The sequence below is a fragment of the Lactuca sativa genome, chromosome 3 (assembly GCF_002870075.4).
Source record: "Lactuca sativa cultivar Salinas chromosome 3, Lsat_Salinas_v11, whole genome shotgun sequence".
Taxonomy (NCBI): Eukaryota; Viridiplantae; Streptophyta; class Magnoliopsida; order Asterales; family Asteraceae; genus Lactuca; species Lactuca sativa.
Window position 1 is genome coordinate 42,123,430 of NC_056625.2, and position 72,089 is coordinate 42,195,518.

Sequence of the window (72,089 nt, forward strand, 5' to 3'; positions counted from 1 at the left end):
ACTACTTGTTGAATCATACACAAAGGCACGTTTTATAGCTCCGAGTTACCAAATGCGTTTTCGTGCAATCAATGTACTATCAACTCATAGTAACAACTCATATCTCTAGGTTTGAAGAATATAAGATATTATCGTCTCATGATCACTCGTGATAAAATCCATGAAGTGATTCCAATGAGCGCGGGTTGAATCCAATACTCAGAACTTATGAGCACTCATGAGTGTTGTAGCCCTTTGTCCAACACCTTAGACCTCTACAAGCCAACCCATGACAGTCTTAATTCATATCTACTTCCAACATATGACCGACTGTGGATGGTTTGAATAACTTAGTCATTCCGGAAGAATAACCCAGTTTATTCAGGAAGTCAAAACATGCAAAATGAAACACAATAATAATTGAATCCAATATGGTATCAAAACCTATGAACATAAATAAAACACCTTTTATTTATCACCATATGATTACACATTATTCATTGTATACTGTTTTAGCTATCAACTTTATTCTTGAATTTAAAACAATAGTTGTCCCATGCTCCAAGCATGTACACTATGTTTTCTAAACACTAGTCATGCCACACACCAAGTATGCATACTATGTTTGTCTATGATCTTTACTTTGTGAACTAGATCAATGGAACATAACTTCAATGATTCTCTTTTCACACTCCCAAATCCTTACTGCAAATGCAAGAATTCCAAATTCATTCCATTTACTGAAATCTGTTAGATTCTAAACTTATATGCATTGATCCTCTTGTAACGATTATGCATAAACTCACAAAGACTTGGCAACAATCATTACAGAGGATTCCAAAGGAGATCAACTCCTTGGAAATATCCTTCTTGCATTAAGTTTCCTTAATCTTTCACAGATTGAAAATTCTAACTTTGAAACATTTCCAGATTCCATTTTGACTATCACTTCTGAACAAGAGTTGCCTCCTTACAGATTATGTCAATATGGTCCTTCCAGAATTATCACTATACTTCCAACTGTCCTTGAGCAACCAATCTTTGGTAAACCTTAGATTGTCCACGACAATTGTTTAATCCTTTTAGTCATATCCAGTTCTAAACCTTTTCCCTTCTTAATGCCCCAGGCATTTGGAAAATTTTAGAAAGGATGAATATAACACATGTAATCGATCCTATATCCGAAGCATATGGGACACGATTCATGATGTCTCACATAAAGACTAAACCAGTCTTTTGCTATAATATTTCCATTTCTATTTGCCAATTTCTCATAATTCAGATTATGAAAAGGGATGCCGTAATCATAATCGAATTTTAGAACGCAAATAATGGACTCATATACAGAATTTCCTTATGTTGAGCCATTCCAACATGAAATTCGTATATATCCTAGACTAAATGATTAAAACCTCAATCTAAGCTTTTAGATTTGAGATGAAGTATAATTTCCTCTCCCTTAATTATAGCAAAACAACCTTTTCAACCCCTGCAACCTCACGAATTGAAACTTTTGTTTTCTATAATTAACATTGCTAACTTGCAATACTTATCATAATTATCATGCTCCCACTAACATGATGATTATTAGCATAGCACTTATGCTCCCACTAGCTCTGACATGTATTCAGAAATCAGCTGACTTTCTTCCAAAGTTCAAATTTCTGATACTAGATTGTTTTGATAAAACTTTATCAAAATCATACACTTTCCCTTAGATAGCACACTTGTGTGTCTAAACAATTATGAAGAGGTATGCCGTAATCATAATGGTTAGACCTTTTTGTCACAAGTCCAGGTTAGTGTGCCGGTAAACCACACACGCTCCACTAACGACTTTGAGAATGCAAACATCACAAATTCTATCTAGCTAAAATCTACTTAGTGAAAGTGTTTCCTCACCATCATTTTCATGAATCGGAGAGAAACCTTATGACACTTAGATTTGCTGGTGTATGTGTTCTTATCCATGTGAATTGTCAAAACCATAGTCACAAGACAAAGATACTGACAAATCCAAACTCATATGGACTGAACTCAATCTTAATTTCTTGCCACCTGGCAGCTCAAGGGTCTGCCATTGCTTCCAAGTTGTTGTGCAACAAATTGAGAACTCTACGGACTCATATGCAAAGCCAACTTTAACTAGAATGGGCACAGAATATGTCAACACGATAGGTTATAAACCTCAAGTCGTGTGCTAGTGAAGAACTTCAGGTTCTATTCTTGATTAGTTCTTGAGACTTTCAAGACCTTTAAGACTCCCACTGTCCTCTTGACCTATAAGACTCCCTTGTCAAATATCCAAGAGATAGTGTGGATTCTAATCAAGACAAACACTTCACACAATTGGCCTAAGTTGGTCTTTGTTTTATCCAAAACATCACAACTTACCAATTTCAAATGTACTAGAGTAGAAAACTTTTACTCTTACATTTGACAAGTGTTTTAAACCTTCTTTAAGACATGTCACTCAAGTTACAATCTTGGAGTATGACTCTAAAAATTGTTTTGGAACGAAGTATGACTCATCTTCTTGATTTAACTATTTCAACAATTCAAGATCCCTCTTCTTAGTCATAAGAATGCACTAAGATTTCCTTAGAGAACTAATTGTGCTATGGTTTCTTAATCATTAAGATGATCACAAAAACTGATACTAAAGTACTCTCCCATCTTTTCAGATTTGAGAAACTTTTATCCTTCTGCCTAATTTGATTCTTCTTATTCGCTCTGTCATACATTGGAACCATTTTCCAATGTCTCAGAGTTACACTTAAGCTTGTAAGTATAATCATATTTACTGATCTTTTGTAAACTATGACGAATAGTTTAATCAATCTTTTTGTGGTGGACTTGACCAGTGCACAAGAATGTGTACTCGATCCCTTAGTCCTTCACTTGACTCACACATCCATGTGAACAAGTAATTAGTCTTAATTTTCCAATACTTGAAAGTTCTCATTCATCATGCTATACAACTTGCATGATTCCAAGTTTCGGTCCAATTGAAACTTGGGTGATGAGAATCTTTCCTTATTTAGTAAATCTTGACATTACCACAAATGAAAGAATCAATTTCATATTTCCACTCTTGCTATGAATGGAATCTTATAAGCAACAATTTTTCCTCAAATGCCATTGTAAGGATATTTTAAAATAAATAAAATCAAAAACTTTTCTTTTATTTTAAAACTTTGCGGAAAAAACTTATCCTTACAATCCATATGAAAACTTGTTGTTAGCTATTCCTAAGCAATATCTCATAACTCCTAAGAAGTAGCTCAAGAATCCGATCTTCAAACTATGTGATAGAAATCCATCTATGCGATCAGATTCAACATATTCTTTCTTTAAGTTTCTTCACTTTTTCTTTGATTCTTAAAACATCACCATGTGACCTAGTCACATCATGTATCAAGAATCTCAGAATGGAAACTTAACAGAGTTAGATAGTGGATTTTACCTGAAGTAGAGTCAAACTTATTGACTTTAACATCCTTAGGTAAATTTGGCAGCTTCGCAACCAATGCCCCTTCCTTTGGCAATATAAACATATGAGCCCTTTGATAATGGTACACGGTACTATCACAGACTTAGATTTTCTCTTTACCATTTGGTCAAACGAGTTGACTATGGCCGATCCCTTTCCATTGGGAAGAGAATGCTTTACTAGATATCCAATGTCATCATTGTCAATGTCCATAAAGTTTTAGGAAGTTGATCTTAGTAAACAGATAAGATCATTAAGGGTCTTGTCATAGTCTATTTCATAGGTGTCCCAAAGGAACTCACTATGTGACTTAGAAAGTGATTGAACCACCAACTTTCTCAAGACTTTGACACCCAACTCTCCTGGCTTGTCAATATGTGACTACATCTCCAAGACGTGACCACACCTAGACCTTGCCCTGCCAATTGGGCTTGAGTGACCTTAAACTTTTCAAGAACTTGTGGGTTAGGGAGAATAATTGGAGAAGGTGAAAGAAGTATGATTTCCAAGGGACATCATCTTCATTTAGGAAACCTTGTTTCAAGAGATTTGGGAAGATCATAGGTGTCTAAACCAGACATCTTTTGGGAGATATTCAAGATAGTTGATTTAAAGTCCTTAATATGACACCCAATATGAAATATTAAGGCTAGGACCCAACAAACTATTTTATAACTTAGAAGAGGTATGTCGTAATCCAAGCTATAAAATATTTGAAGGTAGGTGAATGATGATTCACCAATTTCCACCAAGATAAACGAACTGTATTATTAGGTTTTAATTGGTTTTGAAACTCCTAGATCTTTGAGATTCATTGAATTGTTCAAAGGCATGTTTCAATCTCGAGTGTGCCCTTCAGGTTTTGTGACTGGGATGCCGAGGATCACAAAACAAGGTGTGAAGTAACCATGCAAATTACTTGGTACCCTTAAGTGTTTACCCCTTAATCGATGTGCCGGTTAACCACACACGCTCCATCGATACTATGATAAACATTAAGTTACCCTTTGCCTACCTTGTTAAATACGAGTTAGTGTGCCGGTTAACCACACACGCTCCACTAACCGACTTAAACAAAGTGCAAAGTGTAATTTCATGGATTAGCACCTTATTCACTTTTTCCTAAGTAACTAAGATTGGGTATTTATTAAGAGTTTAGTTACTTAGTATTTATCATTAATACTTTTAATGAAGGGAGAATTATAGTCCTGTCAAACCCGTTCGGCTAACGACCCTCCACCGGTCAAGCAAGCGGTGGGTGAGAGTGGACACCCATTAAGTTGCCATTTTATAGGCAATAACCTTATACCCACCTTATAGACCGGCTTCGTGAATGAGGCGTACTAGCGGTAAGACTGACTTTACTCTTATACATATATATATATATATATATATATATATATATATATATATATATATATATATATATATATTATTAACTTATAATATTATAAAGTATAAGGGTTGAATTTTAACTTTTAAAATTCTAAGGGCTAACTTGGAATTAAAGTATTCATAAGTGAAAACTTTTCAAATTCCAAAACTTGAGGGCAAGTTTTTGAAACTATTCAAAACTAATTAATTCCATAACTTATGTGTTTAAAGTAGTTTTAATCCAAAAACTCTTCAAGTTCCATAACTTGAGGACAAGTTATGGAAGACTTTAAACTAATAAATGAATTAACTTTTCTTTATTTTATAACTTATGGATTTAATTATGGTTACATATTTTATTACTTAATGAAGTGACTCTTGAACCTCCATAACTTAAGGACAAGACTCTTCATATTTTGTAACCATTGCCAACTTTTATGAGTTTTATGAAACTTAAATGTGATTTTTCATATAACTTGAGGACAAGTTACAAAAACACATTTTAGAATCAACTCTTAGATTAATTTGGATTGAAAACAATAATTTCACATAACTTTCTATTAATCTAAGCAACTCATAAGAACAAGATAATTCAAATCAAACTTTTTCATGTAATTAGCCTAATCACTAAACTAATTCAAAACATGAATCTATTGACAATTATCTTTGAAATTGGATTAGCATGAACATTACCACATCAAAAAACAAGTTTATAAGTTCAAAAACATCTTAGGGTAATGTTCCTAGTCCATTTCTAGCCAAAAACCTCGAAAATATGCTGTCTGGGGCTCCTACTCGGTGAGTGCATGAACCTACTCGGCGAGTAGGATGATTTTACTCATGGACTCGGCGAGTTCATCAGTGGACTCGGCGAGTCCAGTGCCCAGAAAGCCAGAAAATCGAGTTTTTCAGCATTTTTCAGCAATTTGCATCAAGTATAAGAGAAAGCAAACCTGGCTTTGATACCACTGTTGGGTTTTGAGCATTCTAACACTCCTAAGTGTACATGCAACCCTAAATACCTTGGATCTATGTTTTCTCTATTATACAAGCAAATAAGAACTTCCAAGGTATTATCCTAAACTAGCATACAAAACAATGACTATAGCAAGATAGAATACATACCTTTTGATGTAGCTTGATGTCTTCAAGCTTTAAGAGCTTAGCCCCAATAGTGTGGAAGCCTCAAGTGGAATCACAAATCACCAAAACACCTTGGAATACTTTAGAGAATATGGAAACTTGGTTCTCTCTAGTGAAATCGGCTAGCCCTTCATAGTGTACCCACACTAGTGCCAATTTCACCAACCAAGGACATCTTTATATAGTATGGAATCTAGGGTTAAACCCATGACCTTTCATTTCATATGATCTATGGGTTAAACACTCCATGGACTATCCATGAAAGCTTAGCCCAACCTAAATGAACTTGGCCCATTCCATATATACAAGAGTCCATATTTAATTAGTTCATTTTGATCACTTAATTAATTCTAAATTAATTCTTGATCAATACTAGTTAAATAATATGATTCCATATTAATATATTAGAACTTATAATATATTAATATTAATCATAAACATACTATTCTCAAAAGATTATCCATATAAATTGTGTCGGTGAAGTGCAACCCAAATGGACCATGCCGGGTCGGGTCAAGTCTTACCAATTATAGTTATGGACTTAGACATTAATCCAACAAATACATGCATGGTTGGGTTTTATTTTCCCATCCTTAAAATCTTGCAAGTATGTTGGGCAGTTTCGCTTCTAGTGCACCTTTTCATGGTAATAAAAGCATTAAGCCTCTTTAGGGTTTGAAGAAGGAGTGACAGAACCACCTTTAGTTCTAATTGATGAGGAGCCATCAAGAGAATTTCCCTTGGTACCCTTCTAGGGGCTCTTCCTCTTCTTCCCTCTACCTTGCCCGATAGCCAGAACAAGGGCAGTGGTAGGAGTAGGAGTGGTAACAACCGATTTACTTTTAAGACCACTTTCAGCGGTCTTCAAAAGTCCTTGAAGTTTGCTGAGTGTGACCTCCTCCTTATTCATATGATAGGTAATTCAAAATTGATCATAACAAGAAGGTAAGGAGTGCAGTATGATATCAATAGCCAACTACTCGGGGAAGTTCACATTCAACTTCAGCAGACGGTCCACAAACCTTTTCAATTTCTGCATGTGGCCCGTGATGGGTTCACCATCCTTCATTCGAGTTGTTATTATGGATGAGATTATTTCACATCGCACTTGAAAAGCACTCTGATGGTATCTATCCATCAAATCCTGGTGTATCTCAAAAGGATAAAAGTCCTCATAGGAGTTTTGGAGCTCGATTGTCATTGTGGCCAACATGATACATGCCACTTTGGTAGCATCTCTCTCATGTGCGCTAAAGTCAGCAATCTCCTCAGGAGTAGCAGCAGACTCATCAAGATCCTTCAGCTCCTTGTCGAGGACATATTCCTTTTCCTCATAGCGAGTGACCATCCTTATGTTCCTAATCCAATCATTAAAATTAGTCCGATCAAATATGACTCTCCCACAAAGGTTCATGAGAGAGAAGGAGGCGGTAGGGTTTGAGCCAGAAGCAACATTGTTGGAAGACATCTGAAAAAGAAGAAAGACAAGTTTAGATTAGATATAAAGATAGTCCTTAATAAGACACCCAAATGTAATATTAAGGCTAGGAACCAACAAAATATTTTATAGCTTAGAAGAGGGATGTCGTAATCTAAGATATAAAATATTTGAAGGTAGGTGAATGACGATTCACCAATTTCCACCATGAAAAACAAAATGTATTATTAGGTTTTGAAATTCCTAGATTCTTTTGAGATTCATTGAACTTTTCAGTGGCATGTTTCAATCTCGATTGTGCCCTTCAAGTTTTGTGACTAGGATGCCGAGGATCACAAAAAGGTGTGAATAACCATGCAAATTACTTGGTACTCTTAATGTTTATCACCTAATCGATGTGCCGGTTAACCACACGTGCCCCACAGATCTATGATAAACCTTAAGCCACCCTTTGCCAACCTTGTTAAATCCAAGTTAGTGTGCCGGTTAACCACACACGCTCCACTAACGACTTAATCAAGGTGCAAAGTGTAATTTCATCACATTTTTCTAAAGTAACTAAGACTGGAAATTTATAAAAACATTTACTTACTCTATGATAATCATTATACTTTTAATGATAATTAAAGTCATTGTCCTACCCGTTCGGCTAACGACCCTCCATCAGTCAAGGAAGCGGTGGGTGAGAGTGGACACCCATTAAGCTGCCATTTTATAGGCAACAACCTTATACCCTCCCTTATAGACCGGCTTTATGAATTTGGCCTACTAACGGTAGAACGACTTGATCTTATACATATATTAACTTATAATATTATAAAGTATAAGGGTTGAATTTTAACTTTTTAAAATTCTAGGGATTGGAACTAAAGTTTTCTAAAGTGACTTTACATGTTCCAAAACTTGAGGTCAAGTTTTGTAACTATTCAAAACTTTTCAACTTCATAACTTACGAGTTAATGGTTTATTGAAATGAAGACTCCTCATTTTTATGTAACCAATGTGTTCTTTAATGGACTTTAAAAGAAAGACTTTTGGTAATCCATAACTTGAGGACAAATTATGGATTCCACTAAAAACATTTAGATTAAGAATTAAACTAACAAACAATTTGCAAATAATTCCTATGATCTACCAAACTCATAAGTGTATGAACATTCATATCAACAATTTCAAGAATCATAAAAACATATATAAAACTTGAAATTTTGATAATAACCATTGTAAATGGATTAGCATAATCATTACCACATCAAAAACAGGTTTTATAAGTCCAAAACAGATTAGGGTAATGATTCTAGTCCATTTCCAGCAGCAAAACTCGAAAAACTACACTCTGGGCCTCCTACTCGTCGAGTGCACGAACCTACTCGACGAGTAGGATGAATATATGCATGGACTCGTCGAGTCACCCCATGGACTCAGCGAGTTCACTCAGCAGAATGCATAAATTTTGACTTTATTCAACAATTTGCATCAAGTATCAAGAAAACAAGCCTAAGCTCTGATACCATTGAAGGGTTTTGAGCATTCTAACACTCCTATGGTGTACATGCAACCCTAGAAACCTTAGACCTATGTTTTACTAAGATGCATGCAAATTTTATTTTTCTAAGGTTCTTAACCTAACTAGCATGGCATGGGGAACTTGAAACATAAAAGCTAGTAGATGAACATACATTTCTTGTTGCTTGGATTCCTTAAGAACTTTATGAGCCTAACACCCCAAATGTGATGCCTCAAGTGTTTCACACAACACCACAACTCTTGGAATAACTTTGAGAGAAGTACATACACACTCAAAATTGGCTAGCCCTCTTGTTCTTCACTTAGTGCCGATTTTGGTAGCCCATGGGGTCCTTTTATAGTTGTGTCACAAGTAGGGTTACACCATGTAAACCCTAATTGACATGGCTTTTTATTTCCTCCATGATCCATGGGTTTTAACCTCCATGGACCATCCATGGAGAACCCTATGGGTTTTAGCCTAATTCAATAAACAATGGATCATTAGTCCACTATATAAGAATGGATGATTTACACAATCAACCCCATATATTTAATTAGTCTCTTTTTGATCACCAAATTAATTCTAAATTAATTCTTGATTAATACTAATTAAATAATATCATTAATATATTAGAACTTATAATATATTAATAAACCATAAGTGTCATTTTCTCATTTTGTCTATCCAAGTGTCATGATGCCATGTAACCCAAATGGACCATGCCAACTGGGTCAAGTACATACCAGAAATAGTTATGGACTTAGACACCTTATCCAACAATTACTTCATGGATTAAATCACGAGTATTTATAAGATGATAATATCTTTTATTCTTAAAACGGGTATATGTAAGTCATATTTTACGAAGTGGTTGTGCATTGGTTTACTCCAACGCATCTCGTAAGTGGGTGCTATAAAGTGTAATTCCATGTATGAATTAATGAGTGAAATTGTATGATTATATAGTTGAAGTTTATTCGTTCATTTTTCCTTAATAGGAAAGTGATATCTTTGAGCCCCTCGGTGTTTTGATGTTGACATTATAGTGTTGGGATTAGCCATGACTAAATTGATGTTCGATTCTTAGTCTAACGACGTCATCACGAAACAGGATTATAAGGATACAAAATCTTGGAAAAGATATTGATTCTAATCCATGTCTCATGTTCATATGATATTGGGGAGAACGAATGAATAGTTGATCACTTATCTTAGGACCAACAAAGTTTGGTAGTGTCTTTAAAACACTCTTTACTAGTTATTCGGAGTTGTACGAGCAATTATAGTTAGCAACTTATCCAAGTGGGAGACCGTTGGATTAAGGTGTCTAAGGTCCTTACCAAATTGGTATAAAATTGTTGAATGTGAGTAAAATCCTTTTTGGGTTGTCCTCATAACCATGAAATTGCTTAGATTGATTTTAGGAGAGAGATAGATGATTTATTAAGATATCATATGACTAATATATTAATTATAAATAGTTATAATTAATTTATAATTAATCATAATTAATTTGGAATTTATTATGGGTTAATTAGAACTAATTAAAAGTTGAAGGACTATAGTCATAATTGTTCAAAAGTTGAGCAGAGGACAAGTTCTAGAACCCTCCTGTGTGGGATGGTTTTGAGGCTCCTCTTGGAGTCTTCTGGAAGCCTTCATGTGGATAATCAAGGAACTAGATAATTACCTTATTTAAAATAATATTATTTTTTGTTCAAATTAGGGTTTCTAGGTGTTTTCTAATAAACTATAAATAGGACCTAATACTTGAGAATTTTCGGTCATTCTTTTGTAAGAGACCCTAGCTGAAAATTTGTCTCTCTCCCTTCTCTCCTAAATCTTCTAGGGTTCTTGTGTTGTGGGTGTGAACCATTAGAGGCTTGCATACAATTGAAACTAGTTCTCAAGAGACTATTAGATTGATCAAAAAGGTTTGTTTACAATAACAAATCAGAGGTATGTTATTATCCTTATGAGTTTCAATTTCAATTAGGGTTAAAAGTTTTGTCATTTAATAGTATGTTACTTCAATAGAGTTATGACATAGATCAAATTAGGTTGCATGTACCCTTAAGAGTTTATATAACACTCGGTTTTGGATTTGCTTCTCTATTCGGGACTGCGGCCTAATCTTCAGTAGTCATGAGGCTTAGGGCCTAGGTAAGGGAAGGATTTGGCCCATTTCGGATGTGGGTGTCATGGTATAAGTGATATAAGTGTTCGATTGTGTCTTCGGAGGCCAAGGGTATAATCGTAATTTGATATCTCGATCTTTTATGGATTTTGGATTTTGTTTGGGAGGTTTTTTTAGGCTTGTGTATGTTGTTAGAAGTGTAGGGCTTCTCGCCACCTTTTTGTGAATATAAAGTTCGTCGGAAACGGACTTAGAATGAAGGAGTTATGGCCGGAAGAAATTCTAGGGTTTTAAGAGGCATCGAGTACATGGGGTGTACCGGTCATGTACGCGGGGAGTACATGGTGAGAAGATCGCGGGTGTTTCTTGAGAAAGTCGGGCATACAAAGGGGTACACGGGGCCTACTCCTTTCAGCACCAAACTGTAATTTCTAGACTTATGCCCTACATAAGCAACATTATATTCTTCCTTGGGTCATTCTTCCTTGGAGAAGAGTGTTTATGGTGATTTGTGTAAGAGAAGAAGAAAGTTGACGACTCATTTCCTGGAGGAAGCTTGTAGATCTAGAAAGTTCACATCTTTTGCAATCTATTGGAGGTAAAAAGCTCTGATCTTGTCTTCTCATTTCATAGATCTTCTTTTGGTTTTATTCTTAGTAATTTTAGCCTCTTTTGGGTGGTTCTTGTGAGTTTTAGTTGTTTCAAAAGTTGTTATTGTATATCTGGACATTTTGGGAGTCCCAAAGGCATAAAAATGTGATCTTTATGGTTTACTTGGACTCATTCATGTGTTAAGACCTTTCATTAAGCTCTTTTGAGCTCTAAAGTCCCATTAAGCCATGTATGTAAGTAAATTTGCCAACTTTACGTATTAAGTCATCTATGAGAATCAGATCTGAGAGTCTGGAGCAATGAATTATGTGATTAAGTGCTTTGGGAGATGGTTGGGATCCAGAGGAGTGCACTAGGCGTTCCTATCTGGTACGATGCATGTGCCGGCCCTAAAGGGGTGTACGCGGGGCGTACTCGACCAGGTTGGACTATCTTGTTTTTTTGACCTTTTGGGCTTTTCCCCTTGGACCAGGAGTTGAACAGGGTTGACCATTCACTATTTCATGACTTTTTGGATATTGGGCCTTCTTAGGATAGATCCATGATGGATTTGGGCCTTATTGGGCCTTGCGGTGTCGTCTTGGGTTTGGGATATTATTTGGGCTTATGGATTGTTGGACCAGCTGAGGATGTAGGTTTGGATTGGGAATAAGTTAATGGGCTTTAGGGTAAGGCCCAATTTGGAAAATTGGGCCATTAGTGGACCTTTACGGTTCTTAGAGTTTTGGTTTATGTTGGGTCAGGGGTAAAATGGTCATTTTACCCTATGTATGGATTATGGATCATAGTTTGGAACCCAATCGCTAATTGGGTGATATTTTGGTATTGATAACTCAGAAAGTCGTCAGGGCAGCAACTAAGGATCTATTTTAGTGAGCTTCTGCATTCAAGGTGAGTCTCCCTTCGTAGAATACGTAGGTCGAAGGCACCAAGGCCAGCCCACTTGTTACATTATAGTTCGATGATTGTCTTTGTGATAATTTTCAGTTGTGCATGTATTGCTTGATGCTTTCTGTGTGATATTATATGGTAGTGGTAGGGGTGAAATAGACCCGATATCCGGTTGAAATAGACCGACGGGGTAGGACGGGCACCCAGATATGCCTGAAAAGTATGTTATGTATGATATTATGTGGTAGTGGTAGGGGTGAAATAGACCTCGTAACCGGTTGAAATAAACCGGAGGGTAGGTCAGGCACCCAGATATGCCTGACAGGGTAGGTCGGGCACCCAGATATGCTTGGTAGGGTAGGTCAAGCACCCAGATAAGCTCGATAGGGTAGGTCGAACACCCATATATGCCTAACAGTATGTTTGTTTGGTATATGGTATTGGGGAACTTACTAAGCTTCGTGCTTACGGTTTTCAGTTTTTGTTTCAGGTACACCAGTTTTCCGCAATATGTGATCTTTAGGATCAGACTTTGATAATTGTTTTATTTGAAATGCTTTTCAATGTTTTGAACAAAGATACAATAGTGTTTTGATTATGATAAAAATGAAACTTTTACCTTGGATTTTTGGGTCGTTACAAGTTGGTATCAGAGCCTTGGTTTGAGGGATTTGGGTATACTCTCGGGTATGCCTGAACTCAAACTGAGGGTTTGGTTAAAATCTTTATAAAATAAACATTTAACTAAAATTAATTTCTAATCAAAGAAAAGGGTGTGATGCATGCAATCAGCCGAGCTGAAGTAAGTGGTTCCCAAAATACCAATACATGTTTATTATGATATATGGTATGGTTATGAGAATTGGATGCTAGATTAGGGATAAGGATCTACTCAGTATTATATGATAGGAGAGATGCCTTTATATGTCTTATTGTATGAGCTTTAGAATTACATGCTAATATAGATGCCTGATAAGACGATAAAATGGATTGATTAGAGTATGTTGGTTAGTTTTTCCGTTGCCCGAAGGCTGTTTGCTTTGTGCTTTGTGGGACTCTCAGTGATGTGAATTGACTGCTAAGGAAATATGCTAAGTCACATGTGGTACAAGTTAAATAATCTCAGAGTGATGGATTTGACCTTATTGCGCAATTCTTGTTTGAGTCCAACCATTCTAAGGTTGAGTCTCTTACTCGAAGGATTATCTGATCTCTGTTGCATGTGACTATATTCATGAGGGAGCTAGTTGACATTGGTGGGAGTCCTTCAGTAGCTGAGGACGGGGTGAGGTCGGTGTTGGGTTTTATGTACTACAACATCCTATGGTGCACATACAACCCTAAATGGAGGACTTGATTGAGAGGTTGTGAGGCACTCAAGTGTTATGCCTCAAACGGTTCACAACACACCATGAACAAATGGAGGACTTGATTGAGAGGTTGTAAGGCACTCAAAATCAGTTGTAGTATCTCTAAGATCACTAGTGTCACCGATTTTAGGCTAAGGGGTGTCATATATATTGTGTAGGAATCCAAGAGTCATGGGTAAAACTTAATCCATACACTTAGGTTATGATCCATATCTCATGTGGGATACCTCTTCATGGATACTTACATTAACTTAGCCCATCATGGATCAATAGCCTAAACAATATATATATATATATATATATATATATATATATATATATATATATATCACGGGTTTACATAATCAGTCCCCGTTAATTTAATGAGTCTTTTGATCACTAAATTAATTCCAAATTAATTATTGATCAATACTAATTAAATAATACGATTTCTCCATTAATATATTATACTTATAATATATTAGTAAAATAACCTTTTACTCAAATATCCATCCTATCAAATTGTCCTGGTGATATGCAACCCGAAATGGACCATGCTACTCTCGGGTCAAGTACATACCAGTTATAGTTATGGGCTTAGATACCTAATCCAACAGTCTCCTACTTGGATAAGTCTAATAACTATTATTGCAAGTACGACTACACAACCCGACTAACAATCGTAGCTCTTAAAAAACGTTGTCGAACTCTTACCTAGTCAGTAACACGTCCATTAGATAAGGGATCATATATTCCTCTATTCTACAAGATATCATATGGACTGAGACATGGATTATAATCATTCTCTATGTCCATCGGTTGTTTCCTGATTTCCGATTTATCACAACTAACTAATTGAACAAATCAAATAAGTCCAGGCTTGGCCCAACGCGTAGGGTGTCATTACTAAATCATCGAGGGGCCCACATATATCGCTTTTATCCCACATTGGGTAAAAGGAACAGATAAACTTCGACTCAAATGTTTGCTCTAGTTACTTATCAAATCACACAAGACAATACGTTTTATAACACCAAGTTACTGGTGCGTTTTCATATCATCAATGTGCTACCGACTTGTAAACTAAAACTCACATGTCTTGGTTTAAAGAATATAAGATATTATCGTCTCACAATCACTCGTGATAAAATCCATGAAGTGATTCAGACGAGCGTGGGTTTAATCCAATACTCGAATCTTATTCCAGGAGTACTCATGAATACTGCAGCAAACTTGTGCTATGTCTAAAACACCTAGACAATCTACAGTCAGATTCATGACAGTCTTGCCTCAATACCTACTTCCAAAGTAAGATCGACTATGGATAGTTAGAATAATCTTATTATTCTTGAAGTCAAAACATGCAATGTGAAACACAAGAATAATCGAATCCAATATGGTCTCAGAACTTATGAATATAAATAAAATACCTTTTATTTAATCACCATATTGATTACACATTATTCATTGTATACTGTTTCGATTAATCATCTTAATACTTGAATTAAAACAATAGTTATGCCATGCTCCAAACATGCACACTACGTTTTCCTATGGTCATCTCTTTGTGAAATATATCAATTGACAACATTTCAATGATGCTCATTTCACAATTCCAAATCCTTATAGTAAGTGTAAGAATACCAAATTCTTGCCATTTACTATAATATGTTAGATTCAAAACTTAAATACAATAATCCTTTTGTAATGTCAATGCACAAAGATCACAAAGACTATGCCAATGATATTACAAAGTATTCCCTTTGGACATTGGTTACTGGACCAATTCCATGGAAGCGAAGTCTCATATTCAAAGTACATTCCTTTGAACAGCCGTCTTGCATTAAGGTTTCTAATCTTACACAGATTTTATGATTAACTTCCACTTATGGAATATTTCCATAATTCCATATGACCAACACTTCTGAACAAGCGTTACCTCTTCTCATAACTTGTCAATATGGACCTTCCAAAACTTATACTATACTTCCAACTGTCCATAAGCAACCAATCTTTGGTAAACCTCAGATTGTCCTCGATAATTGCTTAACCATTTTAGTCATATCTCGTTCTAGTCCTTCTCCCCTCTTAATTCCCTACGCATTTGGAAAATTATAACATATTAATATTATAGCATATGCAATCGATCCTATACCCGAATCATATGGGATACGATTCATAATGTCTTACATAAAGACATGATACTATACCATTTTCTTGCTATAATATTTTCACATATAGAATTTCCTTATGTTGAATCATTTCAACATAACATTCACATATGTCCATGACTAAATTCGATTAAAATCTCAATCTAAGCTTTTAGATTTGAAATGAAGTATGAGTTCCTCTCCCTTAATTATAGCCAAAAAACTTTTCAAACTCTGCAACTTTGCGATTTGAAACTTTTGTTTTCTATAATTAACATTGCTAACTTGCAACATTTGCCATAATGATTATGCTCCCACTAGCATAAAAATTATTTCTTTAATAGCATAACACTTATGCTCCCACTATCTTTGACATGTATCCAAAAGTAAGCTGGACTTCTAGAAATCAATACTTGTTGACTTCCTTACCAAAGTTCAGATTTCTAATACAAGATGCTTCGATAAGACTTTATCTAGGATTCTCAAACTCACACACCTTTCCTTAGATAGCTCACACGCGTGTCTAAACAATTTTAGAACTTATAGCAATAAGTCTCAACTGTTTAGACCTTTTGCCATTTGTCACAATTCGAACTATGAAGAGGGATGTCATAATCATAATCGAATTTGAGAATGCAAATATCACAATTGCTATCTCCTTAAATCTACTTAGTGAAAACATTTTCTCACAATCATTTTCATGAATTGGAGAGAAACCTTATGACATTTAGATTTTACGGTGTATGTGTTCCTATCCATGTGAATTTGTCATAACCATAATCACCAGACAAGGTTAGTGACAAATCCAAACCCATATGGATTGAACTTGTTCAATCTTAATTTCTTGCCACCTGGCAGCACAAGGGTCTACCGTTGCTTCCAAGTTGTTATGTAAACAATTGAGCACTCATATAACTCACATGCATTGTCAACTTCAATTGGAATGGGCACAGAAACAAGAACATTTCAACACGATAGGTTCCAAACCTCAAGTCGTGTGCTAGTGATAAACAATAGGTTCATTCTTGATTAGTTCTTGAAACTTTTCAAGATCTTTAAGACTCCCACTGACCTCTTGCCATTTAAGATTCTCTTTGTCAAGAAACATTACTTGACAAAAAATATTCAAGAGTTAGTGCGGTTTCTTCTCAAGAAAAAACACTTCACACAATTGGTCTTAGTTGGTCTTTGTCTTATCCAAGACATTACAACTTACCAATTTCAAATGTATAAGAGTAGGTAACATTTTACTCTACATTTTATGAGTGTTATAAACCTATTTAAGATATGTCACTCAAGTTACAATCTTGGAGTATGACTCTAAGACTCGATTTTGGAACGAAGTATGATTCACCTTTTGATTTAACCATTTTAACAATTCACGATTCCTCTTCTTAACCAAACAACTGCACTAAGATATCCGTAGAGGATCAATTGAGATATGGTTTTCATAATCATTAAGATGATCATAAAACATGATGCTAAAGTACTTTCCTTTCCTTTTAGATTGGAGAAACTTTTATCTTTCTGCCTAGTTGATTCTTCTTATTTGTTCTTCTATACATTGAAACCTTTTCAATGATTCAGAATTATACTTAATCTTGTAAGCATAATCATATTCACTAAGCTTTTAGTGAATCATGATGAACAGTCTTATCGTTCTTTGTGGTGGACCTGACCAACGCACAACCAAGTGTAGTCGGTCCCCTAGTCCATCACTTGACTCACATGTGAACAAGGAATTAGTCTTACTTTCCCAAAGACGAAGGTTCCTATTCATCACATAATACAAGTTGCATGATTCCAAGTTTCTATCCAACTGAAACTTGGGTGATGAAAATCTTTCCTTATTTGGTAAATCTTGACACTACCACAAACGAAAGAATTAAATTCATTTTCCAATATTGCTATCAATGGAAACATGTAAACAATAATCTTCATAAATGTCATTCCAAGGAAACTTAAAATAAGATAAAATGAAAAATAAATCTTTTATTTATAAAACACAGAAAAAAATTTTCCTTACAATGCAATTACAAATGAAAACTATGTTCCAAAATATTTCTAAGCAATTTATCATAACTCTTAAGTAGCAGCTCAAAAATCTGATCATCGAACCATGCGATCGAAATACATATCTTCGCTATCAGATTCAGCTTACTCTTCCTTTAAGCTTCCCTTCTTTTCTTCGATTCTACTAAACATCAAAATGTAATTACATTACATCATGTTTTAATAATCTCCAAATAGGAACTTAATGGAGTTAGATTAAATATTGCTATCAATGGAAACATGTAAACAATAATCTTCATAAATGTCATTCCAAGGAAACTTAAAATAAGATGAAATGAAAAATAAATCTTTTATTTATTTAACGCAGAAAAAACTTTTCCTTACAATGCAATTACAAATGAAAACTATGTTCCAAAATATTTCTAAGCAATTTATCATAACTCTTAAGTAGCAGCTCAAAAATTTGATCATCGAACCATGCGATCGAAATCCATATCTCCGCGATCAGATTCAGCTTACTCTTCCTTTAAGCTTCCCTTCTTTTCTTCGATTCTACAAAACATCAAAATGTAATTAGATTACATCATGTTTTAATAATCTCCAAATAGGAACTTAATGGAGTTAGATAGTGGGCTTACCTGAAGTAGAGTCAAACATTTTGACTTTACCATCCTTGCGATCTTTCAGGTAAATACGGCGGCTTCGCATCCAATGCCCCTTCTCTTGGAAATAGAAACAAACAGACTCTTTCAGAATGACACACAGGACAATCTCAGACTTAGCCTTTCTCTTTACCATTTGGTCAAACGACTTGACCATGGCCGATCCCTTTCCATTAGGAGGAGAAGACTTTTCTGGACTTCCAATGTTTCCATTGTCAATGTCCATTGAGGTTTGGGAAGTAGATCTTCCATTCAAATTTGCTTTACCAGTGCGCCAAATTATTGCAGATTCAGCAACAATTAGCAAATAGGTAAGATCGATAAGGATCATGTCGCGGTATGTCATATAGTAATCTTTAATGAACTCACTATATGACTTAGGAAGTGATTAAAGAACCAAGTCAACAACCAACTTCCTTGACACAACGACTCCTAACATTCCCATACTGTCAATGTGTGACTTCATCTTCAATACATGTGCAAACATAGACCTTCCATCTTCATGTTTGCTTGCCAATAGGGATTGAGTGACCTTGAAATTTTCAATTCGACGAACATGTGGGTCAGGGAGAATTATTGGAAGAGGTGGAGGAAGTGAAGTATGATAATGTGGAATATCATCTCCATGTGGAAAGCTTTTTCCAACAGGATAAGACAGACCATAGTTGTCTGACCTAGACATTTATAAGGGTAGAAATTCAAGTTGGTTGATTTAAGTCCTTAATATAACACCCAAATGAAATATTAAGGCTAGGACCCAACACAATATTTTACAATTCAGAAGAGGGATGCCGTAATACAATTGCAAAATATTTGAAGGTAGGTAAATGATGATTTACCAATTTCCACCTTGAAAAACGAAATTGATTATTAAGTTTTAAGTGAATTGAAATTCCTAGATTCTTTTGAGACTCATTGAACTTTTCAATGACATGTTTAATCTCGATTATGCCCTTCAAGTTTGTGACTGGGATACCGATGATCACAAACAAGGTGTGAATAACCATGCAAATTAGCTTGGTACTATCAATGTCATTTATCACCTAATCAATGTGTCGGTTAACCACACACGCTCCATTGATCTATGACAAACATCGAGCTACCCTTTTCCACCCTTGTTAGTCCAAGTTAGTGTGTCGGTTAACCACACACACTCCACTAACGACTTGGCAAGGTGCAAAGTGCAATTTCTTGGGTTAGCATCAAATTCACATTTTTTCCTAAAGTAACTAAGATTGAGAATTTATAAAATATTTAGTTACTTTATAATTCATTATACTTTTAATGAGGGTTTAGAGTCATATCCCATTCGTTCGACTAACGACCCTCCACTCGTCAATGAAGTGATGAGTGAGAGTGGACACCTATTAAACCACCATTTTATAGGCAGTAACCTTATACCACCTTTATAGACCGGCTTCGTGAATGAGGTTTACTAACGGTAAGACTGACCTTTTACTTATAAATATATAATATATTAAAATTTTAATTTTATATAGTATAAGGGTGTATTTTAAACTTTTAATATACTTGGTGGTTTAATTCTATTAATAAATTATACTCTTAGTTTAATTAAACTTAAACCATGTTGTTATGGATTTATTAATCTTCTCCTTTAATTAAACACTTTAATTAATTTAATACAATCCATAAGAGGTAACTTGAACTATTCAAAAGACATTAAGGTTCTAAACATAAAATACAAAATTAAAACTATTTAATTAACTTTAAGTTATGAACCCAAGAGTTGCACATGTTAATTACAAGAGTTTTAGAAATCAATGTTTCATAATTTGAGACTTTTCAAATACCAAAACTTGAGGGTAATTTTGTAACTCTTGAAAACCTTTTTAAGTTCCAAACTTGATGACTAGATTTGTAACTTCATAAAAAACTTTTGAGTTCCAAAACTTGATGGCAAGTTTTGGAACTGCAAAAAAACATTTAGATCAAATTTTAAAACCAATAAAATAATCATAATTTTATCTTTTACAAATTTGACTTAATGTAACTCTTATAGTAAGATAACTTCAAATCAAATTTTACAAACAATTAGCTTGTCATATAAACTAGTAAAAAATTTCAAGATTTGACAATTTATCTTTTAGTTGGATGGAATAATCATAACCACATCAGAAAAAACATATTTTATGATACAAAACAATTTTAAGGTAATAATCCAAATCCAATTCTGGCCAAAAACCCTGAAAAACTGCAATCAGGCTATCCGACTCGTTGAGTCAGATTATGGACTCATCGAGTCCACTCATGAACTCGCCAAAGCTGGAAAAATCGAAAAACTACACTCTGAAAAGGGGACTCGACGAGTCCACTCATGAACAATTAAGCATACATCAATATAACAGAAACACAACCCGTAGCTCTGATACCAATGTTAGGTTTTATGTACTACGACATCCTATGGTGCACATACAACCCTAAATGCTTTGGATCTAAGTTTTCTCTAGTTATATATGCAATAACTTTTCCAAATCATGAAGCCTACAACTAGCATACAATTTGACACATGAATCATAAAATTAAGTTAGAAGATTACCTCTTGTTGTAGCTTGTTGAATTTTGGCCTTTAAGAACTTAGCACCCCAAGTGTTATTTCTCAAACGGTTCACAACATGCCATGAACAAATGGAGGACATGAGAAAGAGGTTATGAGGCACTCAAAATTGGTTATAGTATATCTAAGATCACTAGTGTCACCAATTTTAGGCTAAGGGGTGTCATATATATAGTGTAGGAATCCAAGAGTCATGGGTAAACCCTAATCCATACACTTAGGTTATGATCCATATCTCATGTGGGCTAACTCTTCATGGATACTTACATAAACTTAGCCCATCATGGATCAATAGCCTAAACAATATATATATATATATATATATATATATATATATATATATATATATATATATATATATATATATATATATATATATATATATATATATATCATCGATTTACATAATCAGTCCCCGTTAATTTAATTAGTTTCTTTTGATCACTAAATTAATTCCAAATTAATTCTTGATCAATATTAATTAAATAATATGATTTTTCCATTAATATATTATACTTATAATATATTAGTAAATCATAAATAACCTCTTACTCAAATATCCATCGTATCAAATTGTCCTGGTGATATGCAACCCGAAATGGACCATGCTACTCTCGGGTCAAGTACATACCAATTATATTTTTGGGCTTAGATACCTAATCCAATAGTCAGGAACCTAAGAGAGCCTAGGATATGCTTAAGTTGGTTTAGAAGTGTGGTTTAGTGAGTTTTGGTGCATTGGTTTGAGGAAATGATTTAGAGGATTCAAGAGAATTGCTGAGGAAAGTATGGATAAGTGTGGAAGGTAGTATTGGGCCCGTAGTACTGGAAGCACATGATCTATACTCGAATCGGTGAGAGTCTTAGAGAATCTAAGAAGCTTATAGGAGGAGGGTTCTTGCGGATGTTTCGATCTTTGGCATGATGTATTTCTGTAACATCCCAAGTTCGGAAGCAAGAAGTTGGAGGGTGCTAAGTGTAAATTAAGGAAGCTACTCGACGAGTAGGTATGCTACTTGTCGAGTCGGAGCGGGATTTGATCGCGGGTTAAGTGGCCAACTCGCCGAGTCAGAAGATGTACTCGATGAGTTGGTGCTGGAATGAGAAAACCATAATCCCGAGGGTTGCACCCTATTTAAAGGACTTTATGTCCTTCTCCCAGCCTCCTATTCCCCCAGAGAGTTCCAGAAAACCCTAGATTTGAGTGAGCCTCCACTAATAGAGAGAATAGAGCTTTGGAGGAGAAAATCTTGGAAAGGGGCTTGAAGATTAAGAGACTTGCTGCAAAGGAGTGGTGTAGATCCGGGATCTACTTCAGTTGGAGCATATATTGGAGGTAATAATCTATTGCTTGGGCTCTTTTGTATCTAGATCTATTATTATTTGAGATTTGTGGCATTTTTGGTATGATTGAGAGCTATTTCGAGTTAGAGGCTTAGATATGAGGTTGCTACTTCATATTTAGGCTTGTGATGGTCCAAAATGTCATAAAGCTTCTGTTTAAGAGTTATTAGTGAAGCCCCCTAGTCCTTAACCCTAGCCCTAGTGTGTTTTGGGCCTATATCTCCTTGGTTTCACGTAAAGTTGCAACTTTATGTGAGGGTTAGACTGTAGAAGAGTGGATCTATGGATTGGAGCCCCTGCATGGCTTGAAAATCCTCTGTATGGATTGAGAACTGGAGAGACTCGGCAAGTCACATGGGTGTACTCGACGAGTTGTATGAACATGTGAATGGACTCGACGAGTTGGAAGAACAACTCGGCGAGTCTGTTGAAGATTGCCTTGGACTCGGTGATTCTGTTCTTGAACTCGGCGAGTCTGGTCGTAGAACCCAACCTCTTTTGGTTAAAGCTTTGGATTAGTGAGTCGGTTGGCGACTCAGTGAGTTGGACATGATGGAATTTTGAGATCGTTGAACTCGACGAGTCCTGGGGCTACCCGGCGAGTTGAGTCGTGTTATAGGAGTTTTCTGAGTATAAGAACTCGACGAGTTAACTCGACGAGTAGAGTCAACCAGGAAGGTTGACTTTGACTGAGGACTTTGACTTTGACCAAGAGTTCACCAGTTTGACTTCCAAGGATATTTTGGTAATCTTGGTATTTATGGAATTGGTTCTTTGGTAGTGTTTTGTGGTGGAGTTCGTGTCGGTGGTCGGAGCAACTTGGTCTTATCTCTTCAGTCGGCAATTGCAGGTGAGTTATCCTCACTATATTGACAGGGTCTACGGCACCAAGGCCGACCCTTTATCGGATGGAAATTCGGGTATTGTTTGTTATGTTATTGCTTTGCTGAATCTGCATCCTGGTATTTAGGATGGTGTTATATTAATGACCTGTTTAAGGTCGGTACCCAGTATATAGGGTAATGTTATGTTAGTGACCTGGTTAAGGTCGGTACCCGGTATATAGGGTAATGTTATGTTAGTGACCTGGTTAAGGTCGGTACCCGGTATATGGGGTAATGTTATGTTAGTGACCTGGTTAAGGTCGGTACCCGATATATAGGGTAATGTTATGCTAGTGACCGGTTAGGTCGGAATACTGGTTAGGATGTTGGTATGCTATGTGATCTGTTAGACTGTTTGTCTGGTTAAGGATTTGTTATGTGATTAACTGTTTTATGTGCACATGGTTGTTGGACGGTGTAACGCCCGTAGATCCGGGCTAGTCAATTTAGAGACGATATGCGTCAAAAATGAATTTTTGATGAAAGATTATTTAGAATGAATAATCTTAACTAATTTATAGTATATGTTACAAGGTTTCCATGCATATAAAGAACGCCGAAATCCGAGTTATAACGAAGAAGTTATGACCTGTCGAAGTTTTGCGACAGAACCGGCACGACGCTGAATGACGTAAAAATTAATTTACGTTAGAGTGATATTTAGCCTTAGCAATCTAAAGGAAAGTCGTAGAGTTCGTTAAACCATGAGCGTTCATAAAAAGAACGTCCAAATCTGACTTCGTATGAGAAAGTTATGATTTTTCTAAGTTTCGACTTAGCAGTATGCAGCCCGAATACTCGATTTGAGATCCAGCGGTTTTTAGCCGAAACAATCTAAACGATAATCGAAGATCTCGTCAATTGTAGTGAAACGATAAAAAGATAGGCGAAAACGGACGTTGGATGAAGAAGTTATGAATTTATAACGGAGTTTTCCTGTCCCAGCCTACTAAAATAATATAATAAAAATAAAGTCAAAATTAGCCGACGGAGTCTAAACGAAAGTTGTAGAGCGTAGTCTCACCTACGCGGGGATATAAAGAACGTCGAAAACGGAGTTCTTATGAGGAAGATATGAATTTTTGAAGTTTATTAAATATTTTCGATATTTAATTTAAATATAAAATAACCGATATTATCCATGGGGGGAGTCAGCGAGCTGATCCACATTACGCCCAGCATACTCTATGTACGCCCAGCGTAATTTCAATTTACGCCCAGCTTAAATCGAAGTTCCAGCCCCCTATAAAAGGATGTTGAGGGCAGCCGATTCTTTTGCTCATTTCTTCCCTTTCTCTCGCGTTTTTGCATCGTTTTTCGTGCAAGAATTATCCCGAAGCCCCGGTATCATTCCCGATACCCGAAGCAAGTCTCGAAGCCCCGAAGATCCCGAGAAGTGAAATTCCCGAGCCGAAGCTCTGCCCGCGAGGAGCCCGATTTTTGTGAAGATCTTCCAGATCTACCGAAGAATACTACGTCTACAAGCCGTAGTGTTGTCCGATCATCTTCTAATCAAGTGAGTGTGTGGTTACTTTCTTCTAACACATAAATATGAAGTATTTGTTATAAAAGACGTGCTATATGTTTATGTATTGTTGTGTTTTATTTGAGATGAGTGTGGAATGAATGTTTTATGTAGTTTTTAAATGAGTTAAATTGTATATGTATTTTATATCTACAAATATGTTGGGTAGAACATGGGTAGATGAGATAGTTGGTGTGTGATAAAAGGATGAGTTGGATAATGAGATCAAGAGGCTAGTTTTAGATCCGTGAGTATGGATTAGACCAAGAGGTTAGTTTTAGATCCAGGAGTATGGATCAGGTAAAGAGATAAAACTTGTTATTAGTCCGGGAGTATGGATTAAGACTAAGTTAATTGTCCCTAGTCCGGGAGTATGGATTGGGCACAATTATTGATCCGGGAGTATGGATCAGATCAGGATTAAGGTATAGTTAATTGTTCCTATTCCGGGAGTATGGATTGGGTACAATTATTGATCCGGGAGTATGAATCAGATCAGGAGGTTAGTTTTAGATCCGTGAGTATGGATCAGGGGAAAAGGTTAGTTTTAGATCCATGAGTATGGATTAGGTGAAAAGGTTAGTTTTAGATCCGTGAGTATGGATCGGGTAAAGATAATAGTTTTAGATCCGTGAGTAGGGATTGGGTAAAGAGGAAAATTTTAGATACGAGAGTTTAGATTGCGTCGTTATGAGGATCGATGGGATGGGATAAGAGTTGCCTTTATATGGTGAAATTGTATAAGTTTGAATGTTCTATAGTTATAAATATATGATATAACATTGTGGAATGAAAACCCTATATGCTCACCAGGCTCCCAAGCCTGACCCACTTAGTTTTCTTTGTATCACAGGTATTAATACGAAGACATATTTCACAGAGAGATTTAAAGGAGATATAAATCAATTGTGTAATTAAATGTAAGTTCTGTTTATGCTTATATGTCTGTCTCGGAACATGACATCCCGAGGTTTTATTATTAAATGAAAATACATTCTCTTCGAGAAATGTTTTGATAAGTTATTATCATATCTTGTTTTGGGAACAAATTTCGCAACTGTTTTCTTTAAAAGAGTAATCTGATTTTAAAAACAAGCATAAACAAATCGGTCTTTTCTGGCCATGAAATTGGGGATGTCACAGACGGGGGTTGGGTTGAGGCGGATCCTGCTTTGTGCTGTAGGCCAACATACCCAGGACGAACCGGATATTCCGAAGGCTCAGCGAGCGGTCAGGATAGGCTGAAGGCCCCAAGAGTGCGGACCAGACGAGCCGAGGCTCAGAGAGTGGACCAAGCCGACTGAAGGCCCGGTGTGGGCGGACCAGTCATACTGTAGACTTAGAGAGTGGACCAGGTGGATTGAAGGCCCGGTGCAGGCGGACCAATCACACTGTAGACTCGATGTGCATGGTTGTTCTATTTGTGATATGTTATGAGTATGTATATGTGTGGTTGGTATTTTGGGGGTAACTCACTAAGCTTTCGGGCTTACAGTTCAGTGTATTGTTTCAGGTACTTTAGGAGATCGTAGCAAGGCGAATGCATGATCGTACCGCTCCTCATGTTTTATGATTTATGTGATATGGTTATGGGGGATACTCTGATGTTTAAACTATTTTGAAAACGAGACGTATGAACTTAATGGTTTTTGAATGAATTAAAATGTTTTAAATTGGCTCAATTTTTATAGGTGTTACAATTTCAGTTTGGAGATGAGCACTCAGGGAGGTGGATCGGGTTCTAGTTCTGGTTTTGGTTAGGGGTTCCGGCTCAGGTGCAGGTGCTTAGCCGATTAGCGAGAAGATGCGGGAGTTCATCTCATCGGGGATTACCCGCGGTATGTTGGAGCGGACTTCTGTGATCTTTGGTTCAGTGAAGGATGGGACTTTGGAGGTATTCGACAGTCGTCTCGGGGCCTTTTGGGCCGAGATTATAGCATGACAGTTGGGGGCTCATCTAGAGCCTGAAGCTTATGGATCCCCAAAACCCTTCAGGAAGGAGGATCCTATTGTTAGCATTTGTCATTTGGGATCAGAGGTGAGTTGTGCACCATGTCTTTAGGAGAGTCAACCACATGGTTGGATTGCCGCAAAGGTTTTGCGAGCCCTCCGCGAGTAGTTACCCGACATCTTTAGGCGTGTCACTAATAGAGTGGTCGCCGGGATCGAGGGAGTGGTGATTTTTTCAGAAAGTTCGATTGTCGAGAGAGTGGTGATTTTTTCTTATAATTTGTTTAATAATAGGAACAATAAATTTAGTATAGATTTTCACTCTTGGCTAAAAAAAATCCCTTTGTATCTTTTTAATTTGTTGGTCATTTCTCTAACTCGTTGCTAGTTTTGTCTTTATAAATGTCCTTAGCTGCTAAAAAAGGTTATGTTTCAAGCACTCCATATATATATATTTTTTAGTTTTTTAGGTTGTCATGTTTGACAATCCAAAAAGTAGTTGATAAACTAACTTATAAGCTATTTGTTTTTTTTAAACTACTCATAGTAACTTTTCAACTATCTTATAGAGTTTATCTTTAAAAAAATCTCTCGTGTACCATTTATTAGTTATAATAAACATATATTTTTACCTGTAAGTTTGGGGGAGTCATGTTGCATTTACTAAGTCACACCTCAGCCCGAGCAAGGCTTATGGTGTTGTCGAACTTAACTTTACCAAGAGAAGGGAGTGGGTACCGAGTGGAGAGAGAGAGAGAGAGAGAGAGAGAGAGAGAGAGGCATGGTATAGATAAGAAAAGGTGGAGAGAGACTCGACATCTGTTGAAAATGATGTCTAAGGTCATTAACTAATTATTAATATTTTTAAATAATAACATGGTTCTTTTGAGTTAGCCTCATAACACAAATAGCTAAAAGAATATGGAGAAAAATAAGTTGTTAATTTTTTAGGAATTAATAAATTAATTAGAAATTATATTGGTAATTAACTAAAAGGTTTTAATTAATTAAAGAGCTTGAATATTAGTTAATCCAAGAGATTAATTAGAATATTCCAGAAGCTCCTATAAGAGTTATATGGGATGATTTTAATATCTCTTGGATATGGATAAGGCATGTTTAAATCAGATAAGGATAAACCATAGAGTTTGTATCCATCTGGAATTTTAACAGTTGTCTATAAATAAAGTGCTACCGATCAACCATAGGAGCTGATTTTCTCCTCTAAAATTCATCCATCTCTCATATTCTCTAATTCTCTCTCCATAACCACAATTCTAACGCATATCCTAGGGTTAGTTGAATTTCGTATAAACCCTAGCTTAGGGTTTCATCCTTTTGGCTTTTGGCGTTGTAGGTCTGACTACATTATGACTACATTAGAGGAGTTATACTTTGGGCTCTTTATCTGCAAGAGATGTCCATTCCATGATCTAAGGATCAAGATGTAAGTACTAAATCCTTCTTTTAGTAGATTTTAAAATACGTTGCTAAAACTAATAAACCTAGATTCTATGATGCATGTGCATTTATGTAAATTTGTTGAATATTACGCTACCTTTAGATAGTGTACTTGATGTAATAAATCCTCAACATCTTCCTGCCGAGTTAAGATACAAACCTCAACATACCGAGAAGGTGGCCCGGTGTTTGTGGAGCCACGTAGACGTTGCCGAAGAGGGTGTCGAGCCTACTCCCCTCAGTTTAATGTCATTCTATACTTTCCAGCTCATCAGCTAGTTTTTAGCTAGCATATTAGCTACCAATAATTTTTCCACTACCAACAATCAACTCATTTTTTAGTTACCAACTACATTTTCAAACTTAACCAAAATATGAAGTATTCCCCTAAATGTTTTAATCAAACTCCTCTCATCAAGTAGTCTAGCAAACAACTAAACATATTGGCAACGTGGGTGGTCGGGCCACGACCAACATTTTACTTATTCATTTTTTTCAACATTTTACATATTCGTTTTATATAATGAATTTATATATATTGTTAACAAAAATCAGCATCCTTTTTTATTTTATGAAATATCCATAAAAAAGCAATAAATGTTTTAAGGAAATAGTTAGAGGATACCACGACCCATGTTACTCTTTCCATTTTTCCATCTTCCAATAAGGCCCAGACATTTTATCTATATTGTCGTTTTTTATATTTTTAAAATAAATTATCGTGTCTATAAGAATTAAGATAGATACTATATTCGAAAGTGCACTCTTGGTACGATCCTTGTATATATTAAATTATTATTTATTTTATTAATGAGATGTGGTTTAAACCGTGGTTTTGTAATTATAAACCACGAATCGGACTATATAGTGAGGCTTAACAAAAATACAAACCACAAACTGCATTGCTATTGTTTTAAACCGCGTTATGCAATGCGATTTATTGAATTGCGGTTGGTTCATGCAGTTTTACGCACACTACTAGTTTAAAGTTCTTTATATAACTGTAGTAATGTTGTTAACTAAAGTATGAAATTGCTGCAGTAAAATTTGTAATTTCAATAATTATTTTAATTCTTACGAGAAACAAGGCTTGCATATTTTGAAGTCTAATGATTTTGAATACAGTTTAAGTTATGGAGATTGTAGACGCGAAATAAATCCATAATCAAATACAATTTTTATTTGAAGATAGTGTAACAAATTAACAATAACTGAAAGTCTAAGAATAATTTATCCGGAATATCTTGAAATAAAGAATAATCAAATTGATGTTTTTATCAATGTACAACAAAAAAGGAACAAAGTACGATCATATACCACCTTATCTTTTTGTATATACGAAGTTCAACAATATCATAAGATAAAGAATATTAGATGTAAAGCAATAAATATATTTTTCGTGAGTATTTGGACCTGTGGATCAGACCGTTTTTTTGGATCCCCGGTCGGTTCTCGGTTCTAGTATTCGAGCAAAACTGGTCCGGTCCGGCCAGTTCCGGGTAAAAACCGGTTTTAGACCGGCTTATTTTTAAAAAAAATTGTATTCATTGAAAATTTTTAAACAAGTATATCTCATTCGTTTTATGTCGGATTAACATGCGGTTTTTTTGAACGTGTAACTTAGAATTTGTAGATAAATTTAGACCATAATTTTATTGTTTTTGGTGTTATGTACAATGAGTTACAATCCTTCAAAGTCGGGATATTAAAGTTGAAATATTTTATTTTTTCAGCAAAAATTTAAATTTTGTATTCTGTGAAATTATTTAAACATGCATATCTCATTCGTTTTAAGTCGGATTGACATTCGGTTTTTTTCCAACATATAATTTAAAGTTTGTAGATGAATTTAAACTATAATTTTGATGTTTTTGGTGTTATATTTAATGAGTTACAATCATTCAAAGTTGGGATATCAAAGCTAAAATATTTCAGCTTTTTAATTATTACTTTTTATTAAATGCTAACAACATTTTCATTTTGTGTTTACGTAGAGATTACACAAACTTTAAACATCTTAGATTTAGATGACAATGATATGGAGAAAAGGGAAACCGAAGATTAAATTATGATGTTTGTTAGTTGAATTGATTTTAAATTTTAAACTGTGATTTTTGGTGTTACGCTAATTACTTTTGTATGTTTGTGTTAAGAATGTTAACTTTTGTTGGTGAACTTGATTTGTATGTTTGGTGCTTTTATTTGGAAAAATAAATTTTCAAGTTATAATAGTATAGATAAAGTTAGATTAGTGATTCATGAAATATGATAAAGTCATTAACTTATTTGATTCAAAGTTCAAACAAATGGTATAAACAATCAATGTTTGATCGGTCCAAAGGGGACAAGAACGGAAACGTATTCATTTTTATAAATTGTATCATATCAAACCCATAACATATTCGTTTTAACGAGTTGTAACATATCAAACCCAACAACATATTTGTTTTAACGAGCTGCATCAAACCCAAAAACGCGTTTTAACGACTTGTATTGTATGAATGAAAGTTGTATCAGTCCAATCGTGTTCAAGAACCGAAAAAACCGGACCTGGACCCGAACCCGGACATGGACCCGGTAAGTTTCATCCGGTTCGGTATACGGTCCACAATATTCTCCGAAACCGATCCGGTCCGGTCCAAAAGCCGGTCCGGTACGGTCCAAATGCTCACCCCTATGATAGACCGTATAGGGGTGAGTATGGTGCGGTTTGGTGCGGTTTTCAGACCAAACCAAACCGCAAACCGCATGGCGCGGTTTTTGCATTCTTAAAACCGTTGGGTGCGGTTTTGCAATGGTTCGGTTTTTCGGTTTTTAAATGCGGTTTCGGTTTGTATCGGTGCGGCTTCGGTTTTTAAACCGTGTTAAGAATTTGGTGCAGTTTTTTTTATGTTTTTTTGTGCGGTTTTTTAAAACTGTAAGAACTAAAAACCATGTGCATATAAGCTTGTATTGTGTTGTTTTTTTAATACATTCATTTTCAGCTCAAAAGAAAATTACATAATCAAAAATTGTAAGTCGCTTAAAATACAACTTGTGACCACTCTCACAAACTAATTAATGATTGAAGGTTGGTTGATTTTGACTTAATTTGTTACAAGCTTATTACATGTAATCCATTAGTACGTTTGGCTAACAATAGAACATTTCTTTTGCACCCCATATAGTTTTATACAAACACAAAATAAACATATAATAAATATATTATCGTTTATAACTATTTTAAATAGAATGTATATAATATACATTGATTGATTTATTACTATACACGCTTGCAGTGCGGTTCGGTTTTGATGGACCGGTTTTTAGGATAGAAACCGCACCGCACCGTTGACCTTCGGTTTTTGCAAAAATTAAATCCGCACCATTGGTTTTTGCATCGGTTTCGGTTTTTCGGTTGCGGTTTATTGCGGTTTTGTCAGTTTTTCTGTAGTCGGTTCAGTTTTTGCTCACCCCTAGTCTATACATACACAGTCGGCTTCAACTTTCTATGTGTCGATGCATTTTAAAATCTAAAACCTTGAATTTGTTAATTAAAAAACTTGATATCACCCTTTACAAACACTTTAATCACGTTAAACTTAAGAACAGTGGCGGATCTTAATAGAGGCCAGGGGGCCATGGCCTCCCCGATTTTAAGCCTAATACCTTACATATATAGTTTTATTTTAAAACAATTAAATCCATTGTCATTATATTTGTTAATTTGGCCCCCCTGTTAGAGTTACAAAATTTAGTTATGAACTATCAAAATCATCCGAAAATCACTGATGAAATCAAAAATAAAATCTTTGATAAAATAACTAATAGAATCAAAAGAATCGTATTACAATAGGAAACTCATACAACTAAGAAAATATTTTTTAAACTCAATAAAACAAAATCAAAGGTATAAAATTATTAACTCAAGATTTGAGTTTAAGAAAATAAGAAAGATCCTGAAATTTCGAAGCCGGAAACATCCATCTCACCAGAATAACGCCGTTGGCCAACTGCATCTCGCCCATACGCCACTTGCCGGACCACCCTTTTTCCATCGTCGGCTTATCGATTCTCCGTCTTGCTCTCTTTTCTTTGTCGTTCTCTCTGCCTGCTACCGGCGACCACTCTCCCTTTCCGATCTACTCCCCAGATTCCACAAGAAGACTACACTGGTAATTTTTTTCCCTTTCTCTCTCTAATTCTCTTGAGTCTTGTTACCTCTATTTAGGGGTGAGCAAACACTGAACCGACTAAAGAAAAACCGACAAAACCGCAATAAACCGCAACCGAAAAACCGAAACCGATGCAAAAACCAATGGTGCGGATTTAATTTTTGCAAAAACCGAAGGTCAACGGTGCGGTGCGGTTTCTATCCTAAAAACCGGTCCATCAAAACCGAACCGCACCGCAAGCGTGTATAGTAATAAATCAATCAATGTATATTATATACATTCTATTTAAAATAGTTATAAACGATAATATATTTATTATATGTTTATTTTGTGTTTGTATAAAACTATATGGGGTGCAAAAGAAATGTTCTATTGTTAGCCAAACGTACTAATGGATTACATGTAATAAGCTTGTAACAAATTAAGTCAAAATCAACCAACCTTCAATCATTAATTAGTTTGTGAGAGTGGTCACAAGTTGTATGTTAAGCGACTTACAATTTTTGATTATGTAATTTTCTTTTGAGCTGAAAATGAATGTATTAAAAAAACAACACAATACAAGCTTATATGCACATGGTTTTCAGTTCTTACAGTTTTAAAAAACCGCACAAAAAAACATAAAAAAAACTGCACCAAATTCTTAACACGGTTTAAAAACCGAAGCCGCACCGATACAAACCGAAACCGCATTTAAAAACCGAAAAACCGAACCATTGCAAAACCGCACCCAACGGTTTTAAGAATGCAAAAACCGCGCCATGCGGTTTGCGGTTCGGTTTGGTCTGAAAACCGCACCATGCTCACCCATACCTCTATTGGTTTATGTCAATGACTCGTCTACTTTAGTACTTGTCTTGAGATGATGGTGGAGGGCATATAGGGAGTACATATACTTTATCTGAAAAGTTTTTACCCTATTAATGATAACATTTATTTTAAATTTATTGATATTATTTATTGGTTTTCTATTATATAAAATCTTTATAAACACTAAAAACATAATCGATTAAAATCATAATATATTATTTACTTAGGTTTTGAAATCATCGTAAAAAGCATTCAATAACTTGTATTTTATTACAAAATATTGATATTTGTTGTAATATATTTGTTGGTTGTAATTTTATTTTTAGTTATATTTTGTTATTTAAATTGTTTATGTTGCATATTTCAACATGAAAAAAAAACAATCAACTATTAATGTGTTATTTAAAAAAAACGTGTCAATACTACTCAAGATCCCAGAAAATGAAAATTACAAATTTGAAGATTGATATAACAATATTTGTTATTAATTTTCTTGTTCCAAATTTTGATATGTTATAATTTTGAAACAGTTTTTTTACATGGTTTTGTTTTGAAATTTTAATTTCGGCCTCCTAGTTATTGTGTTTGTGTTCCGCCCCTGCTTAAGAACACATTAACACCCCACATAGTATATACACTTAATTTTGCTTACTTTAGATTTTACAAAGAATTAATTGATAACTTATACACATTAAAATAATCAAAATAATGTTGGTAGCTTTAAAGCCATTAAATTTATTTTGGATAATTGAAAACAAAAATAGATTTTAAGACTTCAAGTGCAGTTCCAAAATATAAATCAATAATTGTTATTGTTTTTGTAGTGGATCGACGCTACAAATACAATCAACGACTGCTGATAAGGGTTACATTTTGTTGATGATGTTGAAATATGTTGTTAATCATCCAAACCAATCATATAATTAATTGTTATATTGTCATTTGATTGGACTAGAAAATTAGTGTATGTATACAATTAGAGGTGAATTGTTATTTACCAACAATATCCAACATGGCATTTTCGAGATTTCGATCATAGTTATCACATTAGACATTTATATAATGTAAAAAGTATTTTCAACGATTTAATGTTAAAAATGTAATAATGGAAGGATAGTGAGCGCACGTTGATGGTTGGTTTACGGGGAGACAGGAGTTGAAAAACTAATTAAGACAAGACAATCATAATAATCCATGGCACGTGCAAATACAGTGACCTAGCACATCCCCGATATCTTTGTGGTGTTGCTATCCCTCCAACAAATGTTTAAGCAAATAAAATATGTATGAGAAGTACCAAAAATATATGACACCTAAGTACTTTAGCACGAGTCGATTCAAAAGTTATTACAACAACATAATGCCATATTTTCATCTCAAAACACCTTCTGATTTTTTATAATATTTTCGTTAAAGTATTTTAGACCCAAGGGAGTTGTGTTGGTGGGTGTCGAGCTTCACGTCATGCTCCACATTAGTAGCCCTTTTCCCACATCAATAATTTTCTCGTTAGATCTAGGGGTTTGCAATAACAATAAACATGAATAATTTCTTGAATCGTGTATAAATATTTTTTTAAATTTGTAATTCGGCCCTAAGCATGAGGTTATACGAATTCAGATCGAGAGATAATCAAAGAAAACGATTCTGACTACAGGCTTAATCAGAATCGCAAACACAAAATACATTGTAGTTCTTAAGAGACAGATCACAGAGAGAAGAAGTAGTTTTTTGTGTTCCCACTTTTACAACGTTCAAGTCTTCTTTATACATGTAGAAGACGACGGTTATGTAGGGAAATGACACCCTTTTTAATGGACACAAACTTTGGGCCATTTGGCAAAAAAGGTTCAGTTTGATCCATTTTCGCTATATTTAGGGCGTTGTCCCTTGGGACACCAGAACGGGCATTACCCCGAGAACCTCATGTGTTCCCGATCCCTTACTAGTTATCCGAGAGTGCACTCCACACTTCTTGTCTCAAATAGAATTTCGACTACACTGAATGTATTGATGACACTAAAATCATCAACATTTCTTACCCACATCAAGTCCCCCTATTCGACAAGTTTTGGTAGGAGTTGGACTTACAATTATAAAGTCCAAAGGATGCTTGTTTTGCCTTGAGTTTTCATTTATCATTTAAATTAATGGATTTCATCTTGTATACACAAGACTTGCTTAAGTTTTTAGACCCCCATCGTCTATCCGACAGGTTTTAGTGGGTGTTGGTCTTCAATTCATGAAGTCCAAATGGTTTTAACATTGAATTGGCAACTTTTATCTTGTGTACACAAGCTTCTATGTTCTTAGTAAAATAATTAAACAAAATTATCTTGTTGTTCTTTATACAAGAATTAGATCTTCTTGTTTCAACACACCATAAAATATGTAACTTGAGCATGATAAAAATTTAAAACATTGCAAGATAATTAGATCCTACAATTCAAGATGGAATTACATATATTTATTGATTGCGGGCATGTGGCCATAATGAATATATATCATGATATATTTTAAATTACTTACCATCATGTATGTTGGGAAAAAGACACGTGAATAAGATGATTTAACTTTTAACTCCTCATATTTACCTTAGAGCACAAACCAAGTGTTTATAACTCCCGAATGGACATCTACACATGCAACTAATGTTTGTGCAAATTTCAAACATAAATACATGTAACTTTCCTCATTTCCATACTATTGTATTGCAAACGTTAAGTTTATTATTCTTGTTCACACTGGAATGGTATACTATGTCATGAAATACCACGAAACATTAAAAAGATATTTGTTTAAAGTAGTTCATAACAATGTTTTCCACAACATTTGATCATCCATGCTTACCTTCTCTTGTAGATTGCATATACGCTTCATATAACGTGAACATAATTGTCTGTCTCTTCTAACAATCATTTTCTATATACCATTTTCTTCATTGAAAGGAATCAAGGATCCATATCTACCATCTTCAATACTTCTTTTCCTTTTACAAATGTTTCCTTCATGATCCGTTTAGTGTGCTCAACGGGATCAGACATCTCATTATAACGATCCTTACTTTTAGAATTGGTTCCAAGTTGAACTAGTAAATTTTTTTTTTTTTAATTGTACTATGTTCTATCTCGACAAATTAAGCCAATAATGTTGGTGTCCAAGGTGACTATGTTTCGCTTGCCACTTTCCATTTTCTTATTTTATTCTTCATTCACCGTGTTCATACGTTCTGCCTGTACATCTTTGACAATCAAGTCAACAGTTTTTATGCCTTTCCTAAAGTTTCTTCACTATTGATTATTGAACTACATGTCTAACCTTTTTCCAACCATCGCTTTTCCATCCATTCATTTTTTAAAAACATTTTTAATTCTTGTGAATTATGCTTGGGAAAATTAAGGTTCAATTGTTTATAGCCATCTATGCATAACTCCATTATATGGAAATCTCAAACACCCCATAAAGTATGTAATAATATATGATAAATGTTATAAATACCTCAATAGAGCTTGTCCCAAAAGTATTTACATAACGATCAAGTTGTTCATCCTTGATTTCCAATATGCCAAAAGCTCCCTGTCCATATTCTTCAAGCACATTAAATGTTCATAACCCATGTCCTTAATGTATGTTCGTTTTATGTTGATCTATTCACATATAACCCTAAGTATAAAAATTGCATTAAAAACAAAATACAAAGTTTGTTTTAGCCATGTTTTAGAAACATTACAACACCAAATTCAATATTTAAACAATATACCATTAGCAACTCCAATGGATCATCGTAGTAATAATTTTTGTCGTTATGGTCTCCATTTCAGGTTGCTTCTTTCCATAGGTGTTGTTTGTTTTGGAAGTGGTTAAATGTCTTTTGTCTTTTTTCAAGTTTGCGGAAGAAAACGTACACTTGCGAAATGTCTACTCGTCAGAAGGGAAAAGTGTTCAAAAAGTATTTTTGTAGAAAAACAAACGAAGCCATACAGTCTAACATATAAGTACCACATCAATCTATTGTTTTCCGGTCAACGACTTTTTTAATAATTTTCTCACAAAATAAGTTTTTGACGGCCCATGCATTTTTGTATGCGTAAAAGTGTTCATCAATAAGGTAATAAATTTAGTCTATATAATCTAAACATGTTATCTGCTCCTCTTGTATTCTTAAGATAATTACCATTGTTGAATTTCTCATCATCGTATTTTTCTCTTGCATTGCACATATTCTTTATCAAGAATATCAGTTTTCTATTTTATTGAATTAATCTACCATTCCTAATGGTAAACCCAACCTACCATATATTGTACATGTATCTATATGTACCATCCGGTATTTCAAATATTAAGCTAGTTGAGATGACAATGAATCTCCAAAATTAGACGTCATAAACATGTTTTCTTGTTCAACAGATAGTGATCTCAACGCTAGGTACATTGAGTTAAGTGAAATTTGTGTGCATGATTTGTTGAACTCGATACGTATTTCCTCACTAGCACGATCTGTATTAGTCACTTTACTTTTCTTGTTTTCTCTTTTATTTTGATAATTTACTTCTATATAATCTGGATCCTTTTTACTCATTTCACATTCAACATGAATATGTTTCCTTTTTTATCAACTTCATCTGAGAAGAGTTTCCTTTTTAATTTATCTAATTTCTTCATTAAAGAACCTAAAATTTGTAACAAAAATATTGTCAAGCAATATAAAGAAAAGGGTTTATACATGAGAAACCTACTTCTTATTGTCCGGAGATTTCAAGTTGTTTGTATTATTCACATTAGAATTTAAAACATTTCACACTCAGTTATTTAGTTTCAGTATATAAATCCTAATTCTTTGAGATTATAGTTATGTTGTTGGATTTGTTCGAGATCGAATATGTATAAACAATCTATAATAATATGGCCATAATATTGATTTTACCCACATACAAAAAATATTAAGTGGATAACTATCATAACAGTAACCAACAAACATAAATATCATAGAATTAATCAAAAAAATGTTTCACACATAGTATATTTACCTTCATTTATAGGGGTTGATGGAATCATCATCATCTATGCAAATTGGAGAAGTTTTTTTTATTGCAAACATGTTTCTAAACCATGGTTGTTAAGATCCCGATCTTGATCTTAAGATCTTACTATTTTAAGATCCTAGAAGCCAAAAATGATCTCAAACTTAGTAGGATTTATCTGAAGCAAGATCTATATTGAGATCTTAGGATACCAACTAGGATCTTAATATCTCAACATGATCCGATCTCACCTCTTTAGTTTTATTATATAGTCGAACCTAAAAAAACATTATATTCAACTTGAAATCGAGCATTGCAAGTTGCAAAATCCTCATAGATCATCATTATTTCATCACTTCATCTCGAATTAGGCAGGTTATACTCATGATATCCCATTTGTGATATTAAGCCTTTAGTTGTATATCATAATGATCTTGTTTCTCTTTGTAATTAAGGTGTTTTCTTTTTTATTTTTACGGTTTGCAACAACAAAAATTATGATTTATATTTAAAAAGTTGAAGTTGACTCCATATTAACATCTTAATCGACATCAAATTATAATGTATATTGCACACCCAAGACCTTACGAGAAAATTTGGATACAAGTTCATTTTGGTATCTTCCAATCTCAATCCGATCTTGCGATTGCAATTTTTCAAAACATAAAACAATATTGGGTAAGTTCCTATCTTGACTATCTTGTTCTGAACATTGTATTTTACAATCTTGAGCTTTTCCTTAATCTTTGCAGTTTCTCTATAATGTGCTCTAGTAACGTTATAAGCAATCACGATCTGCTACACTTTTAAAAAACAAGATTGACTAACCAATATTCAAAAACCCGTAGAGAACTAAAAGGCGACGATGACAGTTTATTGATAATGTTTCCCTTTCCGCGTTTGGTTAATTACCATAATACCTTCCATGAATAATAATATCATTTTTCCATTTAATTCCTTGATTTAAACTTAATCATTGATTATTCTAATCCTAAGGCCAAATCTAGTTCTTAAGTTTTTATACTAAATCTATTTCCTATTTAAACTTAAGTCTCTTAATAGAATCATTTTGAACGAAAACAAATATCCTTTAATCTTACTTCTAATTCTACACATTTGTCTACGATGTGACTTAAACCCTCAACGATTTGGGGAGAGACACATTCCTACACACATTGATATCGTTAGGTCACAAACACTTTGTGTGAATAATATGATTGCTAAAAAAGTGAAAATAAGTAAATACGTAATTGTAATGCCTTGAAATCTTAAATGATCGTGTATGTATAACTATATTAATATGATCGAAAATTATGTATGCCATCAAATTTCTAATAATTACACTTGTAAATTTTAATATAATTACATAACATATGTTTAATATATTATATTGTATATTATTATTATTATTATTATTATTATTATTATTATTATTGTTGTTGTTGTTGTTGTTGTTGTTGTTGTTGTTGGCTCGATTCAGTTTGTCGTGGTTTAATTTTAGATGAAAACCAGGGCCGGTCCAAACATATATGGGGTCCGGGGCGAAAAAAAAAAGGCCCCTCAAAGACAAATATAATAAAGATTCAAAAACTATAATTTACTCTTCAATATAGAAGTGTTCAATTAACAATAACAAGCAAAGTAAATTATTTATCTTTTAAGCTAATTTGAGTTTCAATCAGCTTTAGGCCCTAAAAATCATTTAGGTAATAACTTCTATTATATATATAAACTACATAGCCCATAAATTTTTGGGCCCCCTGGAGTCGTGGGCTCTGGGCGGTCGCCCGAGTTGCCCACCGTCTGGACCGGCCCTGATGAAAACTATAAACGAACCACATGTATTCGGTTAATCAAAATTAGAAATCACACCACCTCTTTTAGTAATTGTTCGGTTAAAATGGTTAGATTAATTCGGTTAATATGCTCACCCCTAGCTATGCGACTTTATGGTATAATTGTGAGCATCCTTAATGTGCTTTGCATATATGATCTTAATGTGCTTTGCATATATGATGGGTTTTTAGAGTCCTCGTGACTTAAGAAATTCAAGATGAGTTAAATCCCTTGGTTTAAAGGATCATGTATCCTTTGGGCTCACACTGCTTATTGAAGCATAATGCTTCAAGATGGACTTTGCAAACTCATTCCATGGAAAATGTGTTTTAATGGTCACAGGTTTATCATAAAGACGGGTTGCCTCGAGAATGGCGGTAAGCAAGTTGCTTACCCGGAATTAGCCAAACCATTTTTCCCATAAAATGAGGATTTATTTGAGAGTGGAAGATTGGGTTGGGTTACTTGCATGTTCATTGCATCTTTCATTATCATCCTATCTATTCTTAAGCTTATAAATTTTGGGAAATGATTTTAGAAAATGGTTTAATATTTTAATATTTTTAAAGGTTTTTAAAATATTTTTAGGAATCTTGACTTATGAGTTAGGTTATTTTCATCATCCAATTCTATAGATTATAGTATTATTCATTAGACGTCTCAAGTCTAACATACTTCTTTGACATATACACATAGGTAAAGTTAAAACATATAGATTATTAGATCTAAACTTTCATTACTTATTTAACAAAAACAAATTGAGTACTTAGTTCATTTCAGTTGAGAATTATCATTACTTGTTTAACAAAAACTTACATTACTTAGTTTATTTCAGTTAAGAATTATTAAAGTTTCTTTTATCATAATTCAAGTCTTACTTATTTAATAATGAATAAAGAACACGAGGGTCTAAAATATGCATGCCTTTTTCTTATACTCGTTCTTTGTTGTTGGGTTTGATGACAATATCCTTTTCTATGTCTCATATGAACTAATTCACTTACTCTTTTTCAAGATTCATTACTTTATTTGTTTAAAAAACAATATTCACTCTCATTAATTTAATTAAATATATCAACCCTTCTCAAGTGTAATATATAGTATACATGCCTTTTTTTATTGTAGTGATATAAGAAGACCTTTGGTGTTTCACTCCTTGTTGCTTATTTTGATGAGAACGGTCCTTAACTTTGTCAGGTATGAACTAAGTGACTTGCTCATTTTCATCATTCATGACTTCAATTGTTTCAAAAACTATATTCATTATTGTTAATTTAATTAAGTAAAATCAACCCTTCTCAAGGGCTAATATATACATGTTTTCTTGTAGTGGTGTAATACCTTTTGTTGTTTCACTTTGTGTTTTTGGTTTTGATGACAAAGTTCCTTAAGTATGTCATGTATGAATTCACCGAGTTGCCCTTTTTTCATGATACAAGACTTTAATTTAAAAAACAAACTATATTCGTTATGGTTAATTTAATTAGGCAGTCTACTTTGATTTAGTCCAAAGCATGTAAAAATCATCTTTTAACAAACATTTATCTTCTTTACTCACATGTTTTTAACATATCCAAAGCATGTACTTTCAATTCTTTTTCTTTAGTTAAAGGTTTTTAACATATCCAAAGTATATACTTCCAATTCCCCACTAAACCCGTATACATGGTTTAATATTCATTAGTGGGGTTCATAACAACAATAGAAAATCGTATCCTTTTAACTTGGATTATTCAAGTAATGCTAACTACAATTTGATCATTTATTGCCCAAATATCAAAACTTAAACTCATTAAGTAAAAAAACCAATAATAATAACATTTTACCTTTTTGTTTATAATTGATAAATAACACTAATAATTTATTTAATAATCGTTATAAACTAAAAGGAAAACAGTGGTAAAACGAAAAATTATAGATGAGCACAAGTAAATCCATTACATTGTGATTTTCTTGTTCTAGCTAGTCAAGTCAATTCGGTGTGTTTGGTCACGGACACAACATAAGTTTTCCTCAACTTAATCTTTATAAATCTCTCAGTTTAGTCGTTAGTTCTAGTTTACAAATCTACAATCGACAAACATATTAATTGTTAGAAATTGGATAGGGTTTATGGTGGAGATATGGATACCTCTTGGATCGTGTAAACACTTTCCGAACTGATATTCTACCATATGTCTGTATTACAAGAAACTCAGGATAATCCCAAGGGGACACTTAGGAATCTAGGCATAGAAAATGTAAACCAAAATGCTACAAGATACTGAGTTTGTATGCAAAAAAAAAAAAACGAGAGCTAAAAGGGTGATCCTTCTCCACAAAAGGAAAGTCGTTTATATAGAAAACGAGAAGTAAGGTTTCACTTTAGGGTTGGCCGTCATGGGTTGCTTTGGAAACAAGTCGAGAGAATCCGAAATTCATGAGGAAATCAACGGTCCAAGGGGGAAAACCCTAGCCAAGGGCTCTGCCCCTTGGACCCCACCAAAGGGGCGTTGTCCCCGGACCCCGACTTGTCATCTAACCGGTTTCTAATTTGATCTTATACATGTGTGCTCTCTGCACATACTCAAACATATATTAGAGTACAAATTATGAAGCCCCTTAGCTCACATGTAAGTTCCAATTACACAAAATTTTCTCGTAACACTAAAATCACAACATTAATGCTACTAAAGCTCATTCTTCTTAATTTAATTACATTAAATGTTGGATTTGGTATGCTAGTTCTAAATTTTACACATGTATCGATTTCATAGTTATCACTTATTAATATCAATTAAATTGTGTGTGTATCATCTAGTTTTTAATCTGATAACCTATTAATGATGTTGAAATTTTCTAATTCTACGGTTTTTAGCTCAAATGGAAGAGCATTGGTCAACACAATATCTTACTAATCGAAATTTTTTTCACCTAAATTGTAACCTAAGGATTAAGTATCTTATAATTTTAAATTATTTTTTTAATGTTTTTCCATGTTCAAACCAGTTTGATATCAGCTTTGGTGATAATGTTAGGGTTGAGCATTTGGATCTCCGGATCGAAGTGGACTAGGAACCGGAGCTGGTAAACCTCAACATGTCTGATTCAAGGTCCACCAATTTCTGTAAAATCGGTTCGATCTCTAGTCGATCCGGTTTGGTCTAAATGTTCATCCCTACATCCAAGAACCGGAAACCAGACCTAGACATGGTAAGCCTCAACAGGTCCAAGTTCCAGCAATTTCTACAAAACCAGTCTGGTCTGTTCACCTCTAGGTGTGGGCTTTAAACACGAAAAAGTCATGTAGGTTCTCTCCACGGATTACATGGGTTGGTATTCATACTACAAGGAAGAGATATATAACAATATTGAACAAAGATACCAATCTATCCGAAATAGAAACCCAAAACAAATCACTATCACTGGAGATGATAGTGAAAGGGGTTGAACATACAAGTGTTAAAATTGATAATGATAGGTGATAACAATCAGATCGATACTTATAAAAAAAATTAGAATTAACATTCCAAATCCAAAATGCAATGTAATTTAATTTATAACTGGATATTCATAAGTTTCAATAGTATTAATACATTTTTCGTTTTCAAATTCGAAAACTAGAACTAAGAGCATCCACAATGGTGAGTTCAACGGGAGAGTTGAATGAGGTGACAAGTCTATGTGTCAATTAATGGATGAAACTCTACCATTGTGAGATGTCACATTGGCATTCAATAGATTTGGAGTTCAATGGTCATTGGACTCTTCAATGGGAAAAAGGAAAGTTTTTAACTCTTAAATATTTACTATAAATTACATTTTGTAACATTCTATCGAACTTTGTAGAGTCCACTGCATTGTAGGAAAAAAATGATAGAACTCACTAAGGAATACTATCCTATGTATAAGATTTAGTGGAATTGAAAATTCTGATGTTCAAATATGTTCAAATTGATAGTTATTTTGAAATAAATAATATAAGTATACATGCAATTGTTTGTTAACTAATTGTGACTTTGACAGTAGATCATAATTGTATCATAATAACATAATGTGGAAATATAAAGCAATATGATTAGGTCATACATGTTTAAAGTATCAAGTTCTTTTAAAATACATGTCTTTTATTAGTTTTATAAAATAGGAAAGTTGGTTGTATAAATGGATGAAAGTATTATCAGGCTAAATAAAAAGAATTGAAAGCATATACTTTGAAATATGTTAAGAAGTATGTAAACAAATAAGATAAATATTTGTTAAAAATGATTTTTAAATATTTAGAACTAAATCAAAGTGGATTGCTTAGTTAAATTAACGATAATGAATATAGTTTTTTAAACAATTAAAGTCATGTATCATGAAAAAGAGCAACTTAATTAGTTGATACATGACATTGTTAAGGACCTATTATCATCAAAACCAACAACAAAGTGTGAAACACCAAAAGGTCTTACACCACTACAAGAAAAAGTCATGTATATATTAGCCCTGGAGAAGGGTTGATTTATTTAATTAAATTAACGGTAATGTATAATATAGCTTTTGAACAAAATTAAAGTTATGAATTATGAAAATGAGAAAGTCAATTAGTTCATACCTGACATAATTAAGGACCTTGTCATCAAAACTAACAATAAGGAGTGAAACACCAAAAGGTTTTACATCACTACAAGAAAAATGCATCTATATATTAGCCCTTGATAAGGTTTGATTTACTTAACTAGATTAACGATAATGAAGTCATGAATCATAAAAAAGAGCAAGTCAATTAGTTATAGTTAAGAACCTTGTTATCAAAACCAGCAACAAGGAGTGAAGCACCAAAAGGTCTTACACCATTACAACAAAAAGACATGCATATTTTAGACCCTCATGTTCTTTATTAAGTAAATAAGACTGAAAGTTTTGATAAAATAAACTTCGATAATTCTCTACTAAAATGAATTAGACACATGATTTGTTTTTATTACCTAAGTAAGTAATGAAAGTTTAGGTTGTTTAACAAAGCTCTATTTACTCTGACCGAGTGAATTCTCATATAACAACATCCGTTTCCCTTTACAAGTTGTGCGACTTGGTTCTTGTAATTAACAATATCATGACTTACAAGCAACCTACTTTAATACATGTAGAAAATAGAAAACCGCGAGAACCAGGCCCCATGCCACCGCAATAAAGAAATTAGCAACGTACTTTTAATGGTTTTTGCGTTGTCGTGCTATCCCATGTTGCATGTTGGAAGTTAGAAAAGATATCGATATCGACATTTCTAAAATTATTCGCATACAACAATGATGAGAGTTAAAATATGATTCTTTTGCACCCAAAGTCAAGAAAATTGGATTTTAGAAGCGAATGATTAACCCTCTTTTTCTAGTTTTAGAGAGAGAGAAAGATGGTTAATCGAAAGATTAACCCTCTTTTTCTAGGGTCAATCGAATGATTAACCCTCTTTTTCTAGTTCTAGTTCTAGAGAGAGAAAGAGAGAGATTCTATGAGAATGTTGTTAAAGAGAAAGAGTCGTGTTCTTCTATGCAACTTGTTTGGTGGTGTGGTTCATCTTAATGGTTATAAAAAGCTTGCAAAAATAATTGGCCATTTTTGTTCTTCTAGCCAACTTTCTTGCAATTTAAGCTACCTACCAAAATACAAATTTCTTACCAGTCCAATACAACCCTAAAACATGGTCATCTATAGACGTTAATCAATAGTGAGAAGATGATGAGGTGATGATATAAAGACATGATATGTGTTTGAGTATAGAACAAATAGTGAAAAAGCCGATTAACCTAGGCAATAGTTAATCCCAATATCAAATCAGTGACTCCAATATACAAACACAAAGTCAAATCAAAATCAAGACCCAAATACCTATCAAAATACCTAAACTAAAAGCCCAAGAACCCAAATTTGACCAAAGCAAGAACCATGATTTCAACCAAAAGCTAAATAACAGAATCTCCAATTTCACATGCTTGAAGCTTTTTATCTTGTTCTTTCCAAACTTAAAGTTTTTCATCTTCGATGAGAGGTCATATGTTGCATTCAAAATCTGATACGGACTCATGGAGTGAAAAAGAATCAATAGATAATGGCATATATATATATATATATATATATATATATATATATATATATATATATATATATATATATATATATATAGATAGATACAAGATTTGAGATACCTTTCATTTTTTTTTTTTGGATGAATATACAAGATTTGGGATCTAATTTATGTAATTGTGTTTTCATTCAACCTTCACCATTTTTCCAAGGTTCTGATCAATTTGACAATTGTTACAAGGTGGGATTTTAAGTTTGGATATCCATATGAGGATTGGTTTTGCAGTAATTAGGGTGGGTTGTGCAAATTCCTCCATGTAACTACAATAACATTGCTATGAATTAGCAGGTGTTGTGTTGGGACCCTAATCATTACCATCGATTACCAAGTAGGGAAGTACCAAGTGAAAAAAAGTTCTCTTAAATTTATGAATGCTCCATGATTTCCTAATAAGGATACCACCCCCACTAAATCCCATAATACACCGTCGAGTGCCATTTTTAGTAAAATTGACCAAGATATGGAAGTGCCTTTCGACATGATGGTTCAGAAGAAAATAGTTTTTTAGTGTTTACTAGCACCGCATGCTCAATATTTTATTCTAGCTATCCCTATATAATGACTTGGTCAACATATGTCTCTTGTGGAGTATCGTATTATCCTTAAATATCAACTCATGATCCCAATATTCCCAACTGACGAGATATGTCGGGTGTGTCGCCGGACATGTTTGGACTCTTTTGGAGAGCATGCAATTCATTGTAAATAACTCATGGGGTTCAAATATAGGCATAATATGGTTAGGGGTGTTCTGTTTGACATATTTAAGTGTGTTGGGGTTTCCGCCAAGAAAGAGGCATATGTGAATATCTTGACTAACTCGGATAGAAGGAAGGTAACCCTTAAAACTAGCTGACGTTTTTGTTTTTAAATGGATTAAACACAATGTTAACCTTACAAGGGTATCCCCTCTCGTGGGATTGAGGGTTGAGGGTTTCAAGGCGGCACGGTCTGCTTTAAAAGCTGCTACATGCAAGGTCACAAAACATGAGAAATTGTGCATGGAAAATCAATGTGTTCATACCATCTGCGTTTGATACTTTTGGTTTCCTTGCGTCGAATGCAGTGGAGCTTCTTAATAGAGTACAACGGATCATGCATAACAATGTTATATCCCTTAGATCTATGGATGTAGTTTTCAAAAGAATTGACTTTACCATACAAAAAGGCTTAGCGGCGCAACTTGTAACGTCTCAAAAATCACAACAAATTATAAGTTTTCAAAAACAACAATTAGATCCATAATGTTTACAAAACCATTGTTTCAAAAGTGTTTCTTAAAAATCAAAGTATCCCAAAAATCCAAATAACATAAAACCGAAGGATGTACACGATCACACCTTTTCCTTCCCACGGTCCCAGAAGTACCTAAAACAAAACTAAAACTGTAAGCCAATGATTAGTGAGCTCTTCCAAAGTACCACCATATCACATAACAAACAACAACATCCATACAGAGCCTTCACCATGACTGGACCGCCTCACTAAGCCTTCAGCCTATCTGGATCGCTCTCTGGGCCTTCGGCCTTTCTGGACCGCCTTGAAGGCCTTCAGTCTATCCAGACCACCCTGGGTATCTTAGCCTTCAGTATCATCTGGTCCGCCACAACCCAGTAAACAATAACATATCGATACATAACATTATCATCCAATAACAACAAACACAGGTAGTCCTACAAATCTTCCAGTCGAATCACAAAACCAGTACCACATAAACCCGCATAATAGCATACAACAAAATAGGATATCTAATCCAATGGGCCAACCTTGGTGCCTTCGACCCATAAGTACAATGAGGAAAGCTTACCTCAAACTGCTGAATAACTCCGATAAAGGCTCAAACGGTTGATCCAGGAAATCTCCGCACTAACACCATCAAATAATACACGATTAATAATCGGTTCACAACCTATAACTGGAATCCTAGTCCAATTGTCCAACTCCCAGGTAAAAGACCATTTTACCCTTTCCTCACTTGGCCCAATAACTGAGGCCCAACCCAATGGCTCCAAAAGCCCAACAATGACCCAAAGTCATAAGAACTAGTGGCCCAACAAGGCTTAAAACCCTAGCAGTCTAAATATGGCCTAAAACCTAAAAGGGCCCAAGAAGCGTACGCCCTACGTACCAGCTTGTATGCCCTACGTAAGGGCCACTTATACGCATCCTACAACTCGTCGAAGCTGAAGAAACGGGGACTCCTCGTGGGTATGTCCCGCATACCAGAAGATTACGCCCGTGTACTCACCACCGAAGCTCAATAGACAAGTCGACGATGCAGGAACCGCGTGTTATGCTGAGTGTACTCCTACGTACACCCAACGTACTCCTCCAAGGGCCAAAAACCATAATAAGCTCTTAATGGTTAAGTCAAGAACGTCCAAACACATATATGAGCCTTAAGGGGTGTCTTAACACGTAAAGTTGGCAACTTTACTCATTTGCATGACTTAATGGGACCCAATCCTTTATTTTTATCCATCTATATTTATAATATGATTACCAACTATAGCATGCTCCATCTAAACCCACAAGATGACATTTTTATGACTTAATAACCGTAACAAAGACAATATATTAGGCCCAAAGGTCCTGGAGTAGCTTCTACTTACAAGGACCATAATCTTGGGAAAAACATGCTTAACAATTCCCATAACTGGATCTATAATAAAGAACCACAAAGTATGAAGCTTTATACCTCCAAAAGATAGATCAAGATACACAAATTCTGGATCCACAAGCTTCAAGCAATCCAACATTCCTTCAAAAGGCTCATTCTTATTCATTGAGCACCAAAATACATGAAATCACACCAAGAACTTAAGAACCACTCAAATAGGGGCTAGGGTTTCGTATCTAGGTTTAATGAGATGGCGGCTATAGGTATGAAGGTTTGAAGTTGAGTCAAGGCAATCAAATAGGGTCCAAGACCCTAAATTAGGGGTTGCCCCTGACTGGAGTACACCCTATGTACTCCTGGTACGCTCGACATACTCAAGGGGGCATCTGCGATCCATTTGCCTAGTATGTTGGGTGTACTCCTATGTACACCCAACGTACTAGGCATAACCCCAATATCACCAAACTTCTGAAGGCAATTAACTTATTTGTTATAAGTTCGATATCAATGTTCTTTATATCCACGGAAATGTAATGAGGAGCTCTACACTTATATCAACTCACCTTAGAACTTTCCGAACTTAAAGCCAAAATTTATAAGAGGCCTAAACTGATATTTTACAGTTATACCCTTGGGCTTCAAAACACAACCGAACTCCCAGATCACCCATTCTACATTATCCACACCAAAGGGGACTAAATATCTCTTTCCTCAAGTCCCAAAGCCTTATGATAACTGGTATTCGGGTCACGGCCCCAAATTGAGAAATGATTCAAAACAGGGTGTTACAAATCTACCCCACTTAAAATATATTTCTTCCTCAAAATCACTCCTTACCACCATCCTAGAAACCAAACGTTCAGACCAAAACCTTCTGATTTCCCCGAATTATCAGGAAGGTTTGATCATACTCTTAATGGTGAACAATTCATTAAACCCTTAACTGACGAACCGAAACCTCACTGCTATAATTCTGAAACCCCCAAAACTTTCCTAACCTCTACGCAGGTAGAACCATTCTGAAACACAATCACGAGGGACTCTTACTGTAATCTAAACTGAGAAACATCCTTTGATCTTGAACCATCTAACTGATACCCTAGCAGTCAGATTCCTTAACATAACTTTTTGATGAAAATATCTTTTATATACAAAGATGATTCCTAATGCAAGTCTCCTCCATTTGTCAACCCGGTGCCTGACTCATATCCCAAAATCCAAAGATTTACACTTGTATTTTATCCGAAATATTCTGTTTCTACAGCGACCTTCCCCTAAACTAAGATATAAAATCCCCAATCCACCTGAGACTAACAATCTCACACCTAGCCCAACCACCAGGCTCCTACTAAGAGTGTAACTAATAAACGATACCCTAGCCTAAACATCACATGAAAACCAATTACTGACCATAGAGTCATCCCACTCTAAGCATAATCCAATAACTTGCTCCAACCAATATCTATCGGGTCTCACTTGCACTATTATAATCATACATGCCTCGCCCAAGGGTCTCGCCTAATCCAGTGTTGCATCAACATAACCTCGCCTCGGTTCCAACGATCCTCATACCAACTACGAGTAATCTTCTGACAATAATGAATGCCTCAAACAAGAAATGCATTGATTTTTCCTCAGTCCATCGACCACTCCCATAGTGGCCTACCTCATTCGGGTGAACGTTATGATCCCATCGTATACTTACAACACTTTCCTGACAACCTATCATCCTTTTGTATGCTACAGCTATGTTGTAGCCTTACAACATTCCCATAACTTTCGATCAACCTTGCGCAAATTCTCTCCAGACTGCCACTTGATTTGGCTTCCCTTCTGACTGGGATGTGGGACCCTCCTTGGTTCCACGCCTGATTTCATCCTCGGAAATCCAAACGGTTCTCCCCCAATTGGATTTAGCTACACACTGCCAAAATCACAAAAATTGATGGTTTTTCAACCCGTCTTTCATCCTTACAATTCAAACTATCGACAACCTAAGCTTACAAGAACCAACGTTCCATCCCTAGCCAATTTTAACGATCACGCACACATTTGGATCCAGGGTCATCTGGAATGCTCTAGCCTTTGGCTTTGGCGACACATTTGGCTTCATAACTTCCTTCTTCTTTGACCAGTCCTTTCAAATATGCCCCTTCTCCCACATCCGTAACATACCCTCTCCTTGAACATATATCTATCAAAATAATGACCAACCCTTCCACACTTGTAGCAGGTCACTTCTCCGTTACATCTGCCAAAGTGCTTCTTCATGGATTTCTCACATCACTTTGGTTCTTTGTTACCCCCAAACTTCTTGTTGTTAGGGTTGTACTTTGAAAATCTACTCTTCTTATTGGACATTGAAGATCCTTCAAACTTCATTTTCTCCACCGTATGAGTTCTCTCGAGACCCTTTTCTCTTATCTAGGTTTCCACATTCTTAGTTGCCATGAGGGTTGCTTTCAAAGTACTTGCGAGCTTTACTGTTGGACAAAAAACCAATGGTATTTCATTAACAAAACTCTCTATCTTGGAGAGTTCAGTAGGAACTAAGTAAAGAAATAACTTCATCTTCTTAGTAAAAGTGGTAGCATACTCGCTAATGCTAATTTTTCCCTTCTTTAGATTCTAAAACTCATTATTCATCTATGGGAGATCTATTTATGAGTAATATTGCATTTTCAACTGTTCCAGGAAGTCTTTCCATGACTCTTAATGGACTCTCCCTTTGGCATAGTATCAGCCAACAACTTCCACCAACTTAACACTCCAATATTTGGTTGTCTGACCGCGAGGACGGTCTTCTGGCTGTTGTTCCGGTCGCAGCTCTTAAACACCATCTCCATCTCAGAGATCCAAACCATACTTTCCACTGGTGTTAGGCTTCCGGAAAAATTTGGTGGTTTGGCAACCATAAAGTCCTTGTACTTGTATCCATATTTTTCAATCCCTTCGTCAAGGTTGTTCTTCCTAACCCTTCGTGGTTCAGCTTGGTCTACAGTCCTACTGTAGCTTCCTTCTTTGGATTATCCTTTATTTGTATGATTTGGTGTCTAAGCCCATAACTATAATTGGTATGTACTTGATTTGATAGTAGCATGGTCCTTTTGGGTTGCCTTCAGTCATGCAACTTGATAGGGTGACTAGTGGAGAGAAAGTAGAATTTATTATTTGAAATAATAAATTGGTACTCAAAATGATTTTATTAATATATTACAAGATTAATATATTATTTGGAAATCATATTATTAATTAGTATTTAATCAAAAATTGGTATGGGATTAATTTTGGGATTAAAGGAACTGATTAATAATGGAGAAACTTTATGCAAATCATTGATAGTGGTGAAACTGGGATTAAGAACTCCTTGGAAAGGAGTGGAAGAAATTTATAGGGTGATTTCGTCCAAGGGCTTCCTTAAGGAGGTCCATGGGTTGCTTAGGGTTTTGGATGGGAACTAGGGTTTCCTTATTCAAGTCCAACTTTAAGATTAAGTTGCCTATCCATATATAAAACCCCCAAAACCCTCGGAATTTCAGCCTAAGCATATGGTTCCTAACCCTAGCCGATTTTATAAGACTATAATCCCATCCTCTTGCATAGAGTGTTTGTGAGCCATTAGAGGTGCAACATTTGCGGCACTAAGCTTTCAAGAGTCAAGGATCTTCGAGGTTGTTTTTGTTATTACTACATAACAAGTAAGGTAATCTTCTAACCCTAATTTATACATGGATTTCGATTTGTATGCTAGTTTCTAGGGTTATTGCTTTAGTATTCAATTTGCATGTTCAGTTAGTGAAAAATTTAGATCCAAAGCAATTAGGGTTGCATGATCACATAGGAATGTAGATATGGTCATAACCCATCACATTTAACACTAGTTTAACAATCCGTGTAGTGAGTTATCTCCTATTCCCTTGGAGTATTTGTCTAGTTTCCTCCATTTGTTCGGCTAGCATTTCCCGAATCACAAATTGAACTCCTTCCATCGTGATCAGTTCAACAACTAGCACAACTTCTAGAGCACGTTCAATTACACAAGGCTCAGGCTGTCGGTTCCCGTTACCATTTCCCATTCCGCTGCGTGTTCTCACTGTGACGTTCTGTACACCAAAATAGTCGTTCGGTGTACTTGGACGTGAGTTTATTATGATACAGAAGGTTTTATTTATGTTAAAAGCATAAGTTGTAACGCCCGCGTTTATCGCTAGATATAGTTATGAATCTGTATGTATGTTGTTCGACGATTGAAATCTTCTATGAATAAATACAAGTAAATTATTCACACACACACACATACACACACACACACACATATATATATATATATATATATGTGTGTGTGTGTGTGTGTGTATATATATATATATATGTGTGTGTGTATGTGTGTGTGAATCTTATAGATATTAGGTGTATATGATATTTGTGTAAAAACTTACATCGAAACGTAATAAATAAGGTGTCACGTCTAAACATAAGACCCAAAAAATTTTCATTTTTAATTTAATAAAACCAATATCTCAAATACATCATCATAAAAATTCAGATAAAATAAATGTATCAATCAACATATCATCAGAGTAAATCAAAAAATGCGGAACGAGGCGGTGTGTGCTCTACAATCATCACGAGCACTTCCCTTTGGAACTGGAAGTACCTGAAATAAAAACTGTAAACCGTAAGCACAAAGTTTATTGAGTTCCTCGAATACCACATACCATACATATATAAATAAACATATAATGGGCCCCTCCCTTCATCGGAACCCGCCCAACATCGATTCCCACTCGGTATACAGATCTGCCAGTCATCGGGCCCTGCCCAATATACATATGAAAATATAAACATATAACACATAACACATGCAATAATCACAAAGATACATAACATACAAAATGATCATCGCCCCCCCCCCCCCCCCCCCGGTAAGTATAAGAGTACATAACATGTAATGTCCCAAAATTCAAGACTAAAAATTTCATTTAATAAAACATTACGTTAAGCAAATTCATCGTTTTCAAACATAAACAAAGTATTAGTTTCCAAAATACATATTCGTTATCAGAGTAAACATTCCCATGCTGTCTAAGCTATGGTGTGTGCCATGCGATCATCCCGAGCTCCATCATCCGCTACCGGAAGTACCTGAAACCAAAACTGAAAACCGTAAGCACGAAGCTTAGTGAGTTCCCCACCCTACCACATACCATGCATAACCACATACTGCACATACTGGGCCACGCCCGCTATCCTGGGCCTCGCCCCCTACCTCGGGCCTCGCCGCTACAACGGCCCCGCCGCTCCAGGCCCCGCCTGGCTTCGAGCCCCGCTCGGATACAGATCTGTTTCACGTAGGCCTCGCCTATCACAGGGCCTCGCCCACTAACATATAATAGCACATAAACATCTCACATAAGCTAAACACATACTAACGGATCTTATCCTAAAGCCTCGCCTATCTCTGGGCCCCGCCCCTGACCTGCTACTGATGAGTCACGGAACCCCGTCCATGCTCCTACTGGTAGTGAGATACGGGCCCAGCCCACACTCACTCCTTTCCTGACTTGGGCCTCGCCCCTGCTCTGCTGCTACTGAGATGTGGAACACCATCCACACTCTGCTATTGGTGAGATATGGGACCTCGCCCACACTCACCTCCCTACCAGGCACATACAAGTATCACACAGACAACAAGTATAAACTATCACATAAACCATTCCTTGGGCACCCTCCCTCTATCATTGGACCTCGTCCCGAATATCATACTACCATACTGGGCCTAGGGCTAACCCCTGGGTCTTCTACTCATAACTACATGGGCCAGCATTGTGGCTGTAGACCCATTCATACAAAGGGAAACTCACCTGATACTGTTGAACTACTGCTGCTAATTCCTTTGACCGCTACCTGACCACTGACTCCGGACTACTGCTCCACTAGCTCCCCGAGCTACCAATATCAACATAACACTTAGTCTAACTGACCTTCAAAGGACAACTAAGTCAACTCTTGTCAAAGTCAAAGTCTTGGTCAAAGTCAACCTTCCAGGTCAACCCTACTCACCGAGTCCACTTACTGACTCGCCGAGTTCTTATGCTCAAAGTCCTTCCAATTGCGACTTGACTCGCCGAGTCAGCCCCTGACTCGCCGAGTCTACAGATTCCCGAATCCTGTCTTGACCAACTCACTTAGTCCTTGCTCGACTCGCTGACTCGATTCTTAACTCGAAGGGTTTGGGACTACGCGACCTGACTCGCCGAGTCTAAGAACAGACTCGCCGAGCACACGACAATCTTCATCCAACTCGCCGAGTTCATGCCTATCTTCATCCGACTCGACGAGCTGTTTATCCCACTTTTCGAGTTCCTCCTCATTTTCAAGCTACTCGCCGAGTCCACTCGAAGGACTCGCCGAGTACATTCAGATCTACATACATGCAGAGGACTTTCGAGTCATGCATGGACTCCAAACTGTAGATCTACCCTTCCCAAGCCTATCCCCCACGTAAAGTTGCAAACTTTACGTGTAGAGAGGGAGATCTAGGCAAAAAGCACCATAAACTAGGGTTTAAGGCCAAGGGGCTTCAAAATCGACTCAAGGGCTGATACTTTATGCTTCCCCAACTCATAACACACTTGGATCTGAAGTAGCAACTCCAGATCCGGCTCCTAACTCAACATAATATCATTATGGCTAAAGAGCCCCAACAACCACACATAAATCTAGATGCAAAAAGGGTCCAGGAACTAGTTTATACCTCCAAAAGCTCAGAAATGTCTTCCCAATCCCGGATCTACAGCCCCCTTCTTGCACTCTTAAGATTCTACTTCTTCCTCCAAGCTAAATGCACTCTTGAAGGCAATAAATGGTTCAAATAGAGGATATGGCGGCTAGGGTTTGATATCCAGGGCTTAAGAGGCAGTAAGGAGCCCTAGGAAGAAGATTAAGACGTTTATATAGGCTCCAAGTCCTGAATTTAGGGTTTTCCACGCATAGACCAGACTCGCCAAGTCCACTTGGCCGACTCGCCAAGACGGTCACTTACTCCTCGACTCGGATCCCGCTCGGACTCGCCGAGTTGACCCCTAAACTTAGAGTTTTCTTTCCTTTCTTGTCCTTCAAAACTTTGGGTGTTACAACTCTCCCCCACTTAAATTAAACTTCGTCCTCGAAGTTTTCCATGGTCCACCGCCTGCGATCCGCCTCCAATACCCACCAATTATGAAGTATTCTATACGAAATACGTGTTATGTGTATAATTTTGTTGTTATGTGTGTGAATGTATATTCACTCTCTTCTATCTCATAGATCTGATTTATTTTCTACGAAATACGTATTATGCAGGTGTGCCTCATCTGTTATGTGGAATATGTATTGAATGAAAATGTTATACAAGTTTTAAACTATGTATAAAAATATATAATTTTATCTACTAATATTTTGGGTAGAACATGGGTAGATAGTGTTGGAATAGTGTCTAAGGTTGCAACTATATTAGGCAAGTATTTGACCCGGTTGTGCATGGTCCTTTTCGGTTGCCTTCACCATAGCAACTTGATAGGATGATTTATTAAGAGAGAGTAAATGTTATTAGTATATTATGAGAATAATATAAAGAATAATATATTGTTATTTGATTAATATAAGTCATAAATTAATTTGAATTAATTTGGTGACTTAAAGAGATTAATTAAATAAGAGGGTATAAACTGTCAATTGTTTGATAGTTAAACTTTAGACTGTAAATCCATATAGATATGCATTGGACGGATTCTAGAAGCTAAGGATTGCTTCAAATCGTCCAAAGATTTATCTAAGGAATGGATTTGGATAGCCTTAAGAGAAGATTATCCAATTAGGGTTTAGGTTGTAACCCTTTAAGGAGTCTACAAGTATAAATAGACCCTATGGCATAAGGAAATCGGTACTTCATCTAAAGTAAGAGAACCCTGGCCGATTTCCTCCCCTCTCCTCTCTCCCAAATCATCCTCCTTGCTATTTGGTGTTTGTAAGCCATTAGAGGAGTGACAATTGTGACTCTAGAAGCTCCAAGACAACAAGATCAACAAGGAATTCAAAGGTATGATTCTAGATCTGTTTCAATATTATTATTACACCTAAATAGTCATTAGAAGTCTTGGATTCAAAGCATGTTTGATTAGAAAGCCTAGATCCAAGCATTAGGGTTTTGCATGCGCACATAGGAAAGTTCTTATGGCTAAAACCCATCAGTGGTATCAGAGCCTAGCTTGGTTTTCATTAAATTGTTGCTTAATTGTCTGAAACTAAAGTGCAAAATTCTATTTTTGTGTTTCTGAGTCATGGACTCGGCGAGTTCCATAGTGGAGTCGGCAAGTTGGCCTGACTCGGCGAGTCCCTTGGTGCACTCGGCGAGTCCAAGCGTCAGGAATGGCCAGATTCGGGATTTCTTCATGTTTATCTTATGGAAACTTACCTTAATCATATTAGATCAACCCTAATCCGATTTTTTGATATATATGACTATTATCTTGATCTAATTAAAGATATTTATCAACTAATAAAATATTTAATTTCCTTATATGATAATTAATTAATTATTTTGATTATTTTGGTAATTATCTTGAAAGAAATCTTGAATAAATCAACTATAGATAATTAGGAAATTAATTGTTAATTAAAATTATTTGTTATTTGATCCTCCATGTTTTAAATGTTTAAAACTTGTCCTCAAGTTTTTGAAATTTATATTTTGTGATTAAAAGTTTTAATTTGGACAATTTAAATTTCAAACGCTAGATTTTAAAAGGTTTAAAATACAACCCTATACTAATATAATATTACAAGATTAATATATATATATATATATATATATATATATATATGTATAACTAAAATGCTAGTCTTACCGTTAGTAGGCCTCATTCACGAAGCCGATCTATAAGGTGGGTATAAGGTTGCGGCCTATAAAATGACGCTTAATGGGTGTACACTCACACCCACCGCTTGCTTGATCGGTGGAGGGTCGTTAGCCGAACGGGTATGATAGGGCAACCTCATCCTCTCATTAAAAGTATAATAGGAAATACAAAGTAACTACACATATTTTTAAAATTTCCCAATGTTAGTTACTTTAGGAAAAGTGAATTGATGCAATCCCATGAAATTACACTTTGCACCCTTGCTAAGAAGTTAGTGGAGCGTGTGTGGTTTACCGGCACACTAATTGGTTCTAAGAAAAGGTGGCAAAGGGTGATTCATTGTTTATCATAGTTCGATGGAGCGTGTGTGGTTTACCGGCACATCGAATAGGTGATCGTTACAATGAAGGCACCATGTGAATTTGCATGGTAATTCACACCCGCTTTGTGATCCTCGGTATCCCAGTCACAAACTAGAGGGGCATATCGAGATTTAAACATGCCATTGAATAGTTTTCAATGAATCTCATCCGAACCTAGGAATTCTCAATACATTTAGGACTAATAGTTAGGTTTTATGGAGAATTAGTGAATCGTCATTCACTTACCTTCAATTTATTTGCATGTTAGATTACGGCATCCCTTTTTCTAATATGTAAATGTTGTTGTTGGATCCTAGACCTAATTTTTCTTATTGGGTGATAATTAGGGATTCATATTCTAATCTATCTTTGTCCTTTCTATTTGTAGATGTCGAACGCAAACAACGCTGCTGCTAGTTCTTTCACGTTGATGAGCCTTTGCCAAAAGGTTACCTTCGATGGAACGAACTTTAGCGAATGGATAAGATACATTCGCACCATTGCTCGCTATGAGGATAAGGAGTATGTCCTCGATGAGAAGCTCGAGAAAATCAACCCTGAAATTGCTACTCCGGCTGAAATTACCGCTTTTGAAACTCATGAGCCAGATGCAACGAAAGTACATTGCATCATGATAGCCACCATGAACTCCGAATTCCAAAAGTCCTACGAGGACATGTACCCGTACGAGATGCATCAAGACTTATTGGAGAGATACCACCAAAACGCGAGACAAGAGAGGTATGAGATTTTCACTAACATGATTTTCGCTAAGATGGGTCATGGAGAATCTCTTACCGTGCACCTGCAAAAGATGCAAAGGTATGTCGACTGTCTTCGCAAGTTAAATGTTGACTTTGGGGAAGACTTGGCGATCAACATGGTGCTTCACTCTTTGCCTCCGATGTACAATCAATTTAGGATGACCTACCACATGAACAAAGAGGAGGTCACCCTAAGCAAAATCCAAGGTCTCTTGAGGGTCGCTGAGAGCAACTTCAAAGACAAGTCTGTTGCACCAACTCCCAATCCACCCGCTGCTCCTGTCTTGGCTATTGGTTAAGGAAAGGGAAAGAAAAGGAAGGCTTCGTCTAAGAACTATCGCAAGGTTAAAGCCCGAGATGGTGCCTCTTCTAGTGGGACCAAAGTTGATCCCGCTAAGCCCTGCCCTAACCCGAAGGAGGCAGAGTGCCACCACTGCCACAAGATAGGACATTGGAAGAGAAGCTGCCCGGAATACCTGCAAGCCATCAAGGAAGGAAAGATCAAGCCATCTTTCGCAGGTATATATACAATTAAATCTAACGATTCTAATCATGCTATTTCTTGGGTTCTTGATACCGGTTGTGGTTACCACATTTGTTCTAATGTATAGGGACTAAAAAGAAGTAGGGATGTGGAGCAAGGAAGAATCAATCTAATCATGGGGAACAGAAGATCGTCGCCTGTGACCAAGATTGGAGTGTATTCTTTAGTGCTTAGGAATAATTTATGTTTAGATTTGAACAATTGTTTCTATTCGCCAGAAATGGCTAGAAACATCATTTCATTTCATGGTTTATATAGACAAGGTTTTAGATTTTCTTTTAATAATGAGAATGGTTCTATTTTGGCTTATCTAAATGGTGTCTTTTACTTTGAAGCTATACCATGTAATGGAATTTATGAAACTGTTATGATTGTTGATAACTTAGGAAATGATGTTTTGAACATAGATTCTTCCACTAGTATGGATAAAGCATCCTTGTGGTATTGTCGTCTTGGACATGTCAACAAGAAACGCATAGCCCAACTCCAAAAGGATGGAGTGCTGGAGTCATTCGACCTTAGGTAAGATGACACATGCGAGTCTTGTTTACTTGGAAAGATGACTAAATCACCCTCCACAAGTACGTGTGAAAGGGGTGAGGGCCTATTGGACCTAATACATACCGATGTATGTGGACCATTTAGATCAACCACGAAGGATGGGAACCGCTTCTACGTGACTTTTACCGATGATTATAGTAGATATGGGTATATCTATTTAATCAAGCAAAAGTCAGAAACCTTTGAAAAGTTCAAAGAGTTCAAGAATGAAGTGGAGAATCAATTGGGTAGGAAAATCAAGATGCTTCAATCCGATCGAGGAGGAGAGTACCTAAGTCTTGAGTTCCACGATTATCTCAAGGAGTCTGGAATAGTTTCACAATTGACGCCACCTAGGACACCACAATTGAATGGTGTGGCAGAAAGGCGTAATCGAACCTTTTTGGACATGGTTCGCTCTATGATGAGTCGTGCTTCACTACCTATCTCTTTTTGGGGGTATGCCTTAGAGACTGCCGCCCATATCCTTAACCGATTCCATACTAAAAAGGTTGCCAAAACACCTCACGAGATGTGGACAGGGAAAGCTCCCTCGTTGGCACATATCAAGGTTTGGGGTTGCGAGGCTTTCGTAAGACGAGATACTCACGACAAGCTCGAACCTCGTAGTGAGCGATGTATTTTCATCGGCTACCCGCAGAAATCCTTTGGATATCTCTTCTATGGACCGAAGGACAATGTTGTCTTTGTTGCGAGGAGATGAGTTTTACGAGAGCGAGAACTCATAAGCCAAGGAGACAGTGGGAGGCAAATCGAGCTTGAAGAGATTCAAGAGTCGATAGATGAAGGAACCTCTACCGCTGACACTCAACTCGAGGAGGAAACTCCGGTTGAACCGATTGACGAGTCCTTACCTCTTAGACGTTCCGATAGAGTTAGAGTTCTACCCCAGTTTTATGGTTTTCATATTACTACCGAAGGGGACACGTATATTAGTGATGGTACACTAATAAATCTTAATGAACCTAATAGCTATAAGGAAGCCATGGCAGGCCCGGAGTCTGCGAAATGGAAAGAGGCAATGGATAGCGAGATCCAATCCATGTATGATAACCAAGTTTGGAATTTGGTTGATTATGTGCCCAGACGTAAGACCGTTGGGTGCAAATGGATCTTCAAGAAGAAGACCGACGTGGATGGAAACGTACACACATATAAAGTGTGATTGGTTGCGAAGGGCTTTACTCAAACTCCCAGAGTTGACTATGATGAGACCTTCTCACCAGTTGCAAAGATAAAATCTATTAGAGTGATGCTAGTGATTGCCGCATTTCATGATTATGAGATTTGGCAAATGGATGTCAAGACCGCTTTCCTTAACGGAAAGTTGCTGAGGATGTTTACATGGCTCAGCTAGAGGGGTTTGTGGATCTGAAGCATCCGAATAGAGTGTGTAAGCTTGAGAAGTCCATTTATGGACTGAAGCAAGCGTCTCGCAGATGGAACCTTTGCTTCGATGAGAAAGTCAAAGAGTTTGGATTTATACGAAGCGAAGATGAGTCTTGTGTATATGTCAAAGCCAGTGGGAGTATAGTAAGCTTCCTCGTTTTATATGTCGATGACATATTAATCATAGGAAACGACATCCCGACTCTGCAGGAGGTTAAGTCCTGGCTCGGGAAGTGCTTCGCTATGAAGGACCTCGGAGAGGCTTCTTACATTTTAGGAATAAGGATAGTAAGAGAAAGAAGTAAGAGACTAATTGGACTTAGTCAAAACACTTACTTGGAGAAGGTACTAAAACGTTTTAGTATGGAAAACTTGAAGAAGGGAGAATTACCGATACAAAGTAATGCCAAGTTGAGTAAGACTCAAAGTCCGAGTACCGAAGCTGAAATAGCATAAATGAGCCGAGTACCATATGCTTCCGCAGTTGGCTCAATCATGTACGCTATGACTGGTACTCGCCCTGATGTAGCCTTCGCTTTGAGCATGGTTAGCAGATATCAATGGAATCCTAGCAGAGCACATTGGATTGCGGTAAAGAATATCCTTAAGTACCTTCGGAGGACAAAGGAATGGTTCTTAGTCCTCGGAGGGAGTGATGACTTGAAGGTGCGAGGGTATAGTGACGCCAACTTTCAGACCGACAGGGACAACTACCGTTCGCAGTCGGGCTGGGTCTTTACCCTAAATGGAGGAGCAGTGACATGGAAAAGTTCCAAGCAGGAAACCGTAGTTGATTCAACGTGCGAATCAGAGTACATTGCAGCGAGCGAAGTGTCGAAGGAGGCAATATGGCTAAAGAACTTCATCGGTGATCTTGGAATTGTACCTTCCATAAAGGAGCCCATGGAGATTTTCTGTGATAACGAAGGAGCGGTTGCCTTGACCAAGGAACCGATGGATCATGGTAGATCACGACATATCGACAGAAAATATCACTTCATTAGACATCGTGTAGAAGAAGGACAACTCGTAGTGAAGAGGATATCATCAGAAGATAACCCAGCAGATCCGCTTACGAAGGGACTGAGTAGGGTTAAGCACTTGCAGCATGCTAGGAGTATTGGGCTGAAGGATGATATTAGCATAGATTAGATAGTATTAGAAACGTGTAATAGATAAATGTAATTAACATTTGATGATTAAATAAAGGAGTTTTATTTATGAGTAATGTTACTATCTTATGTTAATTGTTTAGCTATTGTTTCACTTTGCATGTTTTGACTTCCAGAATAATTGAGTTTATTAGGAATAATCGAATTGTTCAAATTGTCCACAATCGTTCATATGTTGTGAGTAGATATGAATGAAGATTGTCATGAATCGGTGTGTAGATTGTCTAAATGGTATTAGACATAGCAAAGGGTTGTTGCGACATTCATGAGTGCTTATGAACTGGTTTTGAGCATTGGAACAAACCCGCGCTTGCTGGAATCACCTTATGGAATATGATATAAAAGGGTGATCGCGAGACGATAATATCATATAGTCTTAAAACCTAGATATATGGTTTGTTATTTGCTAATTGATTGGACATTGATAATGCGAAAACGCATTGGTAACTCAATGTTATAAAACACATTGTTGTGTATAGTTGATTATTGAATAAGTAAATGCATATAAGTCGAAGTTTATCTGTGACTTTTATCTAAGAAGGTAAAAGTGATATCTCGGCCGCTCGATGATTTGATTTGACTTATGTGTCGGGCCCGTTCATAACTGAATTGATGTGTTCGATTAAGTTCTATGTCGAATAAATCATAGATCGAGAAACCTAAATGCTTGACTAACCATTCCATAGGATTGTCAGCATGATATCTAACAGAGGACTGTACGATCCCTTATCTAAAGGATAAGATTGATTAGATCAGAGTTTGACAGTGTCTTTAAGAGGTACGATTGCAAACCGAATTGTACTTGTGCATATAATTACTAGACTTATCCAAGTGGGAGACTGTTGGAATAGTGTCTAAGGCTGCAACTATATTAGGCAAGTATTTGACCCGGTTGTGCATGGTCCTTTTGGGTTGCCTTCACCATAGCAACTTGATAAGATGATTTATTAAGAGAGAGTAAATGTTATTAGTATATTATGAGAATAATATAAAAAATAATATATTGTTATTTGATTAATATAAGTCATAAATTAATTGGAATTAATTTGGTGACTTAAAGAGATTAATTAAATAAGAGGGTATAAAGTGTCAACTGTTTGATAGTTAAACTTTAGACTGTAAATCCATATAGATATGGATTGGACGGATTCTAGAAGCTAAGGATTGCTTCAAATCGTCCAAAGAGTTATCTAAGGAATGGATTTGGATAGCCTTAAGAGAAGATTATCCAATTAGGGTTTAGGTTGTAACCCTTTAAGGAGTCTACAAGTATAAATAGACCCTATGGCATAAGGAAATCGGTACTTCATCTAAAGTAAGAGAACCCTAGCCGATTTCTTCCCCCCTCCTCTCTCCTAAATCATCCTCCTTGCTATTTGGTGTTTGTAAGCCATTAGAGGAGTGACAATTGTGACTCTAGAAGCTCCAAGACAACAAGATCAACAAGGAATTCAAAGGTATGATTCTAGATATGTTTCAATATTGTTATTACACCTAAAGAGTCATTAGAAGTCTTGGATTCAAATCATGTTTGATTAGAAAGCCTAGATCCAAGCATTAGGGTTTTGCATGCGCACATAGGAAACTTCTTATGGCTAAAACCCATCAGATAGTTGATGTGTGATAAACAGATGAGAGGCCTCGATGTTGTTGTTGTTGATCTAGTTATTCAACGGAGTATGGATAACGACCACAGACTCTTTCTAGACAGTCCAGTGGAACGCTAGCAGGTTCATAACCTGTAGGTGTTGTGAACCATGTGTTCACCGGTGTACTCTATCCCCCTCATGGTTGCCTTTAGGACATCTATTGTTGAGGAAACCCCTTAGCAGTAATGTCTGTCCCGATGAAAATCCTAGATTGGGTCCCTTGAGATAGATGTTGTTTTAGGGACGTAAAGTGAGGATAACGGGAATGGGTAATCGGGTTGTTGTTGGTTGGTGAAATTAAATATAATTATTTATTGTGGGTTGAAACCCTATATGCTCACTAGGCTCCCAAGCCTGACCCACTCAGTTTTATTTGTATTACAGGAAGTGGCGCAAGGGCATAAGATGGATGAATCATCGAGTTGTTTTGTTTACAAGTCTGTATATGTATATATTTGTTGAACGACTTCTAATGTTATCGTTTATGCTTTATGGTCTGTATCGGAACATGACATCCCGAGTTTTGATTATATAATGAAAATGCATCTCTTGATGAAATGCTTCGATAAATATTATTTTATCATATTTTGTTTTGGGAACAAATTCCGCAACTCTTTTAAATCAAAAGGATTTACTATAATATTATTAACAAAAGCATAAATGAAACCGATCTTTTCTGGCCGAGATTTGGGGATGTCACAGTTGGTATCAGAGCATTAGTTTAAGCGAACTAGGAATTTGTAGGATTTCTAGACTTAAACTTAGAATGCTAAGTGGAGATTGTGAGATGTGTGCCTGATATATTATAGACACGAGCACTAGTATATTTTAGGAAAATTGCCTAAAATGCTTTTATGTGCTAAATGTTATATGTTGCCATATATGATATTATTTGTTCGGATCTATGGTCTGTTGCCGACCGGATCTGGAAACCTTATGTGTGTAGGATTCTAAGCGTATGTCTACGGTATTAGAACTAACATGTAAACGTTTCGGAGTAATAAGGATGATCTGAATATCTATCGTGAATGAGGATCTAATTTCACCTTATTCGGTGTGTAGATCAAAAATGGTGAGAATAAGGAGTGGCGTTGGAAACGCGGATGAAAACAAGAATCAACCGCCAGTGATTGAGCAAATACCTATTGTAGCAGCAGCACCAGAACCAATAACCATGGCTGGAGTGCAAGCCATGATTCGTGCTATGTTAGCCGAGCAAAGGGATGAAATGCGACAGATGTTGCATGGTAATAGGGATGAACCTATCAAACCTATTAAGGAACCCGAATTGATTCCCGAGCAATCGGAGAAGGGAACAATAGTCGCATGGTGAGTCAAGTTGGGACTCAAGGAGAACGAAGGAACGATCCGGAAAGGAGAAACAACATGGATGAGCGTATGTATAGGAACTTCTTGGGCGCCAAGCCGCCAAGTCTTTCTGGAAGCCCGAAGCCTGTTGAGATTATGGATTGGATCTCCGAAATGGAGATGGTATTTGAAAGTGGCGACTGTAGCAATAAACAGAAGACTGTCTTTGCAGTTAGACAACTGAAGACTGGAGTCTTGAGTTGGTGGAAGTTGTTGGCAGATACTATGCCACGAGGAGAAGCCCTGAAAATGTCATGGGAGGAGTTTTTGGAACAGTTAAGGGTACAGTATTGTTCAGAGATAGATCTGATTGATCTGAACAATGAGTTCCAAAACTTGAAGAAGGGGAGGATGAGTATAGATGACTATGCTACTGCATTCACTGAGAAAATGAAGTTATTTCCGTACCTAGTGCCAACGGAACTCTCCAAGATTGAGAGGTTTGCTAATGGACTGCCTGCTGACTTTGGTCCGACAGTCAAGATGGCAACTACTCTGAAAACAACTGTTCGTGCAGCTAAGAATGTGGAGGCCCAACAGAAGGAAAAGGGTCTGGAAAGGATAAATGTTGGTGAAAAGAGGAAGTTCGATGGAACTTCAGGGTCCAACAGGAAAAACAAGTTCTCGAAGTCTGGTTCGAGGGGAGGTGGAGGCGAAGCGAAATGGTGCGACAAATGTAAGAAGAAGCATCATGGAAAATGTGAGGTAGTGGCCACGTGCTACAAGTGTGGAAAGCCAAGGCACTATGTCAATGAATGTACCCTCACTAAGAAAGTTTGTTATGGTTGTGGTGAGGAGGGACACATGTCGAGGGACTGCCCGAAGAAGAAGGAGGCAGCTAGACCCAACATTCCGCCAAAGCCGAAGGTGAGAGCATTCTAGATGACACTGGAAGCTGCTAAAGATGAAGCTGATGTCGCTTCAGGTACCTTTCTCGTAAACAAATTGCCTGCCCAAATTTTATTTGATTCTGGAGCCAACTACTCCTTTATATCGCATGAATTTGGTAGAAAGCTAGCTTTGCCTGTTGATAGACTAGATAATGCTTTATTAGTCGAAGTTGCTAGTGGCAAGTTTGTACCTGTTAGTCATTGTATGAAAAACATCTTAATTGACTTGAATGGGAATAAGTTCCACAAGGAATTATTGCCTATAGAACTTAGCGGCTTCGACATCGTTTTGGGAATGGATTCGCTTAGCGCCAATGACGCCAAAATTTTATGCAAGAAGAAAATAGTCAAAGTAAACCCGCCAGGGAAAGAGTCGTTTATGGTGTATGGAGATAAACGCAGAGTAAATTCTGGAATCATTTCATTGATGAAAGCCAGAAAGTGTTTGGCCAAAGGATGTACGTCGTATCTAGCATTTGTGATAGATGTTAAGAAGGAGAAAAAGGCGATGCAGAGCATTCCTGTCGTATGTGATTATCCGGAAGTATTTCCAGAAGATCTTCCCGGATTACCGCCTGATAGACAAGTGGAGTTTAGAATAGACTTGTTGCCAGGGACGACGCTTATCGATTAGCACCGACAGAGATGACGGAGCCGATGATGCAACTTTAGGAGTTATTGGACAAAGGTTTCATTAGACCTAGTTCATCGCCCTGGGGAGCTCCGGTGTTATTCGTAAAGAAGAAAGATGGAAGTATGAGAATGTGCATTGATTACAGAGAGCTGGACAAGACAACAATAAAGAATAGATATCCATTGCCAAGGATTGATGAACTATTTGATCAATTGCAAGGTTCGAGCTATTTCTCGAAGATCGATCTAAGGTCAAGATATCATCAGCTGAAAGTAAGAGAGCAAGATATAGAGAAGACTGCATTCAGAACATGATATGGACACTACGAGTTTTTGGTTATGTCATTTAGACTAACCAATGCTCCAGCAGCGTTCATGGATTTGATGAATAGGGTTTGTAATCCATTCCTTGATAAATATGTGATAGTGTTCATAGATGACATTCTGATTTACTCGAAAAGCCAAGAGGAGCATGGCATACACTTGCGAGAAGTGTTGGAAGTCTTGAAGAAGGAGAAGTTGTATGCAAAGCTCTCCAAATGTGATTTTTGGATTCGAGAAGTCCAATTCTTGGGTCACGTGGTCAACCAAGAAGGTATAATAGTTGATCCATCAAAGATTGAAGCTGTGATGAAGTGGGAGTAACCAAAAAGTCCCACGGAGATCCGAAGCTTTTTAGGATTAGCCGGATATTATCGAAGGTTTATCCAAGGCTTTTCTTCGATCGCTAGTCCATTGACAGCTTTGACCCACAAAGGAGCTACTTATGCTTGGAGTGATAAGCATAAAGAAGCATTCGAGAAGCTGAAGAAGAAACTATGTGAGGCACCGACACTTTCTCTACCCGATGGAGTTGAAGACTTCGTTGTATATAGCGATGCGTCTAGGGTTGGATTGGGTTGTGTTTTGACCCAACGAGAAAAGGTGATCGCATATGTGTCTCGACAATTGAAAGAGCATGAAAAGAACTACCCGACTCATGATTTGGAGTTGGCAGCGGTAGTTTCGCTCTGAAAATATGGAGGCATTACCTCTATGGCACGGAATGCAAACTTTTCACTGATCATAAGAGTCTCCAATATCTCTTTAATCAGAAAGAATTGAATATGAGGCAACGACGCTGGCTAGAGTTACTTAAGGACTACGACTGTGAGATACTTGACCACCCTGGTAAAGCTAATGTTGTTGCTGATGCTCTCAGTCAGAAAGTCAATCTTGAAAGGAAAAGACCAAGAGCGTTGAGAATTGAAGTTGTCTCGACAATTGTGGAAAGTATAAAGAAAGCTCAAGAGGAAGCTTCTGAGAAGAATGACCGAAAGGAGGAACGTTTGGGCAAAACGTTGGTGTTCGGTATAAACAGTCATGGACTGGAGGTGTTCCAAGATCGGATTTGGATACCTAATGCAGGAGGAGTCAGAGATCTTCTGATGGAAGAAGCTCACAAGACCATGTACTTGATTCATCCCGGTAGCACTAAAATGTATAGGGACCTGAAACCCTACTACTGGTGGCCGACGATGAAGCTCGATGTTGCAAAGTATGTGGCCGAGTGTGTGATTTGTGCGAGAGTCAAGACACAACATCAGAAACCGTACGGGAGTTTAGAACCATTGCATGTGCCTATGGGTAAGTGGGAAGACATTGCTATGGATTTTGTCACTAAACTGCCCAGAACAAAAAGTGGTCACGACATGATTTGGGTGGTCGTTGATTGATTCACTAAGAGTGCGCATTTCATAGCAGCTAAGGAGAAATGGTTTATGGATAAGCTTGCGAATTCTTACGTGAAGGAAATTGTGAGGCTTCACGGTGTTCCGTTAACGATTGTATCGGATCGTGATAGCTGTTTCACCTCGAGGTTTTGGAAAAGTCTACAAGAGGAATTGGGTACCAAGTTGTGTTTAAGTACAGCTTACCATCCGCAGACTGATGGTCAGAGCGAACGAACGATACAAACACTTGAAGATATGCTGAGAGCATGTACCCTGGAATTCCTAGGTAATTGGGACGAACATTTACCTTTGGTAGAATTTTCCTATAATAATAGTTTTCACTCGAGCATTAAGATGGCACCTTATCAAGCTTTGTACGGGCAGAAGTGTCGTACGCCATCTTGTTGGCTTGAGGTTGGGGAAAAGCAGTTTATGGGACCGGAGATAGTCCATCAAACTGCTAAAAAGTTGAAAATAATTAGGGAAAGAATGTTAGCAGCTCAGGATCGTCAAAACAGCTATGCTGACAACAAGCGAAGACCGGTGACTTTTGAAGTTGGAGATTCGGTTTTGCTTAAAGTCTCGCCGTGGAAGGAACTTATAAGATTTGGTAAAAGGGGAAAATTAAGTCCAAGGTTTATTGGATCATTTAAAGTTCTTCAAAGGATTGGGAACCAAGCTTACAAGATCGAACTACCAGAAGAACTGAATGGAATTCATAACACTTTTCATGTGTGTTATTTGAGGAAGTTCACGGGAGAAGTTCCCGACATGATTCCACTTTCGGAGTTGAGAATCGATGAGAACAAAAGGTTGATTGAAGAACCAGAGGCAATCGTTGACCGAAAGACTAAGAAGTTGCGACGCAAGATGGTCGAGTTAGTTCTTGTCCGATGGAAACACACGAATGGGCCGAATCTCACCTGGGAGACGGAGAGTGACATGATGGGTCGCTATCCGCATTTGTTTGTTGATGTGTGATTCCGGGGACGGAATCATTCTAAGGTGGAGAGAATTGTAACGCCTGTGTTTCTGGGCTTGTCATTAATGTTGATATAATAGTCTAGGTTAACCTTTGTAACCCGTTTTGAAATAATAGGAGTGTATTATTTGAGTATTATGTGTTTTGTGCCTAATTGCTTAATTATGTGATTTGATTAATTAAGAATAAAAATAATCGTCAAAATTTAAGTGTAAAATAAACTCGATATCTTTACATGAAGTTGTAATGGCAGAAACGAGGTTTCCGAATATATATAGAACGCCCAAATCTAACTTCGTATGAGGAAGTTATGATTTTCTGAAGTTTCGACTTAGCGGTATGCAGCCCAAATACTCAATTTGAGATCGAGCGGTTTTTAGCCGAAACAATCTAAACGAGAATCGAAGATCTCGTTGTTAGGAGTGAAACGATGAAAAGATAGGCGAGAACGGACGTCGGACGAAGAAGTTATGAATTTATAACGAAGTTTTCCTATCCCGGCCTACTAAAAATAAATAATAAAAATAAATTCAAAATTAGCCGACGGAGTCTAAACGAAAGTTGTAGAGCGTAGTCTCACATACGCGTGGATATAAAGAAAGTCGAAAACAAAGTTCATATGTAGAAGATATGAATTTCCGAAGTTTATTAAATAATCAATATTTAAATTTAATCTTTAATTCGGATGTATATCCGAAGGAGTCACCTATCTGATCCGAAGTACGCCCAGTGTACAACGAAGCATGACACGCCTCGCACTCGATTTCTTCGGATGACGCATGCAGTGACGAATTCGGACGCGTACGCCCAGCGTACTGCGAGGGTTCCGGGCTTATTTGCTCATTTCTCCTCCTTTTTGTGTCGAAGCTCTGCGTGTAAACCCCCGAAGCCATACCGACACCCCGGATCTCATATCCAAGTTAAGAAGGAAGTTTCACGCTCCCGAGATCCCGAGAAGTGCGATTCCCGAGCCGAAGCTCTGCCCGCGAGAAGTTCGATTTTTGTGAAGATCTTCCAGATCTACCGAAGAATACTACTTCTGCAAGTCGTAGTGCTGTCCGATCATCTTCTGATCAAGTGAGTGTGTAGTTACTTTCTTCTAACGCATAATTATGAAGTATTCTATATGAAATACGTGTTATGTGTATAATTTTGTTGTTATGTGTGTGAATTTATATTCACTCTCTTCTATCTCGTAGATCTGATTTATTTTCTACGAAATATGTGTTATGCGGGTGTGCCTCATCTGTTATGTGGAATATGTATTGAATGAAAATGCTATACAGGTTTTAAACTATGTATAAAAATATATAATTTTATCTACTAATATGTTGGGTAGAACATGGGTAGATAGTTGATGTATGATAAACAGATGAGAGGCCTCGATGTTGTTGTTGTTGATCTAGTTATTCAACGGAGTATGGATAACGACCACAGACTCTTTCTAAACAGTCCAGTGAAACGCTAGCAGGTTCATAACTTGTAGGCGTTGTAAATGATGTGTTCACCGGTGTACTCTATCCCCCTCATGGTTGCCTTTAGGACATCTATTGTTGAGGAAACACCTTAGCAGTACTGTCCGTCCCGATTAGAATCCTAGATTAGGTCACTTGAGATAGATGTTGTTTTAGGGACGTAAAGTGAGCATAACGGGAATGGGTAATCGGGTTGTTGTTGGTTGGTGAAATTAAATATAATTATTTATTGTGGGTTGAAACCCTATATGCTCACCAGGCTCCCAAGCCTGACCCACTCAGTTTTATTTGTATTACAGGAAGTGGCGCAAGGGCATAAGATGGATGAATCATCGAGTTGTTTTGTTTACAAGTCTGTATATGTATATATTTGTTGAACGACTTGTAATGTTATCGTTTATGCTTTATGGTCTGTATCGGAACATGACATCCCGAGTTTTGATTATATAATGAAAATGCATCTCTTGATGAAATTCTTCGATAAATATTATTTTATCATATTTTGTTTTGGGAACAATTTCCGCAACTCTTTTAAATCAAAAGGATTTATTCTGAAATTATTTTAAAAAGCATAAATGAAACCGGTCTTTTCTGGCCGATATTTTGGGGATGTCACACATACATCTAGCATCCTAACATAACAAAATC